Below are 72089 nucleotides of genomic sequence, written 5' to 3'. Positions count from 1 at the left end.
CTCTCAACGTCATCCGCTAGGGTTCTTTCTTCACCGGGATCCATTTACTAATCAAGACAAAAACATTTCAACCGTCAGAAGTCATCACCCTTTTAAACATTAACATTATGGCATGTATAGCTAGACTCATACGTGCTATGGAAGTCCTAGAACCGACTAAACCATAGCTCTGATACCAATAAAATGTAACACCCCAAACCCGAAACCGTCATCGGGGTCGAACACGAGGTGTTGACTGGCTTTACCCTCTTACAAAATTTATTTTCCAGACACTGCCCAATCTGTGTACTAGTCGTTTTAAAATTCATATCTTGAGTTTCGTAACTCGAAAATCAGTTTCGTAATTTTTCCCAGAAACTAGACTCATGTGCCCATCTATGTATTTTTTTCTAGAATTTTTGGTTGGGCCAATTAGTACAGTTTATTAGTCAAAGTTCCCCAAGTTGCAGGGGTCGACTACACTGACCTTTGCCCATTACGACTGGGATATCTCCCTGCACGGGGCTTCAATACTGTTGCCGTTTGTTTCTATGGAAACTAGACTCAGAGAGGAATCTGCACATATATGGTACGACCCCTAATTATCTCTGGTTAATTTATAATGAATTTCCAAAGTTGGAGCAGGGAATCCAGAAACCGTTCTGGCCCTGTCCCACTAAAATCTGATTATCTCTTAATATACTGCCCATATGATCTTTTCGTTACTTCCTCATGAAAACAGACTCATCGAGCTTCGATTACATAATTTATTCATCAATTAATTCCACTCCTACTATTTTTAGTGATTTTTCAATCTCATGACACTGCTGCTGCCAGCATCTGTTACGAAAGTAACTAGGTCCATTTCATGCCTACCCTCGATCCAACTCAATCGAACATTCGTGCCATTTTCGCATGGCTTAAAGTTTACATGCCATAATTCAAACACAACGTACTAGCTTATACATGCCAAAATGATCTTCTAAGCACACTAAGAAGAAAGTACCAAAACTAGCTATCTGGTGTGATGACTTCGTTGACGGCCCGACCCCGTAAAAATTGATGAGTCCAAGCAACCTATAATGGGTGACAAGGAAACACCGGGTGAGTTTATAACTCAGTAAGTCATAAGCAATGCTCTACTATACATCAATAACATTATCACAAGAGGAATAAAATGGAATGAGACAATTTACTCCATCCATACCGAACCATACCATAGTTCCACCAACCTACCGATTCAATTTCATATCAATTCATGCCTTCACAATTCATATACTCATCAATAGGACATTGAAGCATTTTCATAAATCAATTTATTTTCGTTACAATCAAACCACAAAACGGCCTTTCACCCATCCTACGATAAATTTTTATGTACGTGACTTCAAGTATAGTTGTCACATAGGTTCAACTTACCGAGCTCAACACCAAGTATACGCATAGCATATATTAGCCATGTCCTCAAGACACTTACCCGATCCGCTGTCCGCGATCAGCTCAATAGTGTCGCACACATAGTGTCCATAATGATTCACGAATGTATATTGAGCCCGCACACTCAGTGCTATATAATCAACTCGCACATTTAGTGCCACGTAATCAAATCGCACACTTAGTGCTACATAGTCAAACCCGCACACTTAGTGCCGCATGGTCAATTCGCACACTTAGTGCATCATATTCATTTCGCACACTTAGTGCAACAAAGTAGAATCGCACACTTAGTGCTGTACAATTTAATCCCGCGCACTTAGCACCAATCTCATGGTCATAAATGGTTATCCCGCACATTTAGTGCCGAGATCAACAACTCATTACATCTCACCTCATTTATTTCATTCAACAATTTCATCATCACATACGTACATGCATATATATATGTACATTTATTCATTCCATTCAGCATCAATACACAACATTATGACCATTGAAATAATACCAACTACATGCTTAATGACTTACCTCGTGTTGGGTAAGACGGTTCCAACTCGGCTACTCGATAACCTTTTCTTTGCCTTTGCTCGATTCACCTCCTTTAGCTCCTTGAGCTATATCAATAATTTAACTAGTTTAACCACCTTGCTAAATATTTACAATCCAATCTCACATGTACATGTATGTTAGTATATTCGGCTAATAATCTCATGCAACTACCAAAGCCGAATCAACTAAATATACTTATGTATACACACATATATCATCATCGAAATCACCTAAGCTTAGACATCGATTTTTAATTTCAAGTAAGTTGCCGAATGCAACCTTACTAAATTCTCATGGATTCAATATACCATTACCATGAAATCAACAACCAAATTCATAGACAATTTAGGAAAATCACATTACAATTCTCATATTCAAGCAAAGACCATGGCCGAATGCACATATGACCTCATAACAAAAATATTGAACCTTTGGTTGCCCAATTAGCTTAACATCCATCAAATTTTTAAATCAAGAAGCTCACCTCATCTATAATCAACTCTCAATGCCCTAAGGCATCAAAAACAACATCAAAGAAATACAACCATCCATGGCCGAATGTCCTAGCCGAATTGTTTTAACCATGAGTAACATAACAAGCATAGATCGTGTTTATGGATATACCGTGGCCGATTCAAGCTAATCACCTCCAAAATCATCAACCATTTTCGTTGCATATAACATATATAAACATGAATAAGTTTCATATAATCCCTTAACACATTAATTTCTTTCATCAACAACCTTTTCCTTGAACACTTTCTCATGACCGATTGCTCATGTTATCAACAAGATTCAAAGTTTAAACATGGGCTATTTAAAACATGCATGCATCTCAAAGACAACATCAAACATACCTTAGTCTAACCACCACCATAGCCGATTTTTCTCAAGCCTTTTTCCCCTTCCTTTCTTTCCTCTATTCGGCCAAGGATGTTTAAGAATGAACTCTTTTTTTTTTTGTTTTCTTTCTTCAATTCACGGCAACAAGGGGGGGTGAGACCATGTACTTTTTTTTTTTTCTCCATCACCCTTCTTTCATTATTTAATCACCATGCTTATTATTTTATTATTCTTAACATGCATCACTAGCATAACATGTTGGAGACATGTTTCCACCTATAGCATGGCCGGCCACTACATATTAGGGAGGGGGAATTTGACATGCAAGTCCCCTTTTTCTTCCACATGCACTAATAGGTCCTCATGCATTGACCTATCACATTTTAAAATTTTCTCATATAAGTCCTATTGACTAAATTCACATGCAATCGACTAAATCGAAGCTTGAAATTTTTACACATTCATGATTACATATTCTAGACAATAAACATCACATTCAAACCTTTCGGTGACTCGGTTTAGCGGTCCCGAAACCACTTCCCGGCTAGGGTCAATTTTGGGCTGTCACAACTGGCTTCTACAATCTTAGGGGCATTTGGATAAGCTAAATGTAAGCAAGAAAGTTAAGTGATTTGTTTTTTAATTTGGGTGACAATATTAGTGTGATTATTTGTACAAGATTGTGGATTCTTTTTGATCCTATCATATAGAGGCTTGCATAATTTGCTAAGACCTGGATAGAAATATATGATATAATTGAGGCTTCCTAAGAACCTTTGTAATTGGACTTTATCAAGTATTTGGTTTGGGAATTTGCTGACAAATTCTATAGATCTTTCTATTGGGGTAATGATTCCTAGGGTAATGTAATGACCTAAAAACCTTACTTTTGTTTAGAACAAATTTTTCTTGGATTTAGAAACTACTAAACCATTATTCTTAATGACTTCACCAAAAATGGATAGATGTTTAAAGTGTTTCTCTAAATTTTCAGAAAACTCTAGCACACATCAATTAATATTATTGTAAATTGGGAATATTGGTAAAAAATTGTCACTAATTATTCTTTGAATTTTGGATGGAGAAATTTTTTTAATCCAAAAGGTATCACATTCCATTCATATTGCCCAAATGGTACAATAAATGTCATTTTGTATCTTTCTTCTTTTATTTAGATTTGCAGAAATCTTGATTTCATGTTAAATTTTGAGAAAAAATTTGCATTGCAAAGTTCTTGTAATGAATCTTTTCCGTTTCAAAGCTTCATTAAGGGTTTGTAATTAATGACTAATCTTGGTGTTCCTCTTTCGACTTATGCATTTTTCATCACATAAAATGCTAAACAACTCCAAGGAGAATTGCCTTTTTTGATTGATTTTTGATTAAGTAGATCTAGTATTTCTTTATTCATTTGTATTGCATTGCTTCTGTTGGTATTTGTCCTTCATCAAAATTATTTTCATATGGTAACGTTATTTCATGTAACATCCTAAAGTATGTATTTTTTTTTCCGTGTATTTATGACACAACTATGTATCTGCTTCAGTGGTTAAGTGCTCTGGGTGTGTGTGAGAGGTCTTAAGTTCAAGCCTTGTCTTGGGAAATTTTTTTGTATTTTTCTGAACAAAGCCCTATCACCAGTCAGTAGGCTTATAATTAAATGTTGGTAAAATACGTCAGAATGGGTCTGCTGGACTGGTGGTTAACTGGAGAGCTAAGGAGTAAGAGGTCTAAAGTTCGAACCCCTACTTGTGCCAATGGGATTTATTTTTGCTGCTTGTGTCGTGTAGCATTTTGAGATGTTGAAAAATGCTGAGTGTTTGAGGTGTGTAGGGAAGTAGTGGACGGTTAAGGAGTGTTTGAGGGGTGTGGGGAAGTATGGGAGCGAATTTAAGGGTAAGTGGGAGGAAATTAGGGGATTAAAGGAAAAATATCCAAAATCTGATCATTTTATTTTCTTTTTGAAAAAAAGAGAGTCTATTTTCTCTCCATCTTCCTGACGATTTCTTTCTCCATCTCTACTATTTTGATTCCTCAATTCCTCCCCTTGCCACCAAATTCTGTTTCTCTTCCCCACCCTTGGCGTTTCTTTTTGTTTTTCCTACTTCAATCAGTCGTTTGTGGCAACCTTCATTTCCATCTGTTCGGTAAGTGAAATAAGGTGGTATTGGTTTTCTTCTCAATTTTCGATTTCTTCCCGTCTTGTTGAGAGTCTCTTAACGTTTCCCTATTCTTTCCCTAGTTGAACCTTCGCCTTGCTACATTTCCCTTTTCTGGTCATTTTTCTTTCTACTCTCTTTCTGCGCATCGTTCTCTTAACATTTCCGGTAAGTTTAGTTTAACTTTAAACTAGGATTTGGGCAAGTGTAAAAATGGATTCTTTTAGTTTAAAGGTTTATCGAAGGGCTATTTCTCGCTCGCTAACGTTCTGAAGAATGGGAATTCCTGCTACTCAATATAAGGTAATGACTTATCGCTCGAAAGATGATCACTTTGCTTCGGGATTTAGATAAAGTCAATTAACCTAATTTTTATTTCCGATTTTAGGTATAAATCTGCTCGGGAGTTTTTGGACGTCGAAATTAAAGAAGGTGTGAACCGTAACGCTGCAAATGGGAAACGACAAAAAGCCAAAAAGTGATCCTGTCGACGCCACATGGGCATGTGGTTGTCCGTGTGGTAGGTCGTGTGATCAAACAGGGGCATGTGATTGACGAGGTTGGCCGCATGTGATACACGGGCCAGACCAAATTGAGCTGTGTGGGGCACATAGGCATGTGGGCCCACACGGGTGAACCACACGGGCGTGTAAGATTTTTTTGGGCCAAGCCTTGTGAACTACACAGCCAAGGCCAATTTGGGTTATGTGGGCCACACGGGCAAACATTATGGGCTTGTAGGCCCATTTTTACTATTTTATTGCTAAGGTTGTACGAGTTGTCCAAGCTGATTGTAGACCTACTGTAAGGCCGAAGCTTACCTAGACCCTTAATTGACTAAAATGACTGTATGACTGATATGATTAAGCATGATGATGTCCCACTAATTTGATACTATATGCCCCGTTTACATGCATGATATTATGTATAGCATGTCCTATTTGTATATTGCATTGCATTGGGTTGGGAATCATAATGTTCGGAGGAAGTGTAATGAGAGGCCTCGAGCTTAATTTACTGGCAGCTCAGCTGCAAACTACTATCTAGTGCCACATTCGATCCTTTTTGGAGTGTCAGGATGGGTGGGTTGATTATATCCCCACATGGAGTGTAGGGTTGAATGGAGTTGGAGTGTAGAGGCTGGCTGGGTAGGAATTGATATTGCATAACTATTACTGTACTGAATATTGATACGGTAATAGGCTAAGGCCTTAACTGAAATGGAAACTGTTACTGAAATAGGCTTAGGCCCAGACTATGATTGTATTTTGAGTGCTTGCTTATACGGGGATTACACACTGAGTTTTCATAAACTCACCCTTCTGATTTATCTAGACAGGTAATCCCTAGGCTTGGGTAGATCAGTGCGGCGGAGGACTCAGCGATGGCCACACAACCTTATTTGACTCTGTTTCGTACTTAATTATGATTTTAAATTTTATTTGGGAATTTTATTGTAAATATGACCTCTAAGGATTTTTCTTAAATTTGGTATTTTCAATTTATAACTACTAGTTTTAGCAAAACTCGAGTTTTCAAAAAAGCCAAACATTTTAATAAAATACTCACGATTACACAATCTGTTTTAAAAAGCTCCCATATAGATTAAACATTTTGAAAGCTTTCGAATGAGTAATTAACATGATATTAGAATTAATAAATAATAATGCAAGAACTCTAAATGGAAATTGTATTTAGAAAAGTTATGGTTTTCGAACACAAGCTACGAGTTTCAAACATACTTCCATGTGACATCGCCAGATTCGACCATAACGTCCAAGCCGGGTTTGGGGTGTTACAATTAGTGGTATCAGAGCCAAGTTACAAAACTCAACTGTGGATGTGGGTTGTTAAGACGTGATTTCTTAGAACTAATTTTCTAAATAATTTTACTGAAAGTGTGGTACACCTAGTCTCCGGCGCCGATCCAGTAAGTTTTCTAAAGCTATTTTTGATATTTTATCCTGAAACTGTTATAGGTAGTATATACTGAGACTACTATAGATAGACTGTACTTAAAATACTTAAAATAATGTACACTGAGACTGTAGTAAAATTGATAGACATTGAAATAGTGTATACTGAGACTGTAGTAAAACTGATATATATTGATTGACATTGTGATGTACGAAACAAACTTTACACTTCTGATCTTATTTTCATAAAATATCTGTTAATAAACATTGGAACTATAAATTGATGCATAAAACTATTAATACCGATAAAACGTAATTAGACAATGCGCACCAGAGGTACTCGCAGACGGGGTACAAGAGGCCGTGCTAGAGGCCGTAAAGGTGCTCGAGCTGGGTCTTCGTCATCTGGTAATCTACCATAGTTGGATACTAGTGAGACACCGGCTTCACCTGTGGCTGAGGCTGGGTCTCATGATCGAGCGGCTGGGGATGGCGCACTGTTCTAGGTGATGTTGAGGATTTTAGAGAGGGTCGCTGGGCCAAATACTGGAGCTGGAGGCCGCGAGTTAGTTACGAAACGACTTTAGTCTAACGCAACTAAGCGTTTCAGGGGTATTGTTGGAGTTTCCCCTAATATGGTTGAGTACTAGATAGAGGCCACAGAGAGGATTATGGATGATCTAGACTGCATACCCGAGCAAAAATTAAAGGATGGTGTATTGTTGTTACGTGATGAGGCATATCAGTGGTGGCTCACTATTAAGGAGGGCACTCAGCCTGATCTATTGACCTAGGAGTTCTTTAAGACTGCTTTCCAGGGGAAGTATGTGCGGGCAGTTCTATGGATGCCCGTAGGAGGGAGTTCTTAAATCTGACTCAGGAAGATAGATCGGTGGCCGAGTATGAGGCTGAATTTCTGAGATTGAGCTTCTATGCGGAGGAATGGTGGCGACTGAGTACGAGCGAGACTTTGCAGCACTGGTGGATAAGGCAAAGATCGCCGAGGAAGTGAAGTGTGCTAAGCGTCACAACCGAGAGAGAGGTAGGAGCAAGAAGGATTCGGAGCCCTCGAGTTTTGTTAAGAGGCCTAAGAAAAAGGTTTGAGTTGATGGGCCGATTAGAGTTGGGGCTCCTATTGCTGCTACTGGGCAGCCGCCTTATACTGACTGTGGTAGACGCCATCAGGGCGAGTATTGGAAAAGAATTGGGGCTTGTTTGAGGTGTGGTTCATTAGAGCACCGTATTAGAGAGTGTTCGTGGAGGTCCGGTCAGATGCAAGCTCTGGATACTGGTACTGCACCACCACCGAGAGCAGCTCAGTAACCACCGAGAGGCCGTGGTCAGGCCAGAGGTGGTAATTGGTTAGGCTGTGGTCAGAGAGCACCGGGCAGAAATACTGGTCATATTGAGGCGAGGTAGCTGACTCTAGTTTATTTTGCACGTCACTGAGAGGATGAAGATGCTCCAGACGTTCTTACGGGTACATTCTTTATTTATAATGTACCTTATACTACACTGATAGATATAGGATCCACTCACTCCTATATAGCTTGTACGGTATCTGAGAACTTGGGTATCTTGGTTGAGAGCATTGCGAGTGAGGTGACTGTACTGAGTCCCCTGGGACAATCAGTAAGGGTAAATAAGATGTTTAGAGATGTTCCTTTAGAGGTTTAAGGGATATTTTTCTGGTTGATCTGATGGAACTGCCTTTTGGAGAGTTTGATCTGATACTGGTAATAGACTAGTTGGTTAAACACCGAGTGAGTTTATATTGTGCCACAAAAAGGGTTCTACTGAGAACTAAAGAGGATAGCAAGTTAGTTGTAATTGGGGAACGACAGAATTACTTATCGAATGTTATTTCTGTATTGAGGGTGAAAAAGTTGGTTCGTAAAGAATGTGAGGCGTATTTGGCCTACATCAGTATTTCAGATTTTTGGGTTCTTTGGTTAAGGATATCAGGACAGTTAACGACTTTCTAGATGTTTTCCCTTAAGAGCTACCTAGGTTACCTCTATATCGTAAAGTAGAGTTCGGGATTGAGCTCCTTCCTAGTACAGCTCCGATGTCTATCTTTCCCTATAGAATGGCACCGAAAGAACTTGTGGAGCTTAAGGCTCAGATTCAAGAGTTACTGGATCGTGGGTTCATTCACCCTGTATGTCTCCGTGGGGAGCACCAGTTCTGCTCGTAAAAAAGAAGGATGGATCCATGCGTATGTGTATTTACTATCGATAATTAAACAAGTAATTAATATCCCTTACCGAGGATAGATGATCTGTTTGACCAGTTCTGAGGGGCTTCAGTTTTCTTCAAGATTGACCTCCGATCAGGATATCATCAGTTGACAGTTAAGGAGACTGATGTATACAAGACAGTATTTAGGACTTGATACGATCATTACGAGTTCTTAGTGATGCCATTTGGATTGACAAATGCACCAGCAGCCTTCATGGATCTGATGAACCGAGTGTTCTAGCCCTATCTGGATCGGTTTGTGGTGTTATTTATTGATGACATACTGGTGTACTCGAAGATTGAGGATAAGCACAATAAACACCTCAGAGAGGTTCTGCAGATCTTGCGAGAGAAACAACTATACGCCAAAGTTCAGTAAATGTGAGTTATGGTTACAGGAAGTAACATTTCTAGGCCATGTGATTTTTGTTGAGGGGATTAGGGCCGATCCTCGAAAGATTGAAGCAGTGTTGGATTGGAACAGCCTAAGATTGTATCTGAGACTGGCAGGGTATTATCGATGATTTGTGGAGGGTTTTTCACTGATTGCAACACCCTTGACAAAGTTACTACGTAAGGGTGTTCCATTTAACTGGACTGATGCACAGCAAGAGAGCTTTGAGAAGCTCAAAACTATACTGACTGAGACTCTTATTTTGATACAGCTAGAGTCTGAAAAATAGTTTACTGTCTACAGCAATACATCACACGTCGGTTTGGGTTGTGTATTGATGCAAGAGGGTAATGTGGTAGCGTATGCGTCTCGTTAGCGTAAGACTCATGAGGAGAAATATCCGACGCATGACCTAGAGTTGGCCGCAGTGGTATTTGCATTGAAAATCTAGAGGCATTATCTATATAGTGAAAAGTGTATCATCTACACGGATCACAAGAGCCTCAAGTATCTCCTCACTTAGAAGGAGCTAAATCTTAGGCATCGTAGATGGATTGAGCTGCTTAAGGACTACGACTGTACGATTGAATACCATACTGGTAAGGTTAATGTGGTGGCCGACGCACTGAGCCGTAAGGCTGTGACTGATCTGAGGGTGATGTTTGCTCGTCTTATTTTATTTCATGGTGGTAGTCTGGTGGCCGAACTCCAAGTTAAACCGACGTGGATAGAACATATTAAGGGTAAACAGTTGGAGGACGAGTCTTTAGGTCTTCACTTTCGACAAACTGAGAGTGAGAATACTGTGGATTTTGGGCTGAATAGCGAAGGGGTACTTTGTTTCTATGGGAGAATCTGTGTACCAAATGATACTGAGTTGAGGTAGTCTATATTGAGAGAGGCGCATAGTAGCCCTTATGCTATGCATCCTGGCAGAAATAAGATGTACCGAGACCTTCTTGAGTTATATTAGTGGCCAGGTCTTAAACGAGAGGTTACCGATTTTGTGGGTAAATGTCTAACTTGCCAGCAGTTAATGCTAAGCATCAGTTACGTTCAGGTTTATTGCAGCCAGTTAAGATTCCACTTTAGAAGTAGGAGCGGGTGACTATGGACTTCATTAGTGGGTTACCCTTCACACCCACTAGGAAGGATTCTGTATGGGTTATCATGGACCGATTGACCAAGTCCACCCATTTCATACCGATTCGTACTGACTACTCGATGCAAAAGCTAGCTAAACTGTATGTGTCTAAGATAGTGAGACTGCATGGGGTGCTGGTTTCGATCATACCTAATAGGCATCATTGCTTCACGTCTCAGTTCAGGAAGAAGCTACATGAAGCTTTAGGTACAAGGTTGAACTTCAGTACTGCGTTCTATTATCAAACAAATGGTCAATCTGAGAGCGAGATTCAGATACTAGAGGATATGTTGAAGAGCTGTGTCATTGACTTTCGAGGCAGTTGGGAGAATTATCTACCACTAGCAGAGTTTGCTTATAACAATAGCTATCAGTCTAGCAGCCAGATATCACCTTACGAGGCATTATATTGTCATAGGTGTCGCACAACTTCATGTTGGACTAAGTTGGACGAGCGGTATATTCTGGGCCCTGAACTAGTTTCTGATACCAAGGATAAAGTTAGATTGATTCGAGACCGATTGAAAATGGCGTTTGATAGACAGAAGTCTTACATAGATCTAAAGCATCGTGAGATCGAGTTTTCTGTGAGAGACTTCATTTTTCTTAAGGTCTCGCCATCGAAAATGGTACTGAGATTTGGTCGTAAGGGCAAGTTGAGCCTAGGTTTATTGGACCCTATCGCATACTAAAACAAGTGGGACCGGTTGCCTACCAGTTAGAGCTACCTCTAGAGTTAGACCGGATTCACGATTATTTTCACGTATCGATATTGAGACATTACAACTCTGATCCCACACATATTGTTCTTGTTGAGAAGATCGAGGTTAGGCCAGATCTGACCTTCGAGGAAGAGCCAGTTTAGATATTGGATCGCGACATAAAGATTCTAAAGAGAAAGTCCATCCCACTGATTAAGGTTCTATGGCGTAATCATAGTTCTGAGGAGGCCACGTGGGAGCCTGAGGATACGATCCGTTAGCAGTATCCTCATCTATTTTGATTAGGTAAAATTTCAATGCCGAAATTTTCTTTTAGGGGTGGAGTTGTAACGCCCCAAAGTTTGTATATTTGTTTCCGTGTATTTATGACACAACTATGTATCTGCTTCAGTGGTTAAGTGCTCTGGGTGTGTGTGTGAGGTCTTAAGTTCAAGCCTTGGCTTGAGAAAATTTTTGTATTTTTCTGAACAAATCCCTATCATGAGTCAGCAGGATTATAATTAAATGTTAGTAAACTATGTCAGAATGGGTTTGCTAGTTTGGTGGTTAAGTGGAGAGCTAAGGAGTAAGAGATCTGAAGTTTGAACCCCTACTTGTGCAAATGGGATTTATTTTTGCTGCTTGTGCCATATAGGAGTTTGAGGTGTGGTAAAATGCTGAGTTTTTGAGGTGTATGGGGAAGTAGTGGACGGTTAAGGAGTGTTTAAGGGGTGTGGGGAAGTGTGGGAGTGAATTTAGGGGTAAGTGGGAGGAAAATAGGGGATTATGGGGAAAATATTCAAAATCTGATCATTTTCTTTTCTTTTTGAAAAAAAAGAGAGTCAGTTTTCTCTCCATCTTTCCGACGATTTCTTTCCCCATCTCTACTGTTTTCATTCCTGAATTCCTCCCCTTGCAGCCAAATTTCACTTCCCTCCCCCACCCTTAGCGTTTCTTTTTGTTTTTCCTGGCTTCAATCGTTCGTTTGTGTCAACCTTCGTTTCCGTCTATTCGGTAAGTGAAATAAGGCGGTATTGGTTTTCTTCTCAACTTTTGGTTTCTTCCCTTCTTTGTAAGAGTCTATTAACGTTTTCCTATTCTTTCCTTAGTCGAACCTTCGCCTTGCTAACTTTCCCTTTTCTGGTCCTTTTTATTTCTACTCTCTTTCTGCGCATCGTTCTCTTCGCGTTTCCGGTAAGTTTAGTTTTGATTAATTTTAAACTAGGATTTGGGCAAGTGTTAATATGGATTCTTTTGGTTTAAGGGTTTATCAGTAGGCTGTTAATCACTCGCCAACATTCTGAAAACAGAGAATTCTTGCTACTCGATATAAGGTAATGGCTTATTGCTCGAAAGATGATCGCTCTTCGTCGGGATTTAGATAAATTTGATGGTTTAAATGATTAACCTAGTGTTTATTTTTGTTTTTAGGTATAGGTGTGCTCGGGAGTTTTTGGACATAAAAATTGAAGCAGGTGTGTAACTGTAACACTGTAAATGGGAAACAACGAAAAGCTAAAAAATGAGGTTGTCGATGCCACATGGGTATGTGGCCATCTGTGTGGTAGGCCGTGTGATCGAACATGGGCGTGTGATCGACGAGGTTGGCCGCGTGCAATACATGGGTTGGATCGAATTGGGCCATGTGGGCCCACATGGTTGAACCACACGGGCGTGTGGTATTTTTTTAAGGCGAAGCCATGTGAACTACACGGCCAAGGCCAATTTCGGCCATGTGGGCCACACGGGCATGTGCGAACACACGGGGGAACATCATGGGCTTGTAGGCCCATTTTTACTATTTTATTGCTAAGGTTGCACAGGTAACCCGAGTCAACTGTGGACGTATGTAGGGTCAGTGAGCTTACCTAGACCCCTAATTGACTGAAATGACTGTGTGACTGATATGATTAAGCATGATGATGTCCCACTGATTTGATACTGTATGTCCGGTTTACATGCATGATATTATGTATAGCATGTCATATTTGTATATTGTATTGCATTGGGTTGGGAATCATAATGTTCGGAGGAAGTGTATTGAAAGGCCTCGAGCCTAATTTACTGGTAGCTCAGTTGCAAACTACTGTCTAGTGCCGCATCTGGTACTTTTTGGAGTGTAGGGATGGGTGGGTTGATTATAGCCCCACATGGAATGTAGGGTTGGATGGAGTTGGAGTGTAGAAGCTGGCAGGTTAGGAATTGATACTGCATAACTATTATTGTATTGAATATTGATACGGTAATGGCCTAAGGCCTTAACTGAAATTGATACTATTACTGAAATGGGCTTAGGCCCATACTATGATTGCATTCTGAGTGCTTGGTTATATGGGTCTACACATTGAGTTTTCGTAAACTCACCCTTCTGATTTATCTATACAGGTAATCCCTAGGCTTGGGCAGATCAGTGCGGCGGAGGACTCAGCGATGGCCACACAACCTTATTTGACTATGTTTCGTACTTAATTATGATTTTAAATTTTATTTGGGAATTTTATTGTAAATATGGCCTCTAAGGATTTTTCTTAAATTTGTGATTTTCAATTTATAATTACTAGTTTTAGGAAAATTTGAGTTTTCAAAAGAACCAAACGTTTTAACAAAATAGTCACGATTACGCAATCTGTTTTAAAAAGCTTCCACATAGATTAAACGTTTTGAAAGCTTTCGAATGGGTAATTAACACGATTTTAGAATTAATAAATAATAATGCAAGAACGCTAAACGGAAAATATATTTAGCAAAGTTACGGTTTCCCAACACAAGCTACGGTTTTCAAACACACTACCATGTGACATCGCCAGATTCGACCATAACGTTCAGGCCGGGTTTGGGGTGTTACATTTCATGGTTTTTCCTATTCCAAAAAGCATTAGAAATTTTAGAACAATATGTTGTCTTTAATTTTTTTTATCCTTTTTTCAATTTCTCTTTTTTATAATTGTTCAGTCAATTTTTTAGAACATATTTCTTCTTTTAAAAAAGAAATCTGCTTATGTTTATGACTAATTAAATTATTGATTTGCCCATATAGATGGATAAAGATTTTAATAGGTTGAGATTTCTTATTTTGGTTTTTTCTGCAAAAAGAAATTCTATCTTAGTGTTTAAAATTTTGGCTAAAATTAATTTATTTTTTACTTTATATGGCTTGAGTAATGATATGAATGAGGTTCGTAATATGACATCTTGAGTAATATCTTTACCATTAAAAAACATGTTTGATATTTTATACCTTTGTTACATATTTATGCATTGGCGATTTTGTAAGTAATTTTGAGTTTTGTACCATTTTTGGCTTTAAGATATTCTGATGTTTTGTCATAATATTTTGTTGTAATTATTCTTCTCTAATACAATTTTTATCTACTCCTGTGTCAAAAAGGGTTATTGTTCCCAATTGAAATTAATTATTTACAATGAGATTTATTTTTATTAAATATCTTTGGATAGATACCTCAGTGAGAACCATCATATATTCTTTTGTATTTTCTTCAGGCTGGGGTTCAGTTTCTGAAGAACTATCTTCTGGGATTTCATGTTTTAAAGTTTGCACTTGTTTTTTCTTCTCTTGTTGTTCATTTTTAAGCTAGGAAAGCTCCAATTTAATAAGTTTTATTTTCAATTATAATTCAGGATTTGTAATTTGTTTAGGTTTTGTTTTTTCATATTTATTAAATATTATATCTTGCATATTGTCCATTTGTGATTGACTAGGGATAATTTCTTTTTCTTTTTCTATTTTATCTTTTAATGATGATTTTAATTTTAAAAGATATTCTCTATTAAGTTATGGGTCTTTTATTTTATCAATAACTTCAATCATAAATTTTTGATCCTTAGTTAACATATTTATTGAATGTTAATTTTCATCAGAGGATTAAGATGTTATATATAATTTGTCTACTTGTAATTCATCTAATTCAGTGGACGTATCATTTTTAGAGGAAGTTGTTTCTAAAAGAATTTCATTTTTTTTGTTCTATTTTTTCATCTAGATTTAAATTATCAATCTTTCTTTTTATCTTGCAATATTTTAATATGTGTCTTGGTCTACCACAATGACTAACCCAAACTTGTTTTGGATAGTCCATATTAGTTTTAAAAAATATATTATATTTTTTATTTAATATGTATTAATTATATATATTTACTATCATTATATATAATTTTTTAAAATTTGAAACATAAACATATTATATACTTTTTAATATTTACATTATATTATAATATATTCAATTTTTCTTATGTTATAAATTACATCATGTATAAAGTAAATGACAATGATATATATTATAAACTTAAAAATAGGTTAAACTAGGCCGAGCTTGGGCTTTGAATATTGAAGCCCAACACATACTTTAAATGCACCTATATTTTCACTTAAACTAATTTTTTGAGTTTAATATTTTTATCCAAACTCTCTCAAATTTCGATTGGACCTTCAAACTTGGATAAGTAACCCTGCCATTGAATAGGTTTAGTATGGGATGATTTTATTATTTAATGTAGAAAAATATTTTTTTTGCTTATTAATTTTGGATTTGTTGAATGATGGATTTTATTTGTGAAATTGATTGATAAGAATTTTATATATTTGAATAGTATGTTATATTTCAAAAACTTTTAATATTATTATTTGATATTTGTAAATATTTTATATATACATATATTAAATATTTTTTAAAAATAACAATAAGTCCAAAACATTACACAGAAAGAATTTGATATCAATACTAACCAATACCAAAAAAAAGAGAGAGTGTAAACTACACCCAATGTCATAAAACTATTAGTAACTTTACTTTGGTCACTCAACTTCAAAAAGTTATAAAATAGTCATTGAATTATTTGAAAGTTTTCATTTAAGTTATTGGGCTATTAAAGTCGCTATTGTATGGCTTTATCTATTTGCACCCAAAACTCTTTATGTTGTAGCAATTTTCGAATTTGTCTAACGAGCGAAGAGATCGAACTAACAAGAAGTCCTTTTGTAGAACTTGGGCCACTTCGATATTATCTGTGTGAATCAAAATTCTCTCCAAACCCTATTCCTTTAACAAGGTAAGCTCATCCAAAATACCCCATAGCTTGGCATAAAAAACAAAGCAGTTACCCAGGAAATGATTAAACCCCATGATCCAATCGCCGAGATGGTTTCTCACCACACCCCCAGTGGACGCAATTCCTGTAGAAACATTAACAGCACCAACAATGTGTAAGTGAACCCAATTATCAGTTAAAGGATACCTTTGAGCAAGAATGTTTCGTTGGAACTGATCTTCCTTGTGCGTTGTCAGAAATTGTTTCTTCTTTGATCTCTCATATTGATTGTCAAATCGACTTGGATTTAAGCTATGTTATTCTACTTGTCAATGAGTACTGATCCACTATATCAATTGTCAAATCATCACTTGGAGCCCATTAGCTAGATTTAAAAAAAAAACATAACCTAGTGACTTAAATAGAAACATTTTATAACTTTTTGAAATTGAGTAACCAAAATGTAAACTTACTAATAGTTTAAACCTTGTTCAACATTGCTTATAGGGCCAAAAGGTGTTTTTCACCCCTTAAACAATGCCAAACACTTGGCTTTTAGTGTTAAAAGTGCTTTCAAAACGTATTTTTGGACCCAAAAGCAAAGATAGTATTCAGGTGCTTTCAACTTTGGCTATTACGCTTTGTAGCTAAACTAATCAAAATAATCTTATTTATATTCATTATTTAAAATGGATATAAAAATTTAGATGAATATTATATATTAAATATTTAAAATATATTTAAAATTTTAGATTAATTTATATTTTATCTATCATTATATTAAGTTATTTAAATATTATTTACAAATAGAGGTGACCATGGGTTGGGCTACCTGTCCCAGCCCGACGGCCTGCCCGAAAAATGGGAGGGTTCGGGTAAAAATATAGGCCCAAAATATGAGTTTGGGCAAAAAAAATGCCCGTTGAGAAAACGGGCCGGGACTCGGGTAAAACTTTTTTGGCCCGGGCCCGACCCGGCCTGGCCCGAATTATATATTAAATATATATATTTTTATTTTTAATCAAATATACTTTTTAAAATTTAATATGTTATTTTATTTTTAAAATATTCTATTTTGGTGTTGTAAAATTTAATATTGGTCGGGCTGGGCCGAGCTTGGACAAATTTTTAGGCCCATATTTCGGGCCGAGCTGGGCCCTGGCCTAGAAAACGGGCCTAAAATTTTGTCTGGGCCTGACCCGAACCCGGCCCATGATCACCTCTATTTACAAATATCATTATAGTAAACTCTTTAAGTATTAATTATTATATTGTAATTATTTAAAATATTTCATGCATAATTAAATTTTCAAATAAATAATTAATTACTTAAAAAAATATTTCATGTATAATTATATTAAATTATTTAAATATATTCTAAATTAATTTAGTTTTTAAGGGTAAGCTATCACAATATCCACTTTTGTTTGTCTCAAGTTACATTTTAGTTACTTATGTTTGACATGTTACGTTTTAGCCACTTACATTATTGTGTTTGTAACAGCTCGTTTTTCAATGGTGTATGAAACAGTGGTTTTGGGATCACAAATCCAATGAGTAATTTCGTATAATTGATATTAAAATTATATGAGTTAATAGTAAATTTTATATTGGATTTTGATTTGATGATTTTAAACAATTGAATCTAAAGTTAGTGCAAGTTATTGGGTTCAAAAGTCAAGTGGTTATTGAAAATGATGTATTAGGACCTTGTTTCCTTAATATAAAGCCGTAAATATTTTTATTAAATATTTATAGAGTCAAATTATATGTGAATTGAAGCTATGTCCGGTAATTTTGATGATTTATTACTTAATTGAGGTAAAATGATTAAATTGTAAAAGAGGTAAAAACTAATTACTATAGATTTAAAATAGTAAAAGGACCAAAATGGTAAGTAGACCATGGTCAAAAAGTCCAAGCGGTGGTGGATGATTAAATCCACTAACTATTGGGCTATTTGCTCATTTAATCCTAATTAATTTAGGATTAAATTGAAAATAAACTTGTTAGTTAAATTTTAAAATAATTAAAGGACTAATGGTGTAATTGGACTCTCCTTAAATGACCTAATAATAGAAATGATATGAAATTCTCTAGATTTTGGTAAATTGCAATTAATTCCTAACTAATTGAGGATTTACTAATTAATCTGTTTTCCAGTATGGTCGAAAATAATGGTTTCAGGGACACAATTTTGATGTGTAAGATCAAAAATGGTGGTTTCAGTGCCACAAGGTTATTAATGTTGTGTTAAAAGTTTGTTATGAAATTTTATCGTTTAGATAGTTAATTAAGTGAAAATGATTGAATAATAAAAACTGTAAAACTGGAGTTCTATAGATTACAGGCATCAAACGATAATGGGAATGTAAGGCAAGACCCTTAAATGGTAAATATACCATTTAAAGGGATAGTGGACGGTTTTGGTTTCCTTTTTGCTAAAATATTAAGTGAAATTAAAGGGTAAAATTGTAATTATGTTAATAATTTAAATTTCATTAAAATAAGATAAAAATTAATCATCTTATTTAAAATTGCCTAGACACACGACCGTGTGACCCCTGACTTGAAAATTTTTGAAATTTTCCTGAAAGTTCTGATTTGTTCCGATTTGGTCCTGAATGTTTGTAACTTATTTTTAGAGCTTCGAAAGCTCGATTTAAGACCCAAAACCGAATGATCTCTTTTATATTGAATATCACTTGTAATTATAGAATCGAATTAATTATTGAATGTAAATCGTATTAATTGTTCCAACTTGACTGGTAACATTCGGTATCTTATTTCGGCAACAGAAACATGATATTGGTGTTACAATGTTGTAATATTTTAGCCACTGAGTGTTAATTGTTGTTAATGGTGTAACAGTAAGCTGACGTGACACATTAAATCATCGTTTCAAAGAAAAATTTTAGGTTAAATTATACAATTGGTCCCTATAATTTTTTTTCATTTTGAACAATTTAGTTTTTTTCTTTTATGTTATTTGAACTTTTATCTCTCTTTTTCTCTAATTTCCATTCCCTTCTCTTTCTCTCTCTATTTTCTCCCTTCTCTATTTCTTTTAACGTAATTTTTATGTTTTTCATTTGTTAAAACTAGTCCCTATACTTTTTTTTGAATAATTTAATTTTTTCTTTTTATTTCTTTATTTTTCTCTTCTTCTTCTTCTTTATTTTTCTCTCTTCTCATATTCTTCACTAAATAAACATAATCTTTGCGCACTAAATAAACCAAGTCCTTGTTTCTTTCACATGATTCCTAAATTGAATTTCACTCAAAACCGAATGTCAATCATTCTTAATCAAATCTCGATTTGAATATAACTTAAATTTGAAACTTATTGGATCTAACTAATCAATATAACAAACCACATCCTTAATCAAATCTAAACATAAATTGAATTCTTTATATTCAAAACATTTTTTTTCCGTTTCTAAACTTTCACAGAATCGTGTAGATTGTTCATTTCCTTTTCTTTTATTTCCTAACAAATAAAATTAAGCAAAAAATAAAATTGATCTAAACCTTTTTGGAAATTCCCAAGAAAATTTGATTTGAAGCCAAGCATGGATGAACCGAAGAGAGAAAGGGAGCATGGAACCAAACTGGTTTGAGTAATATTGAGGGTACATTTGTATGATGGTCGTTTTAGTCATTGAGAGTGTAGAGCTCATTTGAAGAATCCATGAAACAATCTAGTTTTGAGAGGGCGAAAATGTTGTAGGTAAGATAGATAAGGTGGTCATGGGGGTTGGTTAGGAGGTTAAAGAAATGGGCTCGAGAAATTTTGTTGAGGGTGGACTACCATAAGTCACCACTGGCGAAGTCTTTGAGTGAGGTGAACTTGTGGACTAGGTCATTGAAAGATCCAAATTGGTTTGTTAAAGTAATTATGGACAATGAGGGTTTGTACTTGTTGGGTGAGAATATGCGAAGCAAATTTTGTTTTGATTTTAACTTTCACCTTTTTTTTCTCATAAACATAAAAGAAAATTAACAAATGGAAAACATAGTAAAAAATATTTTAAAAGAGATGGAGAATGGAGGAAAACAGAGGGAGAAGCAGAAGAGAATTAAAAATAAAGAAAAAAAAGGAAAGTTAAAAGAACATAAAAGAAAAAAACATAAATTGCACAAAATGAAAAAAATATGGGGACTAATTGTATAATTTAACCTAAAATTTTTGTTTCAAATGATGATTTAATGTGCCACATCAGCTTACCGTTACATCGTTAACGACTCAGTGACTAAAATGTTACAACACGTTAATGTAAGTGACTAAAACTTAACATTTTAATCATAAGTGACTAAAATGTAACCTGAGGTAAATAAAATTGACTATTTTGGTAGTGTTAAAAACTCAACGTCGATAATGACAATGTAGAGAGATTGCAAAGAAAAATAAAGAAAAATAGAACACACGAATTTTATGTGAAAACCTTTTCGGGAAAAAAATCACTGGCAGAAGAGAAGAAAATTCAGTAAGATCGAATTCGAATGATACAAGAGGAGTTTCGACTACATCTATTTATAGGTTGAAAAAATCTAATTATAATCAATGTCAAATATGTTATGTTAATAAATGCTAAATATATTATATTAATAAATTTTAAATCTTCGAGAAAGAAAATATATTTTGTTTAACTTGACTTATAAGCAATCTCTTAGAATTTGAGTCACACAACTCTAGCAGATAGTTTACCCCTTTTTTAATATTCAATATATGTACCTTCTAACTTTTAACCATAATTTTTGAGAATAATATCAAAACAAGTTTCATTTTTTTGATAATATTTTTTAAAAACATATATTTTTTAAAAGGAACAAACTTTTTAAAAACATTTTTATTTCACAACAGCAATGTTAAACTGCTGTTAGTGACCTTGGGTTGCAGCATTCCTAAATTGTCAGATTCCAGAATGATTGATTATCAGTCATGATTCTTGGTCATTTCTGCAAGACACCCATGCATTGGCTCTTACAATTTTTTTGGTAGGGTCTTTGACAACTGCAGCGATTAAGAGTTTATGAGTTACACTGTTATTATTTGTATGACCACATTGATACACACTCATTACTCTGCAAAGATGAGCTGAACGCCATCAAAGCATCAACAAACAATGTGATATCCAACTAGATTCTTTAATGGAAGAGTGCAGTAATAATAACAATTGGAGTCTTTTTCTCTAAGTGCATCTTAAGAGCAGCAAGAGCAAGTTGTAAAGTGGCTTCTCTTTCTTCCTTTTCTGTTATTGTAAGCTTATAGGAGAGTCAATTTATTATTACTTTTTAATACAAATAACTAAGTACATTATAATGATAGGAGAAAATAATTTACAAATATAATTATCGAATTCTAAATTTCATGCTAATTAATTTAAAGTTGATGTAAATTTACCATTAAATTAATAAGTCAAATTAATTGAGAGGTAAAGAAAAGAGTTATTTTGAAGTTTGAATTTGATGTATGTGAACCAATAATTAATTAAAGCAAATCATTACTATTACACAAATGATATAATTGAGGTAGGTGTAGATTAGTGGAACCCTATATGTTAGATCTTTATCTTTAATGTTTTTACTAATTTAACAGATCTTTGAAACGATGAAATAGAGAAATCACTTTTTCTTTTTCTTTTGTCTCTCTTTTGAACCTTAGAGATTGGAAAATCTTTGAGTGGTTCTTCGGTGGACTTCAAAAAGGGCTTGTATAATGATGCAAAGGAATAAATCATTGTATGAGAATTGACTGTATCTTAATGTTGCAAAAGTAAATAAATTTTGAGGTCCGGATTTCAAGCGCTGTTTTCAAGTCCTTCTATGGCATTTTGATTCAAATTTGGCAGAGTTGGTGGTTCTCAAAAACAGCTTTGGAAATCTTTTTGAAAACAAAGTGGCCTCGTAAAGGCATGTGTGCTGATCTTATTTTAATAGAAGTTATATCAAAGGCTTACCAAAAAATTAAAATGAAAATCAATGTGCAGGTACCTTTTAAAACACTAGGATTATATTCAAACATAGCGAAGCTACAGGAGCTTTAATAAAAGTTTCAGTTCCGTTTTTAAAAAAATAATATAATTGTAAATTAAATTATAGTAAAATTTTACTTTGACTGTTTTAAATATGAAAAAGATTTAGTTTTATCAAAAATATGGGAATTATAAATTTATATATGATAAATTATATTTGGATCTCTTAAAAATTTATAATTCAATTTCAGTTCTCTTTAAAAAAAATTTGGCTTCGCCCCTACATACAAATTAAATCCATCGGTGAAATTAAAAATTATTTTTCTATTTATTTAAACACGTGGCCAACATCTACGCTTAATGGGCCTACATGTAACCTCTCCAATCCGGTCTAGATGTTAGACCCGAATTCGAATGATTACATTAACCACTGAAGTGACCCAATTAGCTGTTGGAGTTCTCAAAGCAGTCATTTTAAAACATTAGATTATCTTTGAAAGAAACTTAATTAATTACAAATTTATTTATTACTCAAAATCTTATTTACAAATTAGCAGCTAAAAATTTATATCTATTTGATTTTAATAAAAACTAGGGTTCATGCATAACTCACTAATAATCATAACTCAATATCCTAAAATTCAAATTAAATAACATGCAAAATATAAACAAACTCAAATCCTAAGTCTCATACCACAGTTCAAAATAAAGTTTTACAGACTTTGAATAATAAAATAACTCAATTAATAAGCCTAAATAATTCAATAGATAGAAATCGAGCTGAGACCCTCCAGAAGTCGTGTCCGCGTCCTAACCTGGTGGGTTATCTGTAAGGATGGAAATAAATGGGGAGTGAGCTATGACACTTAGTGTGAGTTCATTCATAAGCAAATTAGTGAAAACAATAGATAAAACATATTAAATAATATCGCATAAAATAATCGCAATCAAACAACAGTTTAGAGTATCAATTTTTTCAATTTAACCATCAGAATAACAAATTTTTGGATTGCCCACAATATACTTATATATATACATATATGTAATAACAAAAATTCCAAATTTCTATGCACATCATTTTATAGATGTCATACAGTTTTAATTTTAACATAATAGATCCTACTCCACTGCTACACACCACGATGGGAGTTCTCTTGAACTCCATCCTCCAACACGTCGAATTGTGGATAAACCACTACTAGTTCACAAATAAACTGCCAATGGCTGTGGACATACAACAAAATCCCTACAGATGGAATCTGCCTCTGGCTGTGAGTACAGAACAAATGTCTCATAGATAAAATCTACTTTAAATTGTAAATTACACAACAATTAACCTGCAGATGGAATCTGCCTCTGGTTGTGGATACACAACAAGTACCCGCAGATGAAATCTAACTCTGGCTGTGGGTGCACAACAAAAGTTTTACAGATAGAATGCCAAACTTCCATCATTCATATTGTCCCACCCCATGAAATGCAATGTGGCATATTTAATACATATCAATATGGTAGCAATTAATGTACTTATACATGGCAATTCAGTAGCAAAAGTCATGCTTTTCATATGTTCGATTTAACATTAACAGAAGGTATGTTGTACGTACGATCGCAAATATTGATTCAATAGTCATATGTACTATTCACAAATCATGCAATTATATATAAGTACAATATTAGTTCAGTCAATATATTTTAACATAATTCATACTACTAGGGATAAAACAATAAAATAGTTCAGAAATCATTCATGGACTAAACTGATCAAATCATAAAATTTCTCGGAAAAAATTGCAAAATCTGAGAACAGGGGACACGCGACCGTGTGACCCAACCGTCTCGAGGGGTTACACATCTCTGTGCCAGACTGTGCCTATGTGGAAATTCTAAAATTTAGGTTACAGGGGAGACACAGCTGTGTAGCGAGCCATTTGGAAAGGTCTTGGATGTTCACAAACAAGCCAAGGATTTCAAGGGAGACATGGTCGTGTGAGGGGTTGTGTGGTCCATACGTGTGGCCCACATGCCCATGTGGCCCTATCCTAGGCATGGTTTTGCCTCGATTCACTTGTAAAATAACACACACCTGCCTTCGGGATCTCGAATGTCATTCTTCGCGCTTAAATCTAATTCGAGGTACCTAAATCGAGTCCTTCAAACAAAATTTATGCAAGAATTAATATCAATTTTAAGATTTATTAAGATTATAAGAAATTTTTGGCAAGATTTGTAAAAGATCGTTTAATTAATCCTAAAATTAGTATGGATAGAAAATCTACAGGAATTTAGTATCTAAAATTGTGATTGGAATGTTCTTACCGATTCTTGGCAACGATCGAATAATGTTTCTAATAGCAATCATGAATCCTGTTGAAAAATGAGTTAAAATTGGGAATAGATTTTGATTTGGGGTAATCAAGAAAATTTTTAGTAATGGAACAAAATTTTGATGAAAGAAAAGTAAAGAAAAGAAAGAGGGGAGAAATATAAAATATGGAAGCAAAATTCTAGGAGAATTGGAAAAGGAAGAAAAATCCTAGCCTAATTAGAAAAATGGATTAAATATCTAAGGTTTGGGCACCCTAGGGGCGGTTTGGGTAATTTTCCCTAGATTTGGCCTATTGAAGAAAATAAATAGGGAAACAAAAATGTGAGGCTCAAATGCAAGTCTCTTATGGGAAAGGGTAATGCTTCACCAATTAGTTTGTTGCCCACTCTTGTGGAGTATTTACCCCATCTAATATTTATTTTAGGAGTGTTTTACATCCTAGTTTGCTGAAATAAAAAAGAAAAGAAATGGGAGGGGTGTGGATAGAACCTAGGACTTCTAGGGTGTGTGCTAACTACTTAACTAATAGGCAATGTCATTTCTTGGTTATCTATTTCTTTTGACCCTATATATTTTGGGGTGTTACAATTCTCCCCTCCTTAAAGAAATTTCATCCTCAAAATTTACTTGATTCAAATAGATGAGGATATTGTTCACGAATACGTCTTCTAGTTCCCATGTGGCCTCCTCCGTGCTATGGTTTCGCCACTGTACTTTCACAAAAGGGATTTCTTTCCTTCTTGATCTGTCACAATTTTTTGCAGTAGATTAGGCCCAATTTTATACTTAATGAGATAGTCTTATAGCAAATTAATATAGTTTTTTATTAAGTTTCCCTTCGCAGGACCTAGTGAATAAAATAAGCATGTTTCTGTGTTTTATGACTTTCTAGGCCAATCTGGGCCTAAAGGAATACTAAAATGTTGATTAAGTCTACAGGACATCATTCGAGGGCAAAAAGACAGTGAAATGTTCCTAATGTTGCAACACAGAGCTGGGATGTCACAACACAACAAGCAGAATACCTAAAGAGTAGCTTGCCGAGGATGTTGTGATATAGTCTAGACGGTATCGCGAAATAACCCTGAATACACCAATAATAAATTGAACAACCTTCGATGTCGTGACATAAGCTTAAGGACGTCGCAACACAGTTGCAAGTAAGCTAATTTATTGAGAATGGGTGCTTTCGTTTACACAACCTAAATTAAAATGCTTAGTTGTCCTTATTTGACCTACTTAGGTCATGATACATGTAATCTATAAATACTCTCTTAGAACAACACATTGAGGAGGAGTACTCTTAGGTTTTTATTTTTATTCTTAGCCTACGTTATGTTATTGTAATCGGAAGATCCTATTTCGAAGTGCGACTTTCATGAGCAGAGATTGTTTCGGAGCCAACCATTCATTGCAAAATCCATGAGCATCTCTTTCCTTTATTCTATTCTTTATATATATATTTCTTTAACATTGTAAATTGAATGTTTGTGTAAAGACTAGAATCATTTTATACTTTATATGTATTTCACATGTTTCAACTGTATTAACCTAATTAATTGATTGAAAGGTAGTGTTTAATTTGGATTGGTTGGATCTAGTTAAGTGCAATTAAACCTTAGGATTGATGACCCTAGGAAGTCATTTAGGTAGGAATTAACCCAAAGTTAGTATTACCTACCAAGCATCAGTTACCATATAAGTGGTTAGGGAAGGAAGAACTTAAACCTTAGGCTTGACGACCCTAGGAAGTCATATAGGTGGGAATTAACCCAAAATTAGTATTGCCTATCTGTGAAAACCTTACCCTGCCCCTGTTTGAATTGTGTCATCGAGAGGGGAGTAGTTCTTGCCGACTAGTTAGGTTAGTAGAAGGTTGAGAAGCCCTGCGAGGTTAATTAGCAACAAATTATTTAGAACCCTACATAAATTGTTAATCAGGTAAAACAATTGGATCTACGTTGAAAGAACTTGCGTAGTCAAAACAAGGGATAGGAGAAGTTGATACATGAACTTAGGAATAAATTTAGGTTTAATTAAATTTATTTGGCTATTATTATTGTTATTATCTTGCATCCAGATTAACACTACTAGTTCATAACTCGAGTAGATTAGTAGTTATTTTCGATAATTGACCTAAAAGCAGTTTTCTCCAAACTACAATCCCTAGGGTACGATCCACGAAATACTTACCAAGTTTTTTGTTCGAAACAAACTATATTACAACCTGACCCATATACTTGCAAAAGCCGCATACTTTCCTATATTTTGTAGCAACATTTTCACTTTCAACGATAGTACATCGAGAGGCAGTCAAGTTGTTGGTGTTGTTGCCGAGGATTGCGACAGTGATAATTGTTATTGAATCAATTACTTTGTAAATGATATTAGTCAAAAGATGAACAATTTATATAGTTTTCTAATTTTATTTATTTATTATTCTGGTTTTACTTTCATTTTCATTATTAATGATGATTACAGTTGGTATGAAGGCAAGGCATGGGATAATTTATACGATGACGTAGAATCATGTTGGTTTGATGGAGATTCAATGGACCAATTGAGTTCGGATAGCGAATGTGAAAAAGAAGAGTATTCATATGAACCTTTGTATGAGTTAGATGATAAAATGATTGATATGCCCTAATACCTAACAAAGTCTCTTTCTAATCCACAAGAGATATCATCATAAGAAATAATTGAGCCCGGCAAACCTTCAACCTAGGACTTAGATGCACACATGGATAAATTTGATGATGGCGATAGCTGGTCTGAGTAAGATGAGTTGTCCTTTTGGTATGACGATTGGCATAATAATGAAAGACAAATTTGGTTGAATGGAGCTTTGAAAAACTAGTAAAGTCATAACCACGAATAGAATATGCCTGAACATCTGGATGATCTACCTTACAATGCGTATGAGAGTTATGACCACAAAGATAAAAGAAAGTACCCGGAGGAATCGTTACATGAGCCGAATAAACCTCCATATGAGTCCGATCAAATCTACCAAGCTAACAATGAAACATCCAACATATTATCAAACGAGTTAGATAAGATGACTGACTATCTTTGAACGTACTAACATCCGGAGTGTGAATATTGCAACTAAAGATATAGATTTGAGGCAGTGTCCACAAGTATATGGGTTAGATTGTAATATAGTTTTACAACGAAATAGGTAAGTACTCTGAGGATTGTATCCAAGGGAGGCGATTACTAAATTAAAGTTAACCTAAACGCAAATAGAATTAATTAGTAGTTTAAGTAAATTATATTACGATAAAACATAAAGGAAAGATTTTGGGGGATTTTATAAATAAAAAATTAAACACTGCGTGAATAAAAGGGACTTCGAAAAACTAATTTCTAAACTCAATCAAACGAAGACATGGGTGATTAGCTTGCTTTGGTGATTATAACTAATTCCTATTTCATCTTTCTGTTCAGTCAACTAGTCGTTACCTTAGCAGGATCTCTCGATCTTCCACTAAACTATCTCAATCTCACAGTCCAAATTGGTTTGGGGCTAAGGTGTTTACGGATAGGCCATACCAATTTTGGGTTAATTCCTACCTAAATGACTTCCTAGGTTCATCAAGCCTAGAGCTTAAGTTCTTCCTCTCCTGAACAGCTGATCCGATAAGAAAACCTGCATAATAATTAATCAATCACACCTCTACTCGCTATTCCCCTATAAAAGGATTTGTTCCTCATGAAATCCATAAATATAGTAAATTTGATGATAAATATATATATGAAAAATAAATCAAGAATAAAGTTGAAAGAATCCTGATTGTATTTGATTGATGAAGCAAAAAAATACTCAAACATTTGCTTGCGTCTACAAATCAAGTTTTCCAAAGAACACAAATGAAAAGATCTGAAAAGAAATCTAAACCTTAAGGGAAAGAAAAAAACCTAAAAACTAAATTATAAAGAAAAACTTAGAATATCAAAAGCTGTACTTTAACAGGTGTTTACTAGCCTATTTATAGAGTTAGGGCTGCCACCATCCTCAACCCTAGGTTAGTTGACACTCTCGTGTTTAACTTTTGATTGTGCGGACCAAAACACCCATTGCTCGTAATTATCTCTCGTATAGGGCTGGTGTCGCGACACCCTAGTGCTCGTGTCATGACATTGAGGGTAGTATGTGTAGTTCAAGGATGGCTTCAGGGGTGTGTTGCGACATCCTATGACTATGTCGTGGCACCAAAAATAGTATGGCAATTCTTGCATTCTACTCGTTATGTTGCGACCTCGAACTCCCTGTGTTGCAACACAGCGACCAATATTGAGTTCCTTTACCCTTGCATGGCCTCCTGCACACTAACTAAGTATGTTAGCTCACCTCAAAGCCTTATTTGGCCCTTAAGGTAAATAAAAGAATCAAAATACACATTTTATTAAATGTAAACTAAACTATATAAACTCGACTAAAGCATAATAAAAATGCTTGTATTCAAGCTTCTTAAGTGTGAAAACTAGTTTAATCTACTACACCGTATTATGACTGCTCAAACTCCCCCACACTTAAGTCTAGTACAACATTGGCTTCAGAGTGCATAATTAGGTATTTCATATTTACTTATAGTCTTGACATGATATGTAGGCGACTTACCACTTTTAATATCAAACACCTAAGTTCAGTATATTACAAAGTATACAAACATTAAGGTTTTCAAATGTATAAATCCACCAATAAATTATATAGGAAATTTGATGATCCTAATAGAATACAAATAGTCGTAAATATAATTATTTGATATGATGTCAATTTATGAATTAGTCCACCTAGATCACATAGGGCTTTTAGGCTTGTAATGTTCTGAGGCTTTGGACAGGTATGATATTCAAAAACAATAAGCATCAAAATAGTTTCAAGCACATAAATAGTTTGACACATTGTATTGGTCCTTATTCTCCCCCTTTAGTGACCCTTACCCACTCACCGTCTTATTTCTCCATATAGAAAGTCACAACATAACATAGCAACTACAACTAGCTCACAAGTTTTTGTGCACTAATGAACAAGTTTTTTTTCTTTTACTTTTGTGACTTTATCAAATTTTTTCCTTTTTTGTACGTCTCTTACAAATGCTTTTATTTTTCTTTTTCAAGCACTTTTTTCTTCTCGTTTTGCACTTCTTTTTGTAATTTTATTTTATTTTGCACATAATGGCTAACCTATAATCACTATATCACCCTGTTTCTTCCTATTTCACTCTTAGTTTTATAAAATCTGCCTTGATGTATCTACTTAACCTTCAATACATATGGTGAAATGTCTATAGTCGTACAGTTAAGGACCAAGGAAAAAGGGTAAATACAAATTATCATTTTTCGCTCGAGTTTTGTATTGAAGGTTCATCAAGAAATGTATTCTGGCTCAAATATAGGTACTGAAGATGAATAAATAGGGTTAGCTTTTTGGCTTTGGGTGTATACCAAACAATTATTTAGGTCATCCCTAGATGTCTCGATATTCACAAATTTAATCAATCAAAGAATCCCAAATTCAACAATATATTATACATACTAGCATGCTCATTTCCCTGTATTCTGTATATCCTTTGGTACATTCAATTGCTCAATGTGTATTTACAGTGTAATATATAAAACTTAGTAGTCTAATAATAAAAATTTAAAATCATCTACTATTATGTCAAATTTATAGTAAATACAATCAACCTATATACATGCTCCTAACTAATGACTTGTATTTCTACAAGCTCAAGCACACATTTGACAATAAAAATTGAAAAAAAAGTGTAAAAAATTAAAAACAAATTTCCTATGTTACCCCCTACACTTTAGATAGTATATTGTCCCTAATGTGCACTACTGTAGATAAGGAAAGAAGTTACCCGATTGATTGTGACATTATCGTAGTCCAATGGTGGGTGCTTCCTTCCTTTGTTCGTTCCAAGCTCGTAAATGTCGTGCTTCTTTTGTGTGAGGTTCCTACAAAGAAAACTTGAAACAACAAGGAAAATGAATATATTTAAAAATCTACTATTAACCTACTCCTGAAATAAAAGTTTGAAATTAATTACAATCCAAAAAATAAAAATAAAAATATTTTTGAATCCTCCTCGTCCTCGAAATCCATCTCATTCCCTTCCTCTTCACCTTCGTCATCTTCACTATCCTCCCTTTCCTCGCTTCCTTTCTCTTCTACTTTATAATGGGAGTGTATTCAATCAAACATGTCTGACGAATAATTTGGTACTTTTATATTATTCTACCACGCAAATTCTTGAAGAACTGGGCTCGTTTCTTGCATCCATCTTATCATCCATTCTATTTGTGGAATGCTACTCTCACGAATTTCTTTTTGAGATTTCGATTTTGCTTTTCGTTTGAGCGAGGTTGAGACGTCCATTTTTTTATTTTGACATTTGTTCGAATCCCTTATTTGTTGCTTAGTATCAACAATGCGCGTTTTTAGCTTATATAGGATAGATGTTGCTTGGTGCCCACACTACCCTAGATACACTTTAAGTCTAATTAATACAATATACTATTAAATGGATATGGTTTAATTAAGGAAATAATCCCAATTTTTTGTCTATGAAACAACCATTTTTTCCATAAACTTATCGTGTCATCGTGACTTGTCCCATTTTAGCCCTGGCAGCTTCGATGTTTGGTGTTGCGACATTGCATGCTGGTGTCACAACACTTGTGTTGTCTTTTGTATTCTTGAGCTTGAATTCGTACCCTACACACTCAAATAGCCTATTAGTCGTTCTTGAGGCCCAAGTTGACCTAACGGGTTGTCAAAACAACAAAAAAATGTGTATAAATGCTTATTTTGCAACAAAATAAATCTAAGCTAATAAAACCGACAATGTAATAACTAAACATAAAATGACTAGAAAACAAGCTCGTTAACTAGAAAAAAATTATAATTTTCCACAACGAATTGTGGTAGATCAGTCCTGAACACCTCCGATCACTCACAAAATGTTTCTAAATGATTTTAGGATTATTTTAAAACCTTAGAGTTGTTTTAAACCTAATTAAATGATCTTATTTAATGTTTTCAAAGTTTCATTTATAAATTTTTTAGTGGTTTTGTTAACCAATTTTTTTTCAATAGCACCTCCTATCCATTTCATACGTTGAGATGGGTAATGGGTGTTACAAGTCTTCCAAAGAAGGTAAGACTTTGATGCGAAAGATTTTGCACCTTTCTTCGCATTAGTCATTGCAAAATGTTCTAGAAAATTTATTTTTGTATGAAGCTTGGGATAAAACTATGATTTTGTTCTTTCAATCCCTGAGGATTTTAATACCTAGAACATAATTAGCTTCACTTGATTCCTTCATACTAAACTATTGTCTTAACCAAATTTTAACTAATGATAATACTCTAACATCATTCCAAACTAGCAAGATATCATTAAGTACTAAACAAAGTTCAGCAACATTCTGATAAAACGCATAGGTATTGATTGCTAGATCAAACCTTAGGTTGAATGAGTAAGATGCCTACTTGAGTCCATATATGGATCTTAACAGTTTGCAAACTTTATTCTTTTGATTGTTATATTTTTTGGGAAATATGCCTATATGTAGTAAACATGTAACTATTTTCTATTTATTTGAACGATGAATAAAAAAATTTAATTTCACATTTCACTATTATGTACTATGTATTTTTTTCTCTTTTATATTTTGCATGCATAGAAAAATTGTGACAAGCAAATATTAGCTCATTGGTTGTCTAAAGTTCAAACTAAAGACAAGTGGCATTGTAAAGAAAGTTTACATTGCGAGAAAGACAACTTACTTCAGTAGATAATCTAAATGAGTCCGTAATCCCATAAAAGAATCAAAGTGAGCATTTGATTCAAATATTGAGAAGGATTATTATGTCATCTATAGTTTCAATTGGAGAGATGGCTAGTCTCAGCTATCGGAGCAATTAACTCCATGAGTACAGACATAGATGTATTCATTCGTAGAATAATACATTGGACTGGACCCAAGATGAATTAATTCTAAATCCGTTTGTGAATTAATTCACTTGTGATGTTCATGGTGTGATTTACCTAAATTTTGTGTTAGTCACTAACCATGCGTATGCAACTCATGTGCTTTGATATAACTGGAGGCTTATGCTCTAAAATTGATCGAGCCCATAGCCAGTATGTTGGGTACATGACTTGTGTATGACAGGGCTTTACTAGCAGCGATGGAATTCATAGCTCAATTAAAGAGTTAATGATATCCTCTCATTGGCATTTTGTGACTTGATGAATGTGGAACGTGGCCACGATTTGCTCATTCTCGAACGAGTAATTTATCATAGTCATTTGCTGACAGTGATCGTATTATTCATTAAGAAGAAACAATGATTACAATGAGATAAAATATGATTGTATTGAGTGAACAGAATTAACTCAAAGGAATTAAGGATATCATATGAGGGTAACATACACATGACAAGGTCATTGGACAAAGCAGTTGGATGAATTGCATTCATAAATAGTATACAATAAGGATTTTTCAATCATGGTACTTCTTGTGGACTGACTCTATAATTAAAAAATTGCAAATTATCTGAACGATGCTTCTGGACATGATTGCAATCACTAAAATCTAATTGTATATGTCCGAATGGTCTCTCCGCTAACTCAATAAAACCTCAATCGGACTACATTTGAATCAGAAAAAAATTCTACAACTTTGGGAATAATTTAATTGAGTCAATTTATTTAATGTGGAATTAAATTAGGAGGTCGTAAGAATTATTGAACAAGAGAATTTCATTAAATAATTTTCTTGAAAAATTAATTTGGAAAATCAAAGTGATTTTTGGAAAATTAAATTTTGATAAAATAAAATAAAATTAATCAAATCAGTTAAAATTAATATGATATTTTTGGAAGTAAATTTTTGAGTCAGACAATTGATCCAATGGGTAATTGACTTTAAAATTTTGACCTGAGAACGTAAATTGGGCCCAGGAGCCCAAAACCAAAACCCAAAAACTGGTCGAACTGGGCCCGGTATGTGAAATAGGGCCGACGGTCCAATCGGTGTCTAGATCAGACTAGTCGGGTTGTTAGTGACCCTGACTGAGCTGGCAGTAGTCGAATCGGCTCAAGGTGTCGTAAGGGTGTCGCACTTGCATCATCAAACATGTCGCACTTGTCATCGATGGTTGAGTAGTGAAAGAATTACACTTCTCCTAAGACTCTACCAAAGAATTTAATTTCATATTAATTATTCTAAAAATAATAATAGTTTAATAGTTTAATATTAAATTTAATTTCATACCTATCTTAATAGTATTTTATTATTTTAATATTAAAGTGGTTATCTTAATATTAAATTAAATTTAATGTTTATCTTATAGATAAACATTTTATTATTTTAATAAGATTTAATATTAAATTGAATCTAATATTTATCTTGATAAATATTATATTAATTTAATCAATGAAAAGTTGTAGAGAGAAAATTCTCTAAGGAGATTATTTCAGAAAATTTCTAGAGATAGTTTTTCTGATTTACAGCTTGACCTAAAAGTTTAGTGGAATTGTAATATTACCCCACTGGTAATATGTACCTAAAATTATAGCAGAAAAGACTACTCGGTCGAAGGGCTCATCCTAGACGAATCGAAAATGTACAATTTTGATTAAGTGTTTATTACTTTAGATATCACAAAAAAGATCTTGTTTTGGAAAAAAATTTAAAACTCTGATTTTTCCCTAAATTTATTTTTTCGCTACATTTTCCAAACTCGTTTTTCCAACAATTGGAATCATGAGCCAGATTGTGTTCTATCTATAAGTATAAACATATAATCAAAATAAATTTATCTTCTTCTTGAATAATTTGATTACAGAGAATGTGACATTCTTTAGATCTTATGCATGTTTTGACTAAATTTATTCAAATAATGCTACTATAACCTAATTGCATTTATATTTCAATTATTCTACTTTTAGAAAGTCATTTTCAACAACTGTCCTATGCTAAATATGCCTAAACAAATATCACTATATTTTCTAAGTTTACAAAGAAGAGTTATTATTCTCATTGAACATTATTAATAACCATAAACTCACATAATCAGGCAGTTGAATGGAAATTGAATGTTATGGCGAAAGGACTATATGAACAATTAATAATGCAGCCTAAAAGGATGCATTGTCCTTAATGCAAGAATATGAAAAAATAAAATGACTAAAAGCTACATGAATGCATGAAATAGATAAAAAAAATCAAAATGAGTAATCATGAAAATATAAAAATCAAAACTTGGAGGGGAAAGAAATTACTTCACTTGGGTTGGGTGGATTTCTTTGCAGCTCTCTTGTAACGTTGCGGCCTGTCCTAGTTATCACTGGCAACTTGAATTGTTTTACTGGCAGCTGTCCTAAATCTTTTTTCTCTTAAGCTGGTTGATGGAGATCTACTCCTCATCATCATCGAAATTAGACTTTGTGATTTCATCAATTAGTTGATGAACCGCACGTTCTTGAGCAATCATAGAGGCCTTGGATTGTGGTGCAGGTGCAGTAGTCTGGGTGGTATCCCTTCCATCACCATCAGATTCAATGTGGACAGATTTTGTCCTGGCTTCATCTTGCTCTGGGCCTTGGTTGTGCATGGGGGAAGTAGTAGGTTCTTCATCTTCTGCTTCAGGATTCAGTAGCAATTCCTTTAAGAAAAAAGGGGAAATGGTGGCATTGGACGCAAGAAATTCTTTTACAGGTGTCGAAACCATGTTTAAAAAAAATAAAAATATAGGGTCGACTTTAGAAAATGAAAATTAGGAGTCGCCATCGATCCTTTATTGAGGTGTGATCCGATCACCTTGAAAAAAATTTCGGTTTACGAATTTTAGGGAGAAAAATAGGTTCGGGAGTCTATTACGTACGAGGAAGGATTAGCACCGAATTGATTAATTAACATCATAGAGTCGAATATCAAAAATACGAAAAGATTAAAAATAATTATCCTTTTATTAATACCGCATTTCAAAACAAAACTTGGATAAATCTGAACGAGTGTGAAAGGCTTTCTTGTCTCGAGACAATAGAATGTTGTATCCCGTAAGTTAGAATGTGACGTTTGAATTCTCAAGAATAAGCTAACCTTCCAAAACTTTATTGAAATTTGGCAATTTTGCAAACGAGAGAGGTTTTAGCCATTTTAGATCGACGAGAAAATCGAAACCCTGTAAGTTAGGGTACGATCTCTCGAAGTTCCAAAGACTGCTTGTAACCTGCTTTTAAATTTTTAAAGAAACATATGTGTTTTGAAAATAAAAGGTCATTCAAATTAAGAAGAAAATCGAGACCCCGTAAGGTAGGGTACGATTTATCGACACTTCGAAACTTATTTTAAAGAACAAAACTACTCAAAAAGTATTTAGTCGATTGACTTGACATAAAAAACAACTAATATCATTCACATGTATTGGGATTTGGTTTACGATGCAAATCAAGAAGTACGAGCATAATCGCATGCATGGCGTAGGGATATTTAACAAGAATATGAACAACATTTCAACACAGCAAGGCAAATTAAGGCATACATTTGTATAGACATAGAAATTACCTCACATTATATTATGTTAAAGCTAAAGCTAAAACCCAAAATTGGCACCAAATTGATTAATTAATGTCTTAGAGTCGAATATCGAAAATACGAAAAGATTAAAAATAATTCTCTTCTTATTAATACCGCATTTCAAAACAAAACTTGGATAAATCTGAACTAGTGTGGAAGGCTTTCTCGTCTCGAGACAATAGAACATCGTATCCCGTAAGTTAGAATGTGACGTTTGAATTCTAAAGAATAAGCTAACCTTCTCAAACTTTATTGAAATTTAGTAATTTTGCAAAACGAGATAGGTTTTAGCTGTTTTAGATCGACGAGAAAATTGAAATCCCGTAAGTTAGGGTATGATCTCTCGAAGTTCCAAAGACTGCTTGTAACCTGCTTTTAAATTTTTAAAGTAACATATGTCTTTTGAAAATAAAGGGTCATTTCGAATTAATAAGAAAATCGAGACTCTGTAAGTTAAGGTACGATTACTCGACACTTCGAAACATATTTTAAAAAACAAAACGACTCAAAAAGTATTTAGTCAATTGAATTGACATAAAAAACAATTAATATCGTTCACATGCATTGGGATTTGGTTTACGATGCAAATCAAGAAGTAAGAGCATAATCGCATGCATGGCGTAGGGATATATAACAAGAATATGAACAACATGTGAACACAGCAAGGCAAATTAAGGCATACATTTGTATACACATGGAAATTACCTCACATTATATTATGTTAAAACTAAAGCTAAAACCCAAAAGCTAATGAATTAAAATCCATTTTGAAAGAAAAGCCAAACTAATTATCACAAATATAATATATCAAACTAAAAAATATATCATGTGTATGTATATATATAATGAAAATAATTAAATATAATTCATGTATACATACAAAAAGAAATATTGTATAAGAAATATCATCATATAAATCTTTTAAAACATAGAAATATGTTTAAGTGAATCTAAGAAATATTACATATACAAAAAAAGTTATCTAAAAAATATATATTACGTTGAATTAATATATATAAAATAAAATTAAATAGTATATTATAAAATTAAATGATAACATATAATAATATAAAAAAGAAATAACAATACAAAATAGAATAAAATCCCGTATATAAAAAGTTTAATATATCCATATGAAAATATAATAGTGATAATAATAATAATAATAATAATAATAATAACAAGAGTACAAAAACAATAGAAGCACTAACTTGAAATCAAGACTGAAATTTTAGAGCAAATTCGAAAGTAATACAAGGGTGCGAACCACATTGAACACGCGGATAACCAAGAGGGGTCAAAAGGGAAATTAATTCCTGCCCTCCAAAACGCTGCGTTCTATTAGGGACCGAAATGAAACCAATGAAAAATTACATAGCCAAAATTAGAATAATAAAAGGACTAGATTGTATCCCGGCAGAAAATTAGAGGGGCTCAGCATGCAAATATCCCTCCTCATACCAAAACGCACAGATCTAGCCGCATCTGGGTTATGATGTTAACACGGAACCGTTTTAGAGCCATTTAATCAGGCCCCAAATGGCGCCGTTTCACGCACCATACAAATACCATTTGAAGGCCCTAAAATTAAAACCCTTTTCAATTTCTTTTTTTTTTAAACCCTAGCTGAAATTGGGAACCTCTTTCCCCTTTGATGCCGTAACCCCGAAAGCCCCTCCAACTCCGATTTCAAATGGAGTGAATGGAGCCCCGACGATGTGCTTACGATGGTAAGAACCTCTTTTCTTTCCCCTTTTTATTTTTTCCCTTGATTAATCGAAAACAAAAGCATGAAAATCACGACCGAAAAGAAAGAAAAACGAAACAGAAGAAAAGGAATAAAATTCTAATCACCTTTTCAATTTTTGTTTTTCTTTTATTTTTGTATTCGGTATGCCTGTAAACCGTTACAAAGGCTCTCTGGCTAATTTTTATAGTCGAATTTTTCAAAAAAACGAAAAAAAATAAAAATCAAGAAAATACAACATTTGCCCTCTTTGTTGCCTGTTTTTGTCCCATTTGTAGGTACGGCATACGGAGGCGGTGGACATGGCGAGTACGGAGGCGCACGTGAGGGCGGAGGCTTGGCACGCGCGGAGGAGGGTTTGGCTGTTGCGACGCTGGGAGCCGAATGTTGCTAGGGTTTCTTGCTTCTATTTTGCATTTTGGGCTCATTGGGCTAGAGGTTTTTTTTAGGCTAGTGGGCTAGATTAAATTTAGGTTTTGGGTTTGGATATAATTTTGGGTTTCTGTTAACTGTTTAATGGACTTTTAAATTTTTTTATATTGGTTATATTTAGTTACACAGGACTGGGCAAATTGGGCTATTACAGTTGCCCCACTTTGCTCGTTGTCGTGTAACGAGAACGGAGAAAAGACTAAAAGCCCAATTGTACCCGGTCTTACCGAGCCTCGACTTCGTCGGTGCTTCTCTTCTTCAAGTAGCCTCGTTCTAACACACTGCGTTTTCAGCGGTGCAGAAACTGGTGCTTCAATTCACTCCACTACAACATCAGGGAAATAGGATTCGTAACTTGTAGTTTTTTAACAGAATCTGCTATCTTCGGTCTGCTCCACTGCAACCTCAAAGAGATAAGACTTGTAGCTTCAACTGGTTTCACTGTAATTTCAAAGAACTAAGGTCTGATACGATCTGTTCTACCATAACTTCAGAGAGATAAGATCCATCATTTTAATCTGCTCCACTACAACTTCAGAGAGATAGGATTGGTTTCTTCAGTCTGCTCCACTGTAACTTCAGGGAGATAAGACTAGTGTCTTCAATCTTAACGTCAGAGATATAAGATTAGCTATCTTCAGCTTTAATCTTCTCCACTGGAATGCCAAGTAAATGAGACTCGCTACCTTTAGCTTTAATCTACTACGACGCCAGGGAGATAAGATTTGCTGCCTTCAGCTTTAATCTGCTCCATTGCAACGCCAAGGAAATGAGATTCGTTGCCTTAAGCTTTAATCTATTCCACTGCAACACCAGGGAAATAAGATTCGCTTTCTTCGACCTGCTCCACTAGTGCTTAGGGAGACAGGATCTACAATCTTCAACTTACTCCACTACTGCTCAAGGAGATAGGACTGGTGGCTTAAATCTGCTTCCTTACTACCTTGGGAAGATAAAATTCGCCGTCTTTGATCTACTCCACTACTGCTTTGGGATATAGGATCTACAATCTTCAACATACTCCACTACAAACTCAGAGAGGTAAGGCTAGTGTTTTTGATCTACTTCGCTGCCAGTACAGGAAGACAAGATTTACTGTTTTTAGTCTACTCCGCTGTAAACTAAAAGAGGCAAGGATGGTGTCATCAATCTACTTCGCTGCCAATACAGGAAGATAAGATCTGCTATCCTCAGTCTGCTCCGCTACAAACTCAGGGAGGTCAGGCTGGTGTCTTCGATCTGCTTCGCTGCCAGTACAGGAAGACAAGATCTGCTATCTTCAATCTACTCCGCTGCAAACTAAGGGAGGTTAGGCGGGTGTCTTGGATCTGCTTCGCTACCAATACAAGAAGACAAGATCTGCTATCTTCAGTCTACTCCGCTGTAAATTTAGGGAGGTCAGGTTGGTATCTTCGATCTGCTTCGCTGCCAGTATAGGAAGACAAGATCTGTCATTTTCAGTCTACTCTGCTGTAAACTCAGGGAGGCAAGGCTGGTGTCTTCGATCTACTTCGCTACCAATACAGGAAGATAAGATCTACTGTTGTCAGTCTATTCTGCTGCAAACTCAGGGAGATAAGACTGGTGTCTTCGATCTGCTTCGCTACCAGTATAGGAAGATAGGATCTGTTATTTTCTATCTACTCTGTTGCAAACTCAGGGAGGCAAGGCTGGTGTCTTCGATTTTCTTCGCTGCCAATATAGGAAGACAAGATCTGCTATTTTCAGTCTGCTCTGCTACAAAATCAGGGAGGCAAGGCTGGCGTCTTCGATCTGTTTCGCTGTCAATAGAGGAAGACAAGTTCTGTTATCTTCTTCAATCCACCACTGCAACTTCAGTGGTATAGGATTTGTGGTTTCACTGATCTGTTCTGGGGAACATAACCTGTAGAATCCATTTCATGGGCCTATTTATGCCTAGTGATTAGAATGTTATGATTAGAATGAATCAAAATTTCCTAACCAGATGTGTATGCATGAATGCAAAATGTCATGAAAATGATATCTTAATGTTTGAGTTGTTATTGTTCGTTGTTCATTAAGGCCTCATTACCAACACGTCAGAATGCTATCTTGTCCGGTTGGTAACACTGTAATTTTTAAGGTTCAATCCACTGTAATTTTGGAGACATAAAAATTTGGATCATTTTTCTCCTACTGTAATTTAGGAGTATAAGGTTTGGCTCTTTCTCAATCCTCTGCTACTATAATTTGGATACAGGATATGAATCTCTTTGGTCACCTACACCATTCTTAGGGTGTCGTACCAAATGTTTATGCACAAGTGTAGAACTTTCTCTTCCAAGAAACCTCTTCTTATCACTCGGTGATCATTGCTTGTTTGTTCATTGAAGCTTTTTCACCAACATGACATCTTGTCATTTTGTTCAATCAATGTTTTGACAACAAAATTCAAAGGGATAGTCTTAATTTAGACTCTTCCTTCTCAGATATTTCCAAACTTTAAACTTGGTGAATTCTAAACAATAGTCTTGTTTCAGGTTCTTGTATTATTTAGAAACTTCAAGAGTAATAATCAAAACTTCTTTTGTGAAAGTATTACTAGTCCATTCATTATTCCAATGCAACATGCTTGCAAAAGATCATAACAATGGATAAAAATAGGGTTGATTTAGAATTATGACTCGAAATGGATAAATTATCAAGGATAGTAAAAATAAAGGAGGAATTAATTGGGAACACATATCTTGAAAAAGAATGAAGTATCCCAAGAACAACAAATTTAATATAAATAGTATAAAGACTAGGTGCCCCAGATATCGCAGCTTGAACTTCTTTGTACAAACTTTCTGAAGACCATTCTGAGTTTAACATGTGTTTAGGAGATCTACAGTACTCCGTTGATGCCCTAATATGTTGTCTACCCTTTCCTGTTGATTCAAGTATAGCAAGATCACCACATGCCCCAATCTAATCAACATTTGAGACGCCCTTTTCGGGTTTTCAACTCAAATCCCCTTTGGTCTCAAGGCGCCCTTTCCAGGTTTTCACCTTGGCCTCTCCCTTTTTTTTCTTCTTCTTATTATTTTTTTATGACTCAAAGCGCCCTTTGCAGGTTTTCACCTTAGTCTTTTTTAGGACTCAAAGCGCCCTTTTGCGGATTTTCACCTTGGTCCCTCCTTTTTCTTTTCTTTTCTTTTTCTTCTCTTTTTCTTTTTTTCATCATTTTTTCCTTTTTTTTTGAAAAATATTTTTTTGATTTTTTGATTTTTTTTTGGAATTTTTTTGATTGGATCTGTACTCATAGGATTAGGCAAGTCTTTTGATCAGAATCAATGCTTTTCAGATAAAGTCTTCCACACAAGATCTTTCACTTTCATTTTGTATGCGAAAGATCTTCTTTAGTATCAGGTTTCTCTTATAGAGCCTTCTAGGGAAAAATTTAACCATCACGGAAATATTTGGATCTTCCTCTTCAATCGGGATAAAAACCAACAAAAACTCGGAGAGATGGAAACTGGACTTCAATGGGCAAAACTATGATAAGCCAAAGAGAAAGGTGTTGCCTTGATAAAAATTTTCACTGTATCGTTCATAATGTTAATCTTGAGCATACTACAATTTTTTGACATCGTGTTGTTGTTCAGATTACGATGTCAGTGCTTGACCCGGGCATATCCTGGTATGACCATACGAAGACATCTTTGAACTCTTAAAGTAACTCAACAAGGTCTTGCTTTGTTTCTTCGGTTATGCGTGTTCCTTTAAGGTCACAATATTCATTGTTTCCTCATGAGATAAAATTTTCCTTCCTGCTCTACCATCCTCAACAAGTCTAGAGATAGGCTACAATCTATGTTATTTTTAAAGTCATGAAATCCCTCTAAACACATGTCTCACTCGAAAGGAGATTCTGAGTCTATAGCAGCATCATTCATGTCATTGATATCTAGGGACCTATTGTAGGTACAAAAGAATATACAAAGAATGTATGAATGTATGATTAATTATTTGTACAATATGATTATGAATGAATAAAAGAATGATGTGGAGGAAAATAAAAAAGAATGAAAGAATCGTAAAGAATGAAAGAACATTGGCTCAAAAATGATCGCAATGATGTATTTCATTAAAATAACAATGTTCAGACATGAGCCTATTTCACAAAGGAATTCTTATTTCCTCTAGGCTAAAAGCAACAAATGTGTTCTGAACATTGCTCTAAATAAGCTCTAAATTCTACAGAGATTTCTTTTGCAGTCCGATTGCTTAGAACACTCTCAGGTTTATAAGGGCGATAATATAACAAGGACCCTTTTCAGTTGTGAATGTTTCCCAACATTGTGCATATGTTTTTCTCTTTTTTGTCATCCATCATGCCTTGAATCCCACACACTATTGGGTCTCGTCCCACTTCTCGTGATGGAACTCACAATGGTTCCTTGCCTCTCCATGGTTTCCTCTTGAATCAGAAATAAGTAATCCCCTTCTTGCCCTCATGTTTAACCCATTATCAACATGATTGGGTAGCAGATTAGATGAGTTATCGAACTTGACGATACCCCTATTGATGAGCCTTTCAACTAGCTTTTTGAAAACGGTGTAGTTTTCTATTGAATGCCTCGTGATTCTTGCATGATATTCGCATTGGGCGTTTGTGTCGTATCCTTTAGGAAATGGGGGCTGCATGCGTTTCAAGTAGAAATGGGATACTATATGTGCTTCAAACAGGTTTTGATATAGCTCTTCATACATCATTGGTATAGGTGTAAACTAAAACCTTTCTGTATTTGTCCTCGTGTAAGATTCTTGCCTTGAAGGGCCCTGATGGCTAGCGATTACTGTCTTTGGCTTGCCTATAGTAATTGGTTTTGGGTATCCTTTACTATTCATGCTTGTGTTATTTACCTCATTCTTCCTCTTCCCCGGAGCTTTTAAGGTATTGACTTGGGAACTCCACTCTTGCCTTTTCTGTTTGTAACGATCTTCAAATTTCTTTAGGAACTCCACTCTCGCCTATTTTGTTTCTACAAGATCATCAAGGACCATAGGATTGGTTAGATTATCCCTCAGGTTGGAATTTGAGCCTATCGAGTAATTCATTGGTGTTAAAGTACCAGTCTGATATTGTTGGGGTCTGATAGTAAGGGGTACTCCTTGTGGACGAGCATCTGGCTGGACATGGACACTTATCGGGGTAAAACTTAGGGGATATGCAGGGTCTTCCTTATATTCTACAAAGTGGACCACTGGGTTTTTTCCTTCTTCTAACCCTCTCGCCAATAACTGAGTTAACTTGTTCATCATATTTCTTCGGCATTCTAGCATCTGATCCTTCATATCTTGTTGAAATTTGGTCAATTACTCTAGCATCTGTATTTTCATCTGCTCTAATCTCTCCAACCTTTGGTCCATTCCTTTAGTTTTTGCTCGAGTACCATAATGGTGCTTGGTTGGATGGTTGGTTTCCAGGTTAACTGAAATAATTTTAAATCAATTAGGCTCTTTTGAAGGACTTTAATGCATATGATGTCATGTAATGCAAATGCATGAAATGAATTTAAAAAGGCATCGATTCTAATTCAATTTCATTTAGAAAACTTTACTAGAAAACATATTTCTTTACATAAGATGGACTACAAATAAGGCCTTGTCCTAATGCTTAGAACTCTAATCTTCCTAAGTAACGAGGCTAACTCTTGTCCCCGATTTGATTCCAGCTCATACTTTACGCTTAGTGTATTGGCTTGTACTGCCAAAGTCTGCAAGTGATCAGCTACCTCTCGAATTTGAACCACAGCTTCTCCCATAATATGATATCTGTTTCTAACCATCACCCTTTTATAGTGAAATACACACCTCAATATGAGTGGCTTAGTGAAGAATTAAAGAAGGTTGACCGGGAGAAGACTCCTTGGCTTATTGTCCTTATACATATGCCAATCTACAATAGCAATGAAGCACATTTCATGGAGGGTGAAAGTATGCGAGCAGTCTTTGAAGAATGGTTCGTCCACCACAGAGTTGATGTAATCTTTGCTGGTCATGTCCATGCTTACGAAAGATCTGTATGATTCTATCCTTATAATTTCACTTCCCTTTTCTTCTTGTTCTTCTTAGCACTTCTTTTATTTTGCATCATCCGAAGAAGTTTTTATGCAGGCTTTTTAAATGATTAATTTGATGTTTTATCGGAAGAAAAATTTCTTAGCTAAAGTTGTAAAATCAAGTTAATTTTAGAGATATTTTATTTTATTTATAATTAGAGAGATCACTTTGCATTTGGAAATATGGAGCTGCCAAGCACAATTCCCAGTATATATCTATAAGAAAAAATGTAGAAGGGCTTTTAGTTCATCAGAGGTATCCATACTCTCAAATAGCAACATAAAACCCTCTTTATACTGAACTCTTTCATGCATAATTTGTTGTCCATTGTATGGGTCTATTTCAGTATAACGTCTATTTTATGGAAGGAAGGCTCATGCTTCTTTCCTCTGAATTTTCAGTATCGAATCTCAAATATAAGGTACAATGTATCAAGTGGCGAATGTTACCCTGTACCAGACAAATCAGCTCCAGTTTACATCACTGTCGGAGATGGTGGAAATCAAGAAGGTCTAGCTGGAAGGTTAGTTTGATGGCATGTTGCAATAAAGACAACAATGATATTTAGCTACCTGTTTACAGTTAATCTGTTACAAACTACATTCCTCGCTAAATTAAGCAAATGGTTTTTGATTCTGTAGATTTTTAGATCCCCAACCAGAGTATTCTGCATTCCGAGAAGCTAGTTATGGTCATTCGACACTGGAGATCCAAAATAGGACACATGCATTCTACCATTGGAACCGCAATGATGATGGGAAAAAAGTGGCAACTGACTCGTTTGTATTACACAATTAGTACTGGTGAGTACAATGAACCTTAATCTGCATAAGGCTGTATGTTAGATGAGGAAGCATCAAAGTCTACAGTGAAACAACTAATGGTCATTTCCAATAATTTTGCTGAAATTACCCCGTGCACGAAGCATTTTCAGAGTGTTTGCATGATATTATTAGCAAACTTTTCAGAACAAAATATGCAGTGAGTGATATATATTGTAGGAGAATTGATTCACTTGAAGATAAGGTTGTGTTTTGTTGCAGGTCAAGCAATCTGAGACGAAGAAAACTGAAGAAGCATCATTTGAGTAGCGTGCTTAAGAGTATTGCTTCTTATTGAGAAGATGAACTTTCGACTAGAGTATTTCATCTCTGGTACAGATTTGGTTGATTAAATTTCAGTAAGAAGATGAAAATGCCAAAATTAATCAAATCAAGTAAGCAAAGATGCTAAGGAGTTTTGGCATTTTCTTCTTTTTCTTCGAAATCATGCTTCAAAATGAACTCTTTAAATGGCTCATAAATTGTATGCTGTAGCTAGAATTATCACTGTTCATGAATTAGGTGGATTTACTTCGATTCTAAATCTCTCTTTTCTTTTTTGGCTACACCCACAGTTCGGGTTAAAATAAACAGGTCTGTGAAAAGCTTGCTGTTTGATAATTCCTGAATCTTCAATTGAGAACTTCGTAAATTCCCCATGCCACTGAAATGAGTTCATCTCTTGAATCTTCTTTTTGTAACCATCACCCTTGTATGGGAATTCACATTTAGCTAGTCCCTGAGTTACAGTTATAAACTGCCTTGACCTATACTGCCTAAGCACTAGGAACGGGGCATAACCAACAGCTCCCAACATTTCGAGTAGAGGGACCCAATCAAAATCACCGCACCGATACAAAATCTCATCCGGAAGCAACCACAGAGCTCTCCAGTCAACGTCCTCTTCTTGCAGATTTTGAAGAATTGCCATCCACTTCTCCTCTGAGATGTCGTCCCTCCTCAAGGTAGCTACTATGTCTTTTAGTGGCGAATAGTCAGAGAAGACCCGATACGAAACCTTATCAACTTTTCAGAAATGACTATGGAACCATTCGAGTAATAGCTGCGCACATTCGATGACTCTACCTTTACCCGCTCTCCGATAGGCATTTAGTAACCTGAATGTTTCTACAAAAATCACCAGAACTGGCTTAACCCTCTTATCAAGTCAGTCGAGCAAGTCAGTGACTACCTCATCAACATGTCCCAAAGCCTTAGGGAAGAAAACTAAGCCATATGTACTCAAAGAAAAGACCCCTACCCTCTTCTTCGTGTCTGGGCGTGCTAGAATTATATCTTTCAAATTCTTCCAAGTAATGCACTTACTATCCCCTTCTGTTTGATTCGAGCTACAACCCATTGCTCACTCATCCCGGTTATGTTCATCAACTTCTTCAAAAAGTTCGGTACATTTACAGCTCTTGAGTAGGCTCTGTCGACTTGAATCTTCGAACACCAAAATAAAGCCATGTATTCTTCTACCGTAGGCACTAAATCAACTTTCCCGAATGTGAAACAATTGTAGGTAGGGTTCTAAAATTGTATGAGAGCCCGAAATAGATGCTTGTCTATTTTCATATCAAGCAGATAAGGTAAATCCCCATAATTAGAATAGAATAGCTGTCTAACCTCATCGTTCCACTGATCCCAAATTTTATTCAACTCTTGCAAACTGTTCTTAGTTACACTAATATGTGTAAAATCCCACAATTCTGATACATATCCCTTAGCCAAACTATCATATTTCTCATGTTGTGTCGTTTCTGACCAAGTTCAGATAGCCGCATTATCTTCTACGTTATCAAGAAACCCTTTTTTCCATGGTAAGATTTCTATCTAGCAACCGAATATGAACCAACGCCTTTCATGATGAAATGTCATGTAGTTGAAATGTCATGTATTCAAAGTAAAACACAAAAAGTCAGTATTATGTATAAACATAGAATCCAGGACAACCAAGAAATAATAAAACACCTATTCGGGTATCTAATAAGGTTTGGGTGTAGTTCGTAAGGTTCACTACATGAGGTTTGGCTTCTAGGGCAAAGGCACTTGAACCAGCAGATTCCTCGATCCTCACCCATTATAGGCTTATGCGGACCGAGTTCGGTTCAGGGGAATACATTTCTCTTTGACTATACGGAGCTGAAAGTCTCACGAAGGCATAGGTACGAATGTATTCCGAAAGCGATCCACTATCCTATACGGAGGTGAAAACCTCACGAAGGATTAGTTTCTCACACCCAATTAGAGGGATAAAATCGACCAACTCATGTAAATCATAATGCAAAAGGGAATCATGAATTTTAAAACAAAATTTGATTTTTCAAATATAAGACAAAAATTAATCAATTTATGGCTCGACTCTCAAAACCATTCCCTAGTGGAGTCGCCAAGCTGTCGAAACCATTTTTAAAAAAAATAAAAATATACGATCGACTTTATAAAATGAAAATTGGGAGTCACCACCGATCCTTTATTGAGTTGTGATCGGAAAACAAATTTTAGGGAGAAAAATGGGTTCAGAAGTCTGTTACGTACGAGGAAGGATTAGCACCCTCGTAATGCCCAAAATTGGCATCAAATTGATTAATTAATGTCTTAGAGTCGAATATCGAAAATAAAAAAAGATTAAAAATAATTCTCTTTTTATGAATACCGCATTTCAAAACAAAACTTGGATAAAACTGAACTGGTGTGGAAGGCTTTCTCGTCTCGAGACAATAGATCATCATATCCCGTAAGTTAGAATGCGACGTTTGAATTCTCAAGAATAAGCTAACCTTCCAAAACTTTATTGAAATTTAGTAATTTTGCAAAACGAGATAGGTTTTAGCTGTTTTAGATCGACGAGAAAATTGAAATCCCGTAAGTTAGGGTATGATATCTCGAAGTTCCAAAGACGACTTGTAACCTGCTTTTAAATTTTTAAAGTAACATATGTCTTTTGAAAATAAAGGGTCATTTCAAATTAATAAGAAAATCGAGACCCTGTAAGTTAAGGTACGATTACTCGACACTTCGAAACGTATTTTAAAAAACAAAACAACTCAAAAAGTATTTAGTCGATTGACTTGACATAAAAAAACAATTAATATCGTTCACATGCATTGGGATTTGGTTTACGATGCGAATCAAGAAGTAAGAGCATAATCGCATGCATGGCGTAGGGATATATAACAAGAATATGAACAACATGTGAACACAGCAAGGCAAATTAAGGCATACATTTGTATACACATAGAAATTACCTCACATTATATTATGTTAAAACTAAAGCTAAAACCCAAAAGCTAATGAATTAAAATCCATTTTGAAAGAAAAGCCAAACTAATTATCACAAATATAATATATCAAACTAAAAAATATATCATGTGTATGTATATATATAATGAAAATAATTAAATATAATTCATGTATACATACAAAAAGAAATATTGTATAAGAAATATCATCATATAAATCTTTTAAAACATAGAAATATGTTTAAGTGAATCTAAGAAATATTACATATACTAAAAGGTTATTTAAAAAATATATATTATGTTAAATTAATATATATAAAATAAAATAAAATAGTATATTGTAAAATTAAATGATAACATATAATAATATAAAAAAGAAATAACAATACAAAATAGAATAAAATCCCGTATATAAAAAGTTTAATATATCCATATGAAAATATAATAGTAATAGTAATCATAATAATAATGATCATGATCATAATAATAATAATAATAATAATAATAATAATAATGATAATAATAACAAGAGTACAAAAACAATAGAAGGACTAATTTGAAATCAAGACTGAAATTTAAGAGCAAATTCGAAAATAATACATGGGTGCGAACCACATTGAACACGTGAATAACCAAGAGGGGTCAAAAGGGAAATTAATCCCTACCGTCCAAAACGCTGCGTTCTATTAGGGACTGAAATGAAACCAATGAAAAATTACATAGCCAAAATTAAAATAAAAAAGGACTAGATTGTATCCCGAAATAAAAGCAAAGGGGCTCGGCATGCAAATATCCCTCCACATACGAAAACGCACTGATCTAGCCGTATCTGGGTCGGGTCATCGGGTTGCTGGGTTATGATGTTAACACAGTGCCGTTTTATAGCCATTTAATCAGGCCCCAAACGGTGCCGTTTCACGCACCATACAAATACCATTTGAAGGCCCTAAAATTAAAACCCTCATCAATTTCTTTTTTTAAACCCTAGCCGAAATAGGGAACTCCTTTCCCCTCTGGCGCCGCAACCCCGAAAGCCCCTCCGGCTCTGATTTCAGACGGAGTGACCAGAGTCTCGACGGTGTGCTCACGATGGTAAGAACCTCTTTTCCTTTCCCTTTTTATTTTTGCCCCCGATTAATCGAAAACAAAAGCATTAAAATCACGACCGAAAAGAAAGAAAAAAGAAACAAAAGAAAAGGAATAAAATTCCAATTACCTTTTCAATTTTTGTTTTTCTTTTTTTCTTTTGTATTCAGTATGCGTGTAAACCATTACAAAGGCTCTTTGGCTAAGTTTTATAGCCAGATTTTTCAAAAAAAACGAAAACAAAAAGAAATCAAGAAAATACAACATTTGCCCTCTTTGTTGCATTATTTTTTGTTCCATTTGTAGGTACAGCGTACGGTGGCGGTGGACGTGGCGAGTACGGAGGCGCATGTGAGGGCGGAGGCTTGGCACCCGCGGAGGAGGGTTGGCTGCTGTGGTGCTAGGAGTCGAATATTGCTAAGGTTTCTTGCTTCTGTTTTGTGTTTTGGGCTCATTAGGCTAGAGGTTTTTTTTAGGCTAGTGGGCTAGGTTAAATTTAGGTTTTGGGCTTGGGGTTAATTGGGTTTGGTTATAATTTTGGGTTTCTGTTAACTATTTAATGGACTTATTTATGTAAATGGACTTTTAATTTTTGTTTTTATATTGGTTTTATTTATTTACACGGGACCGGGCAAATTGGGCTATTACAACAGGGATTTACGAATGGCAATGTTACGTTCGCGAACATATCCCCAAAAGATGGCTATTTCCTCTTGAGCTTTGCCAAAGTCAGTGAGAAGAATGTTTTGATGTTTTTCCAACACACCAAACTATTGTTTCAAACTTTTTACAGCTTCAATCATTCACTGCTCAAAGTAATCCTAAGGGGAGAAGATAGAGGTATGCCAGTTTACCTTGGCATTTGCTCGCTAGCCAGTTTCTGTGCAATGTGCATAGTAATAGCCCCTTTGTTAGGAAGGTGGCCTTCATTTTGTAACAAACTTGACTCTTTGTTAGAGTACAATAATCAGTGAGAAGAAATTTAATGTGCCAGCATTCTTTTGGGCACAATGATGAATCTCATGAAAGAAGATGTTTCCAACATTAATCTTTCGGCCCACCATTATGGCGTGGAGAAGCAATAATCAGTCCTTAGAGTTTTTAGCTTTATGTGTAGAAGGAATGAGACGAGTTTTTAAGAAATGGTACCAAATATTGAATTGAGGTTTCGACGAGATTCTATTGATGGTGTAACAATCATTTCTTGAGATTTTCCATTGTGTTCTCTCCACACAAACATCAATGAGAACCTGGGCTAAATGCTCTAGGGACATTATCTTTACAAAGTTAGCACACTTGCCAGGACCTTCGGATAATCCATATTGAGCATTGATAAAGTCCTTATCAAATAGAACTGATGCGCCACGCACGTATATAAATGCATTGTCAGGAAAGGTAATATGGGCATAAAACTCTTTCATTACATTTGGGAGGACACCATTAGGATGGTGACAAAAGATTACCCACCCATGCTTTGCGACAACTGATGAGACAACCTCTGTATACCCCATGAAGGGAGCATCTTGAAAAAAGAATCCTTTTCCCATGCAGAATGGTCGTTTGTAAATATTTTTATTGTATTTCTTCTTAGAAAGTTTACTAAAGAAGGTGCGTTGAGAGGCATAGGTTGAATCAGAAACCTTTTTAGAAGCCGTTGAAGAGAATATAGAAAGTCAAAAAATGAAAAAAAAAAGAGATTTGATTTCAGTTATGAGTGAAACAAAGAGTAAAAGCAGAAAAGAAAGCAGGATGAAAGTGTGGAAGAAAATTGAATTGGCTAGGTTAAAACGTGGCGGAGAAGAAATTGTGACTTGTGTGATAAGACTAACCTTAATCATGCGTTGAAAAGGCAAAACAATTAACATTAAGCAGGAAAAGGAAATGCAATTGATGCGAGTTGGGATGATTAAAATAATTTGGGCTAATGGCTCCAAGCTATACTTATTCTAGCCCAAAGAAAAACCTGTAACAAGAAGGAAAAATTAAATGAGTTTAGTGAATAAAAAAATAAAATTAAAATTAAATGAAGAAAAGTTTAAATGCAAGAGAGAAATTTTAATTATTCCGAAGACGAATGAAATTTTTGTCACGCATTAAAGGAGCTCCAAAATAATGTTTTAGGCGTTGACCATTGACTTTGAAAGTGGATCCTATTTTTCCATCTTTAACGTCTATAGCTCCATGAGGATATATACGCTCGAATTTGAATGGTCCAGACCATCTAAACTTTAATTTTCCAGGAAATAGTTTAAGTGTAGAATTGAAAAGCAAGACTTGTTGTCCGAGTACAAATTGCCATGGAAAAACTTTCTTGTCATGCCAGGGCTTTGTCTTTTCTTTGTGTAGTCTAGCTTTCTCATAAGCTTAGCTCAAAATCTATCTATCTCATTACGCTCCAATAGGTGATGAGTAGCAGCAACACCCCAGTCCATGTTTAGTTTCTTGATTGCCCAAAATGCTTTGTATTCTAGCTCAAATGGCGATAAGCCCACAAGGCTTCATCTAACCTTATTGACCAATCGCTGCGGTTGGGATTGACAACTTTCTCCAAAAATTTCTTGGTTTCTCTATTGTAAATTTTAGCTTGTCCATTTGTTTGGGGGTGATATGCCGTGGAAATTTTACGTTTAACCCTATATCTGTTTAGAACATTGGCAACTAATCTGTAGTCAAAGTGTAAGCCTTTATCACTAATTAAAGCACGAGGGGTACCAAATCTGGTAAAAATATTTGTATGTAGGAATCTCAACTAATTTGGTATTACTAATGGACCCGTGAAATCAATTCCCCAAACATCAAATAATTCCAGCTCTAAAATATTTTGTAGCGGCATCTCATGTCTTCTTGATAAGTTACCAGTCCTTTGACAATGATCACAGCTTTTATAAAACTCATTAGCATCTTTAAACATGGTGGGCCAATAAAAACCAGATTGGAGAACCTTTGCAGTAGTTCTCATTCTTCCAAAATGTCCACCATAAGGTGCAAAATGACAGTGATGTAGGATACTTTGAAATTAATCATCTGGAATACATCTTTGAATTACTTGATCTGCACATTGCTTGAATAGAAATGGCTCGTCCTAGTAATATTGCTTGACATTATGAAAGAATTTCCTTTGTCCTTGATGATTGAGGGCAGGTGGCACCAACCCACTGACTGAAAAGTTAACAATATCAGCATACCATGGCAATGCCATAGCTAACAATATTTGTTCATCAAGGAATTCGTCTTTAATCATTTGACCCTCACCATACTCATTCCCTGCTTCTAGTCGTGACAAGTGATTAGCTACTTGATTTTTCGTGCCTTTCCTATCTTTGATTTCAAAATCAAATTCCTTCAGTAGCAATGTCCATCTAACGAGTCTAAGTAAAATTGTGACTTTGGTGCCCACTAAATAAGTTTTGAATTTTTCAAAGGCATTCACCATTGCTAATAATTCTTTCTCCGTGGTGGTGTAATTGAGCTGTGAATCTGTCAGTGTGTGACTGGCATAATATAGCATGAAACATCTTAGCTTTTCTTTGCCATAGCACTTCTTCGATAGCAAAGTCACTTGCATCAAACATTAGTTCAAATGGTACAGTCCAATCTGGTGTAGTAACTATAGGTGTTGTAGTTAATCGTTCCTTTAACTTTTCGAACGCCTTTGAGAATAACTCATCAAAATGAAATGGTCTGTTTTGCTCCAAATATTGACATAGAGGCTTTGATATCTTAGAAAAATCTTTGATGAAGCGACGATAAATTCTAGCATGCGTGAGGAAGCTTCTGATTCCTTTCACTGAAGTGAGTGGTGGCAACTTTTTAATGACTTCTATTTTTACTTTGTCAATAGCAATTCATTGCTGTAAAATTTTGTGGCCCTAAATAATGCCCTCACAAACCATGAAGTGGAAATTTTCCCAATTCAACACCAGATTTGTTTCTTAACATCGACAAAGTACTGACTCCAAAATTTTTAAACAATCTTCAAAAGTGACGCTAAACACTGAGAAATCATCCATGAATACTTTAAGGAATTTGTCCACCATGTCGAAAACTATTACCATCATGCAATGTTGGAATGTTGCTGGGGCATTACATAACCCAAATGGCATTCTTCTAAAAGTAAATGTTCTATAAGGACAGGTGAATGTAGTTTTTTCTTTATCAATAGGAGATATGGCAATTTGGTTGTACCCTGAGTAGCCATCAAAAAAATAGTAGAAGGCTTTCCCTGTTAGTCTGTCCAGCATCTTATCTACAAAAGGCAAAGAGAAATGGTCCTTATTCATTGCTTGGTTGAGCTTTTAATAATCTATTCAAACTCTCCAACATGTGACAATACATGTGGGAATAAGTTTGTTGTTATCATTGCTGACTACTGTGACTCCTCCTTTCTTGGGACACTAGATAGGGCTCACCCAAGAGCTATCAAAAATTGGGTATATAATCCCAGCATCTAACCATTTGATACTCTCCTTCTTAACTACATCCTTCAAGACATGATTTAGTCTCCTTTTTTGTTCAATAGATTTTCCATGGAAATCTTCAAGTATTATTTTGTACATGCAAATTGCTGGGCTAATTCCCTTGATATCCACAATTGACCATCCTAAAGCTTTCTTGGATTTCTTTAAAACCTCCAGTAATTGCATCTCCTGGTCTGTTGTAAGTCAGCAAAAATAACTACAGGTAGTGTATCGTTTTCTCCCAAATAAGCGTACGCCAAAGGCATTGGTAATGGCTTCAAATCTAGCATCGGTGGATCTTCTATTGATGAACAAGGAGGGTTGAAAGAGCGACCTGATAAATTTAATGATTCAAAGCTCCTTCTGCATCCATTTTCAAATTGCTGAGTTTCCATCAGTTCTTCAGATTCTTCAGTCAAATCTGTTTCATTTAATTTGATAGAGTCTGTATCAAAATTGTTGTGCATATGTCCTGCAAATTCTTCCTAAATAACAATGTCAACAAATTCTACAGCATGGCATTATTCATCAAGGTCTGCACACTTTAAAGCATTAAACACATTAAAAGTCAACTACTGATCATTAATTCTCATGGTTAACTCACATTTCTGTACTTCAATCAATGTTCTACCAGTTGCTAAGAAAGGTCGTCCAAGTATTATAGGTACCTTTTTATCTGCTTCACATTCCAGAATAATAAAATCTACTGGAAAGATGAACTTGTCAACTCTTACCAATACATCGTTAATTTTACCTTTTGGATGGACATATGATCTATCAGCTAGTTGTAGTGTGACTGTAGTAGGTCTTTCCTTTCTTATCCCAAGTTTCCTGAAAACAAACATAGGCATTAGATTGATAGTTGCACCTAAATCGCATAATGCTTTGCTTACAAAATGGTTTCCAGTTGAACAAGGTATAGTGAAACTCCCTGGATCTTTTAATTTTGGTGGTAGTTTGTTCTTCAACATTACTGTGCACCCTTCAGTAAGTACAATAGTTTCGAACTCCCCTAACCTTCTCTTCTTAGATAGGATATCTTTCATGAATTTCACATAGTTAGGTATTTGTTCTAATGCTTCCACCAAAGGTATATTGATGTATAATTTCTTCAAGACCTCTAGAAATTTTTTAAATTGAGCAGCTTATTTCGACTTTTAGAAATCCTGGGGAAAATGTGGCAATGGCCTTCCTTCCATTTGTTGAGGTTACCTTGCCATGGCATTTGTATTGGCTCGACAAGATGAATTCGCTTCTATATCCTTTTGTCCACTCCTATCTTTTGTAGTTTGTTCCACTTCTGGTTCAAAAGTTGTGCTTCAAGGAACTTCGAAACTTTCCTCCTCAGACAAGGCATCCTTCACAACTCTTGGAAACTGAGTGCCACTTAGGAGTGTTATGGCTTTACATTGTTCTTTTCCTTGAGATCTAGAACTTTCTGTATCATTAGGGAATGCTCCTTGTTGTTTGGAGCTTAATACAATGGTAATTTGTCCCACTTCATTTTCCAGAGCACTTAAAGAGGTTGGTTGGATCTGAATAATTTAATCATTCTTAGCCATATACTATTTTAATAAAGCTTCCATAGTTGATGTTAAAGATGATGAACTTTGTTGCACATTTTGCCGCAACATTGGTTGACTGTGTCCAGGTGGTACACCAGCCACATTCTATCTATAAATAGTGTTGGCATTTCCCATTCCCTGGTTACTCCAGTTGAAATTTGGATGTTGCTTCCACCTAGGATTGTAGGTGTTGGCGTAGGGATTGTTGTTGCTAAGATTAAAATTTATCATGTAATACATAGAGGATGGATTAGATGGACATTCATCGAAAACATGATCTTCTCCACAGTATACACATGCTAGTTCTGCAATCTTCATCTCCTGCATTGTAGAGGGTCTTTTCAAAGTTTTAATAATATTCGTTAACGATGATAAAAGAGCTATTAATGGTGTAAACGCATTAAGTTCCATTGCTCCAGCAACTCTTCTACTAGTACCAACTTTGGTAGTGGGGTATTGCTAATCATTGTTTGCTATTCTTTCCAGAATTTCATATGCTCCATTTAGGATTTCTTAAGCAACGTCCCATTAGTAGATGCATCCAACACCATTCGTGTATAAGCATTTAATCCATTCTAGAACATTTCCATTTCTGTCCAATGCTGAAAACAGTGCATCAGGCATTTTCTAATTAATTCTTTGAAATGCTCCCATGCTTCATATAATGTCTCATCTTTAGATTGTCTGAATGATGTAATATCATTCCTCAGCTTGGTATTCATGTTGGGAGGATTGTACCTAAGCAAAAATCTCTAACACAGTTCATTCCAAGACGCCACCGTACTTGATGGTAATGTATTCAACCATGATCTGACACGATCTCGCAATGAATAAGGGAATAATTTTAATCTAAGGGCAACTTCAGGAACACCCTGCTGCCTGAATGAGTTATAGACTTCAAGAAAAAGTCTCAAGTGCAATCTGAGATCTTCAGTTGGTAAACTACTAAATTGCCTTACCGTCTGGAGCATCAGAAACATTACTTGTTTTAATTCAAAGTGTTGAGCTTGAATATGTGGCCTAATAATTCCTAGACTTAGATCACCCAAAGTAGGTACTACATGTTTCTGATGGGTCTATCTCTATCATTTAAGATTCGAGGAATAACAACATTCCTTTCATTCATGAGTACCTAATCTTCTGTTGTTAGATCATTTATAGTCCTCTCCATTTCTCTTAATATTTTCCTTCTTCGCCTTAATGTCCTTTCAATCTCAAGATTAAAACAATATTTTGAATCCTCTTGAATACTTCTTCTCACGCACTAGTACAAAACCTCAAAAATAAAATAAAATACTAATTAACTATTCTAAAAAAATAACAAGAATAATAGCAAATCAACCTTTCACTTGTTACGTGTAAATAACTAATGCAATTGTACAAGTGTACACATCATTCAAGTAATAAAGAGATAAGTATTGTCTCCATAGGGATCGAAAATTGGTAAGAAATTGATTAAGTTATTATAATCCTAATAACTATACTAACTAAATAGCAGGAAATACCCTTAAATTGAATAAGATATTGGTATAATGAATTAATGTAATTTAATGCTAAAAAAAGAATTGATATGTCAAATAAAGTGTAGTGGCAAATTACAGAGAAAAGCAAGAGTAATTATATTGTTAAATGAATAGGGCTAGACTTATTCAGGTGAAATGCTCATATCAAAATAATGTCATGGAAAAATATTGTCTAATCAATTGCTTAGAGAATTACTACTATAACCTGTCTCTTTCGATAGCTAGACTTAGGGTGAGTTTGGATGGGCGGTGCGTTTACCTGCGGTTAGTGTAAAAATAGCGGTGGCAGTGAGATTAGACACTGTAGCGATACTGTAGCTTGAGACAAAAAGTAAGCTAAACGCACCGTGCCGCACCCAATCACCCATCCAAACCCACACTTAAGCTAAAAATCTAAGCTAATGTATGTTTACAGAACTTTGAATTAATAACTATTATTAACATTCTTCTCTACACAATTGGCAACATCTATTCGCTTGTATCAAATGATTCTAGATCTAGTATATTTAACTTTTTTAGAATTAAAAATACATCTGTGAACAAAACATACAATCAACTATGTCTAAAGCTTGGATTCATGTATTTAAAATAGGCATCAATCGAATGAAATAGTGATATAGCAATCTCAAATCATGAGTATTAAAGATGATAAACATCCACCCAAAGAACTCCAACCCAGAAAAGATTTTGTTCGTGGGTGGAAAAGTAAACACCAAATTTAAATCATTAACATTTAAAGAAATTTGAATAACAAAAATAAGGAAAACTAAAGGCAAAACTGTAAGATTTCTCGCCATAGTCCAACTTCTCTTTTATCTTCCGATCATACGTGAAGCCAAGATAGATGTCTCTTCTCCTTCTTCACGTCTGTATTCTAGTCTCTGTAGTTGCTACCCTTTTTTTCTTTGAAATTCTCCAAGGGAGTTTTTTCTCTAAGCAGAGAGAGGATTGCTGTCACTAGTCTCTTTCTCATGTAAAGTTTCCTTTCCTTTTTTATTCTTTTCTCTCCTTTTTTTATTGGGTAGATCTGTCGCACTTCAGCACACATTTTTTATTCCTCTTTTCTGGTTGGTTTTTTTGGTACATGGACATTTTTCATGTTAGTTGAGAGTGATGTGGATAGAGTGTTGATTCATCTTCCCGGAATTGCCATGGACATTTTGTTGGCAATCAATCTTACCAATTGCCACGATAATGTTTCACTTCCCTTATTTTCCCTTTTCATCTTCTTGCTCTTCATGCACCTGTATTCACACAAAACCAAACCTTTTCTCCCCAAGTGATAAAAGTTACAAATAATGACCATTATATCACAATCCAAGCTTTGTTATGCAATTTTCTAAAAATAGCCTAAAAACGCAAATATATTCACCTAATTACAACTAATTAATTCTATTTAGAGGCCTTAAATATAACTCTTTTCAAGAGTTATCATGTTTATGAATGAGTCTTAATGTGCTTTCAGTAACTTATGTATGTTTGTGAAATTGTGAACCTAATAGAACCCTCTACAAGTAAAGAAAAGGGAAATGCGAAGCTTGTTTGAAGCTTTCAACAAACTAGTGAGCGTTCAGGGATCGCCACATGTATATGCGAACCATAGTGTTAATCGGTAGCTTAGGGCTTTATCCTAAGTTTTGAGAGTAAGTCTTCTCTAAAATCTATTTTGTGATTGTGTTAAATATGTGTTTTTATGAACAGTGATATGCGAGCTTTATATTACGAGCTAGACATAAACAGTGTTCTGCATGCTTCTTGTAATTTGTGAGCTCTATATTTAAGAAAATGTTTTGATAATATAATCTTTTGTAACCGTTGGATATAATAGCATGCCATAGTACTGTAAGTACTCACCCTTGTGTATTATGATTTGGGTTAGAGGCTCGGGGATAGGTTAGGAGAAATAAGGGAATGTTGAGCCAAGCTCTATTCAATGAGATATGCTGGTGTGATGGAGAGTCGTAGCTTAATGCTACACTTATGGGATATCTCAGACTCTTTAAGTCAAAGTGAGGAGTCATGAGGAGATCTATTTATCCAACATAAAATTACATGTGAATAAGATTGTGTTTTCCAAATTATCGTAGTTTACTATTTTAAGCTAACTGACACTAAGTATTTGCAAACCAAGCTTCGCATATGTATTACGAACCCATTTCACAGCTCATTACCCTTGTTAAAGATTTTGTTTAACTTATGTTTTGTGCATGCTATGTGGTTTTCTCTATACATTCACTAGGCCTGCGATAGCTCACACACTTATTACTGAACATTGCAGGCAGCTAGATTGCATGATAAGTAGCGGTGAAGTGAGTGATCTAGGTGATGCATAAACACTGAATAATTGGTACAAATGAACTCTAGACTAAAAGGCAATGTAGGATTGCATTTGGTCTTAGAGATATCTTTCTCTCTATAAACTTTGCTGCTTTTTCTAACACTTGGTTTTTTTTTGTTTTCACTTAATACCTCTTGTGAACCGGTAAAACTATATATACATACCTAAATTTTAAGTATATGAATATGGTCCAACCTTGGTTTGATGTTTTTCTAATTTACAAGTTTATGCTTAAGTATTTAATTTCTAACAGAGTGTTCGCCATAAGCAAAAGCATGAAATAATAAAAGTTGATTAACTAATATCGAGTTCGTCGAAGTTGTTGCAATGTGACAAGGTTGTTGAACTCTACTAAGTACGAACCTTAACGATTGGTGAACTACTACCTTCGAACCCTTAATAACTTAAAATATGTGAAAGAAGAGAAACCCTGTGAAATGTGTTTGCAAAATCTAAATGATTAATGGTCATTAGCAAGACCTACCCTATTTTAGAAGACTTAATCAATGAAGACTTAGTATATGTAAGCTATGCAAGGCGCAAACCTCGATGCTTATTAGTTGAACTACTATGTTCCATGGGTCATACTGTTTCGCACGACTTAGGGTTCACATGTTCTTAATTATTTTTTTATCAAATATACATGTCTTTAAAGAATGAGAAGTTAAGTTTTTGCAAGTGATGTAGGCTCGCATATTAAAATTGTTGCGTACCATATTGAAAGCAATGTGAGTTTGCAAGCTTCTGTTTTCTTTAATCTAAACATGTTTTGTGAAGTGTGTTGGAGGTTCGATTAGTGTTAGGTCAGAGAGTCATCGAAGTGGCTAATGTGGCATTCCATAGCTCGGGTCTGATGACAGGATCGGGTATAAGGTATTATATTTTTTGGTATCAGAGCTAATTTGTTGGTGAATTTAACAAGTTCTCAAGGTTGGTTATCTTGTTAGGTTCGCCTAGTTAGTTAATTTAATAGGTTCGCCAAGTTAGTTAGTTTGTTAGATTCTTAAGATTCATCAGGTTCGCCAGGGCGGTAAATTGTTTTAGGTAATAAGTATGATTCTTTATTGTTGGGGTGGGATTGTAAAAAACACATTAACTTGGTTCAGCTCTTTCTTTTGTAAGATTGTGCCTTGGATCACTTTCTGCTACTCACATTCTTAGTGGTTGTACTAACAGATATGCTTTGGTGAGTTGTGCTTGCAACTGTGAGATGGAAGCTATGCCCGTAGATGTGTTTGGAAAACTATGCTTACAATTATGATTGTCGAGCTAAGGATGCATAATTGTATATGCTCATTTCTCTTTCTTAAACTTGTGTCTTATGTACATTTAGAGTTAGTAAAAAGCCTCCCAAAATGGTAAACGCAAACGTGAACCGTGTTAATGGAACTACAAGACTTCAGCGTCACTTGTGTGACCTCCTAGGGCAAATGATTTGGATGAGAGTGTTGAGCTGTTGGTACAAGCCAATCTAGGCTTTCCAACGTATTGTTCATACCAATGTTTCTCCTACCAATCGAGGGTTGCCACTAGAACGCCTGTGAGCTCTAGATGGTAAGGAATTCAGTAGTATCAAGGGAGTTGATCCTACTAAGGCAAAATATTGGCTTGAGGGTGTTGAAAAGATCCTTGAGAAAATGGCCTGTATCGAGGAAGAAAAGTTAGGATGTACTTTGTCCTTACTCATTGGAAAAGCCTATTGATGGTGGAGCACTGTGAAACATGGATCTACTGTGAACAGTGTGACTTTGAACATTTTCCTGGAAATGTTCAAAAAGAAGTTCATGGGTGAGCAGCACATAGAAGCTCACAAACATGAATTTATTAACCCGGTACAAGGAAAATGTTTGTAGCTAAGTACGAGCCAGAATTTGTGTGACTTAGTGAGCACGTTGCTGATATGGTCTTTGTAACACCCTATACATGGCCCCGTCATCGAGCCCGAATATCAGGATGCCACACCATTGACTCACATCTTACACAATGTATCTTCTCACTTCAAGAAGGAAACATATTTTATTTTGACATTTTCATAGTTCTTGATTGAACATATTCTTAGTAATTGTTAATGCATGCTGAACATACATCAAATGGTCTTAAAATAATAGTTAAACATGCATAGGGTCCATTAAGCAAAATTTCCAAAACCAGTATGTAGGTATCGACACTAGAACATGGGTATCGATATTTCCCTTGCATAGTGTCGATACCGTGTGGAAAATTGATACCAAATCAGCATATTGTTTTTCACCGAAAATAAAAAAAACCAAAAAATATCGGTACATTTTAAAATGTATCGATAATTCTGCCCCGAGTATAAATACTCGTGGTATGGTATCGATACCAAATTACGATTCTGACTCCCTGCTCATTCAAAAATTCACAAATGTATTGTTTTTACAACCTGAATATTGGTGCCTCTCCTTCAGACCTAAAACATACAGCACATATAAGCTTTCCAACCATCCCAATACATGTCCATTCAACGTACATGCTTTACTATATCAACCAAACATCAAATCATCCATATTACTAGTTTCAAACATCATAATTAAGTCCAAGAAGTAATCAACATAATACAAATCAAAACTCAAGGTCCTAAGAGCAATTAAATCATGGAAACGTTCCAATTATCATATCAAATTCTAGCATAAAGTCTACCATATTGCCTTATTCCTGAAACATAAGCGAATAAATAATAAACACCTACGAAAAAAATAGACTTGCTTGGATCACCTCTCGGAACCACACTGCTTACACCAGCACGTAACTAATCTGTAATGGTTTTAAAAAGAGTGGGTGAGCTTAACAAGCTTAGTGAATGCCTAGAACAACTACTATTCAAACATGTCATCAAGCATTAGTGGAACACATACATAACACAATTAGGATAGTCTCAAATTTATTGTCATATTTCACTTACTCATGCACGTTTAACAGTTTATTTACTAAGTCATCACATACACTTTCATGCATACATATCAATACATACAACATAGTTATAGATAATTTGGCACTTAAGCTATGAAACGTAAAACTGGGCACTATCACCACTCATCAAATACACTAATCTCCAACACAACACATAGACTCATAGAGTGAAACATGTCTCATAAGTGAAGCATAAATCTAACACTCTTCAACGCACCAAACCTGTCCCGTTGAATGGAGCTTAGCTTAAATTCTCTTATCTCTCAAAACATGTCCCAAGGATTCAACTCCCAAATCACATATACATATAGGTGAGTATTCACAAACCTATGGCATGCCAACTATATCCAATGGTCTCAAGAATCACAAGGCCAAAATATTTGTATTTAAACACACATACTACTTACCGATTTTCATTTGCTAGCACAACACGTTTGCATCATTTGCATAACATTATCACTATCACTTAGCATGTATGGCATGCTTACATATACTCTTTCACAACAGAAATCATGAACTTATAACACATATATAACATCTCGTTTCAGTCCAATCTTTTACATTAACATACGTACATATTTCACGAGATAAACATTAGTATAAGGAGCCTTACAATTAGAATTTAAGTAGGGGTTTAGGCTACTACAAAATTCCCAATTAACACATTGAATCCTTTCCACAAGCAATTATTCCAACACTCACTAATATGCTTTCGTCGAAATGCCAAAGGCTTAAACTAGGCTTTCCTAGCTTGTAGATGGTTCTAGTGAATCCGTAACTTTCACACAACAATAAATTCAAAAATCAGCAAAGGACTCACAACAAGCAATAAAAAACGTAAGCCTAAGCTATGTTCTCATGGATTTGAAACCTTTAACATATCCAACTTGAAATCTAAATATCTCGATCAAAACTTAATCTTTTTGCCTAAAACGAGTTTTATTTATCTAATTATTCATCTATGACTAATTATCAACCTTCAATCTATGCTACACTACTCAATTCATGGTATCGACTTTTTCAACTGGTTTATGGAAATTTTTCGAAATTCATTAAATCCTTAGAAATTCTTAATGAAACTTTAAATTAAGATTAGAAACCTTTTAATCTCATCAAAAATAATTGAAAAACACTTTAAAACTACATTTTTATCCAAAATCCCAAAATCCACCATTAATGAACCTGATTTTTTATTTTTAATCAAAACATGCGATTTAATGACAAAAAAATTAGTTTCAAATACTAATTAACATTAACAGATAATGGCTATATGAATGGCTACCTTTGATGAAAGAAAAATGAACTTTTGATACAAATCTGAGAACACCTATATGTGAGGAAGATGATGAAATCTATGAAATTTTAGGATGTTTTCTTGAAGATCTAAGAATATTTAATGCTTTGGGAAGGATGGGAATCAAAGTAATATAGTTTCGAAATAAAAAAACCAATTGGGAGAGCAAGGAAGAACAAGGAATGGCAAATAGGGGAATGAGAAGAAAACTAATGTGGAAAAAAATTATAGATGAGTGTGATATTAAGTTGCATTTTGAAAACTGGTCCAACTGCAACATAAATGCTCTAAAGAGGAAGGGTTCGCATGTCAACAAACAGTAAAGACTTCAAGGTTCGCATATTCGAACAAAAATACACAAGTACTTAGAACTTATTATTAAGGTCTGCACAAAAACATAGGTTCGTATAAGAACATATAACATGGTTCGCATATGGTATGGGCTTTGTAACAAGAAAGGTCATACCTTCAAGGCTTCACATACTTTAATTGAGTTCGCAAATAATTAAGGCTTTCACTAATAAGGGTTCACATATAATACAAGGTCGCAAACACATAGTGGTTGTAACATCCAAAAATTTATCTCAATAAAAATGTAGAAATAAATCAAAAATAAGGAATTGGCTCAATGGTTGGTAATTAATTGTGGAAGTATGAAAGTTAGTTGGACCTCCCAAGTTCAAGTTCCATCCCTTGCAAAAGAAATTATTTTTTGCAAAATTCCCTTGTTTTTAATTTATTGTCATCCAAGCCTAGTAAACCTAGGTATAAATACAATTTTTAATCAAAATAATCAGTCTCCAACTCTCTTTTCTCCTACCTTAGCCATCCCTAACCTCCTCTCCTTTTCTTGATATTTTTTTTCTTTCATTTCTCATTCTCCCACCATTGTTGTCGTCGCACCTATCACCACCATTCACTTTTGATTTTTCCTTCTTTTGTTTTCAAGATTGAGCATCATCTTCATCCCTACCTTTCTACAATTTTTCTTCAATTAGAACAGCCCAAAAATTGAAATCTTTAATCTCCAAGATCAACTCCAACCTTTCCAAGAAAGTTTCATTGCCGCCCATCTCCATTAGCTTGTGTAAGACCTCTTTTTCTTTTAATTTCATGGGTAATATTCTAAGTTAAAAACCTAAAATTCCAAATATAGAAACTGGGGAATTTTTAATGTTTTTAAAGGTATTTTTCTAGCTTTTAATTAGATCTCAAATTGTTTTAAAGTTCAGCCCTAATTCTAGCCACCATAGGTGGTGGTGCGTGCGCATATGTGTAGAAAAGGGGGTGTTTTGTTTCATGAATCTTTCCCATTTAATTTCATCCTTAATTTGAGTGCTTGAAACCTTATAATCAACCTTTAAACCCATTTCAATTAGGTAAAATCGTTCTAGATCGATTGGCCATTCGAAACTCGCAATTTGGGAAGCGTAAGTGCAATTAAGCGTAAAATAGTTTGTTGTTTCGGCATAGTTTTTGGGTAAAGGTTATGGATTGATTATATGAAGGTATTTAATTATTATTAGCTACTGATTTTATAATATATTATATAATTAGGTTTTGGCCTGAACGTCCCAAATCAACCGTAAAGACGAAGAACAATCGCACGTACAATTCACATAAAAATACTGTAAGAAACCTAACTAGTTTGGATTCGTAAAATAGTTATAATTTCAACGATTGGTTTGAACCCATAAGTGGGTATTTAAGGGCTGGTTTAAAGGTAAATTGATTTAATTTATAATGAACTTTGGTTTAGGTTCATATAAGAATTTATTAAGGAAAATTGAAAGATTTGATAGAGTGCTGCGAGAAACTGAGAAATAAGGTGTGGGTCCTAAACTCATAAATTTTTTTGATAATGATAAATTTCATGTTATATTTGATAAATTAGCTTGTTGGTTGGATTGAATTAATAGCCAAAATATTAGTTTTGTGAGTGGCGAAACCATGTACGTTTCAAGCATTAAAAGATTGATATGTTGGCAAAATTGCTAGTTTGACAGTATGAATGTGTGATTGAGATTGTTATGCTTTATTGTATTATGTGATATAAGAATGTTTGATTGAATGGTATGAATTATTGAGACATTAGGTTTATGCATGATTTAAATGCATGAAATATCTTCTATGATGTACATTCATGAGGTTGCTATTTACGCACAATGACATTCGTAAAGTATGTGAAATTGAATGATATTGATAGATAGCATCTTAATGGTAATTTGAAATTTGGAACACTAATTCCTTTTATCGAAAGTATGTGATTATTAAGGACATGTTGAACATGTCAAATAAATATGAAAAGTATTGAAATATGAATATGTATGAGTTTGTGTGAAATATTGCATATGTATTGGGTTGGGATATTTTGTGGTTGACAGAGAAGTTCTATGGAGTACTAACGACATATTAAGTCCGTATATATTCGTAGTCACTGCACAACATTTGGACTACCGAGGGGACTGGCGATTTTATCGCATATTATATGTTATTGGCGATTGTATCGCACTATTTGATATTCAACAGATTTTCTACATTATTAATTATTGGTGGTTTTTCTATATCAAGCTATGCTTGTAATTGTTGGAGTTTGGCAAACAGCTTTTGGGGAACTCGTGGTGTGTAGCAGATGGTATGGGTAGGATCTCACATGTGCATTTATCACGATCACGCGCATTTAAATTGTTATTGATAATGTTTGAATGTGCTATGGGCATCTCCATAAAATTGCTGGAATGAATGCTTAATGCATGTTTGTTTAGTCTCACACTAAGCTTCTTAAGCACACCCCATTACCTAACTTCTCAGGTAATTGACGAACTTAGGATCTGAATTGAATGCAGACGTACGATGGACTTCGAACTCAATTTCATCATATTAATTTCCTTTAATTTTATTTTTCATTTATTTTCTCATTATTTTTATTAGTTGATTTTTGGGTTGTAAGTTATTTGAAACTGTGGTTTGGAATAGTTTGTGTTTTGGGGATTACCATACATGCATGACACTCATACTTGGATTGGTTTTACAAATCTTGCATATTCAAATTGGACTATGCATGATACATGGCTAAGTTAATAATTTAACTAGTAATGATATTTTTCCTCTACTAAGAAGGTATTAAAAATGATTTTTCTAAAGCAATGCCGACAATTAAGTTTTATAAAATTCACCTAATTCGCTAATTTGATTAAAGCATAGTTGGGCTAAGAAAGGGACATTTTCCAAAGTTAACAATAGAAACCATGATTTTATAAAAGATAGTACTTGAACGTCTTAAACTATCATTAGAGTCGGTTCGACACTATGGTGTCAAATGTGGCCTTCATGATTCTGTCGTAACATCTAGACCGGGTTTAGGAGGTTATAGGGTCGCAAGCAAGGATATCTCACAACAAATTTGGTTCACATAAGGGGTTAAGTCATACTTAGTCAAAATTTATGGAACATAATAGGGCACACACAAAAATTAATGAAACTTAGATCCTTATTCATACTAAAGGAATTCAGTATAATCAAACAAACAAGTATTTAACTCCATGGGTCCTGAATTTGAATAATAAAATAATCTTAAGGAAAAAATAATGTTCTATAACACTAAAGTCATCTAGTATAAAAATTCTAGTCATAAGCATATAACCACATCACCTCTTCCCAGGGTTCGCTGGTAGCCATCTTAATTAGCTTCACTTGGATCAATACATCGCCATTATTTTCCACGATCTACTTACCTATGAAGTAAGAAAGAAGCGGGTGAGTTCATTGAGAAATCAAGGAATATATAGGAAACATCATACTATGCTAAAAATACGAAGTTAAAACAAAAACTTAGTTTGAAAATGAATTTGTGAGGTGGGCTCGCTATAAAGGTATGAGACCCAGTTCGCAGTTACCTGCTTGTTAAAAAAACATATAAGTTTGCAAAACAATTTCACATGTACTTGTAGAACACATATCATATTCACATAAATCTAATTTAAAAACTTAACTTGTTCTCATTTAGAAATCAAAAACATAATCACAAACTTCACATGTCATTGGTGCTTGTTCTTGTTCTTATACTTTTCTTCTTATACAATTGAAAACATAAAAATATGTTCTTATACTTGTCATATTTGTATACTTGGATAAGAGAATCTCCTTATAACACCTTACTTATGACTCAAAGAGTCCTTAACATGTCCTATAAGTGTAGCAAAAAGCTAAACACTCTCATGTACACCAACATGTCACTTTGAATGAAGCATAGCTCAACATTCCCTTATCTCTCCATATGTCCCAAAGCATCAACGCCCAAATCACAAACTTATAGGCGAGTACTCACAATCCTATGGCATGTCAATATATCCAATATAGGAGCTCACATAAGATACTTGTTCACATAGAGTTCGCATAAAGAGCTCACAAAAATAAATTTTGTAAAATCATGCTTTGAAGCATATCTTTAAAACATTTAAAACATGAGTTCACATAAAAGCACACATGAAACATATCTTTAAAAACATAACCACATATCTTGAAAGAAGAGATTATAGAAAAGCTTACTCTTGGAACTTAGTTTTTTAAAAACCCTAAGCTTCTGAAAACATAATGGTTCGCGCGCAGAACACTCAATGATTAGTTAAGAATTTAGACAAGTTTTGAATTTCCTTTTTCCTTGTTGGTAGATGGTTTGGATGGTTTGTAACATATAGAAATTACTTAACAAGTCACACAAAATTCAAACACACAAGTGAACCTAGTTTTTTGGACAATTAACCCTTGTAGTACAGAAACTTACCTTGGTTTTTAAGAACTTTGGTTTAGAACAAAGACTTGACAAAAAGAATAATCGGTGAGAGAAATTTTCATGGAAATGACTTAATTTATAGGCATTGAGTGTTTTAGTACTCTTAGTATACCTTACTTGACTAAGGAAAAGGGTTACATACATGGATAATGTTCTAACTAAAACAGAAGTAAACTTCCTAGGTGCACACTGCTCATCAATCTTGTTGGCGTAACCTGCTAAAAGTCTTTTAAGAGACACAAGTTCATCGTACCATTGGCTAACCCCTTGCTGCGAAGTCCAAACATCTAAACCCAATCTCAAGATGTTACAATGTAATAGGGTCACGAACGTCTGGACAGTATGGACGAATGTCCAAGAAAGATCGCAAATCACATAACTCTGAAAAAGTGTTAGATGTATTTCAAAATAGATTAGCCATGACAGCAGAATGACACCGTGACTAGTGTTGGAAGCTCACCGAGATTGTCAAGTTCGTCGCTTTGTGAACACTACGAATGCAGGAATGTCGAAAATTGACTGGGGGATATTTTAAGTATGGATCCAAAAAAGACATGTTAAGGGACTACCCAGACCGGATAGAAAGTCTACAAGCTCAGAATTTAACTACACACCAGTACGAGTAGGGGTTCGCGATCGAGGTCGAGGTAGAGGTTGTGATACAAGATAGGTTGGGCAGTGAACCCTAGCATACACTATTTCCACCTAAATTGATCAAGAGGACTCACACAAGTATATGCTTTTAAGGAACCACAAGATCAAGGAATGATCGACACCATCACAAGTACCTTCACTCTACGAACTATTCTGTTGTTTTCTTTGATTGATTTTCGTTTTACACACTAATAAATTTGAGTAAACTGGCATGTGAGTTGGGTGTTCCAGTAGGAAACATTGATAAGGGTATAAATGTCACTAGTTCATTTGGTGAAAGTATTTTGGTCAATAGAGTGTATTATAGGTGTCCTTTAATGGTCCAAGGACATGTCTTCTTCGATTGGTGAAAATATTTCTAGCCATGCTCTTCGGTTTAACTAGTGTACATGTTACATTCATGGAATTGATGAATTGAGTGTTCTATCAGTATTTGGATCAATTTGTGGTGGTCTTCATAGATGACATCTTGATATACTCACGAACCAAGGAAGAGGATGATGCTTACCTACGAACTGTGTTACTAATCCTGTGAGAGAAGTAAATATTTGCAAAACTCAGCAAGTGTGAATTGTAGCTAAGGGAGGTAGCATCCTTAGGTTATGTGGTTTTAGTAGAGGGAGTTTGTGTAGACCTGAAAATGATTGAGGTAATTTTGGAGAGGAGAAAGTCGAAGAGTGTTACTGAAGTGCGGAGCTATCTGGGTTAGCAAGATATTATCGGAGGTTCATTGAAAGGTTCTCCACTATAGCGTCACCCTTAACGAAGCTATTATAGAAGGATGTGGAGTTTGCATGGACAGATGAAAGACATAAAAGTTTCGAACAAATAAAGGCAATTCTCACTAAAGCACTTATATTGATTCAATCAGAATCTGGGAAAGACTTTTTAGTTTATAGTGATGCCTTGCACATGGATTTGGTTGCATGCTAATGTAGGAAGACAGGGTGGTGGCTTATGCCTCTAGACAACTGAAGCCTCATGAGCAAAATAACCCAACCTATGATCTAGATTTAGCAACAATAGTGTTCTCACTCAAGTTTTAACGGCACTATTTGTACGACGAGCGATGTACCATCTATAATGACTATAAGAACCTCAAGTATCTTTTCAAACAGAAAGAGTTGAGCTTGTGATAGAGAAGATGGATAGAACTAGTGAAGGACTATGATTGTGTGATAGAATATCACCTTAGAAAGGCAAACGTGGGCTTACATTATGGGAAAAGGAAGCCGATGAGTGAACTATGAGCTCTTTTCGCCAGTTTGAGTATGACGAGTGATGGGGGAGTGCTTGCCAAATTGCAAGTAAAATTAACCCTTTCAAAACAAATAAAGGAGAAGCAAGTCACAGATAAAAAATTGGCAAAGTGGGTTTGCCAAGTATAGCAGGGTGTTCAAGGGGACTTCGCATTGACTAAAGAAAGGATACTCTATTTTCTGTGAGAGACTCTGCATGCCCTGTGATGAAGAGCTTACACATGTGATCCTTACTAAAGCTCACAGTAACCCTTATTCAATGCACCCAGGAAGCAATAAAATGTACTGTGACCTCCGCGAGTTGAATTGGTGACCTGGGTTGAAGTGAGATGTCAGAGACTTCGTGGCAAAGTGCCTAGTCTGTTAGAAGGTGAAAGCAGAGTATTACTTTCCCTCAAGATTGTTACAACTCTAGGGTAGAAGTGGGAAAGGATCACCATGGACTTTTTTTAGACTTGCCTCTGATTTCGACAAAGAATGATGTGATATGGGTGATTGTGGATCAAATCACAAGTAGTTTGCACTTCCTAGCAGTTTGTACAAATTATACATTGCATAAATTTACAGAAATGTATGTCGCAGAGATAGTGCGACTCTATGGTGTTCCAGTTTCCATTACCTCTGATTGAGATCCTTAATTTATTTTGAGATTCTGGAAGAGCCTGCAAGAAGCTTTGGGAATGAAACTTAACTTCACTATTGATTATCATGCACAAGCAGATGGCCAACCGAAGAAAGTGATACAAGTGCTTGAAGATATGATTGGAAGTTGTGTGTTAGAGTTCACAGGAAATTGGAAATGATATCTACCTTTGGTAGAGTTTACTTACAATAATCGTTATCAAGCCAACATCCAAATGACACCCTTAAAAGTGTTGTATGGAAGAAAATATAGAACCCCTTGGTGTTGGGTAGAACTAGATGAAAAATGGTTAGTTGGACCAAAATTGGTTTGAAAAATAGAGAAAAATGAAAAGATGATATGCAGACTACTAAAGATTACTTTTGACAGACAAAAGTCTTATTAGACTTAAAATGACGAGACATTGAGTACCAAGTAGGGGAACAAGTGTTCCTAAAGGTCTCTGTATGGAAAAAAAAGTTTTGAGGTTTGGGGAAAAAACGAAATTAAGTCAAGGATTCATCGATCCTTATAAAGTGGTTGAGAGGATTGGTCTAGTGGCATATCGAATCCTGTTGCCACAAGAACTTGAGCAAATCCATGATGTTTTCCATGTGTCCATGCTAAGGAAATATCGTGCAGACCCATCCCATGTAGTGATAGTGGATGATATTAAGGTACGAACCGTTCTTACTTATGATGAGGAACCAGTTGAAATTATAGCTTATGAGGAAAAAGTCTTGCGAAACAAGAGAATACCTTTGGTCAAAGTGTTGTGGCGAAACCACAAAACAAACAAAGCCACTTGGGAAACTGAGGAAGTAATGAGATGAAAATATCCTTATCTATTTTGACATAGGTAATTTTGAGGATGAAATTCCTTAAGAGGGGAGAGTTGTAACATCCTGGAATAGGGCCTAGTAGTTTGGAGCCTAGCAAT

General features: G+C 35.0%; 1 protein-coding gene and 1 non-coding gene across 2 annotated transcripts; both read left to right on the top strand.

The window, feature by feature from the left end:
* Nucleotides 1-44267: 44267 nt before the first annotated feature.
* Nucleotides 44268-46004, top strand: LOC107919329 (bifunctional purple acid phosphatase 26). The gene is made up of 4 exons (XM_016848807.1): nucleotides 44268-44522; nucleotides 44964-45085; nucleotides 45204-45365; nucleotides 45606-46004. Exons 1-3 carry the CDS (start codon nucleotides 44268-44270, stop codon nucleotides 45358-45360), a joined length of 534 nt encoding a protein of 177 aa, XP_016704296.1. The 3' UTR covers nucleotides 45361-45365; nucleotides 45606-46004.
* Nucleotides 46005-56342: 10338 nt separating this feature from the next.
* LOC121225810 (small nucleolar RNA R71) lies at nucleotides 56343-56449 on the top strand. Its single transcript, XR_005923714.1, has one exon. It is a non-coding gene; the product is annotated as a small nucleolar RNA R71 (small nucleolar RNA).
* The last annotated feature ends 15640 nt before the right edge of the window (nucleotides 56450-72089 follow it).

This window comes from Gossypium hirsutum, chromosome D13 (assembly GCF_007990345.1).
Source record: "Gossypium hirsutum isolate 1008001.06 chromosome D13, Gossypium_hirsutum_v2.1, whole genome shotgun sequence".
NCBI lineage: Eukaryota > Viridiplantae > Streptophyta > Magnoliopsida > Malvales > Malvaceae > Gossypium > Gossypium hirsutum.
Note: the sequence above shows the minus strand (reverse complement) of the source record. Positions and strands in the feature narration are given on the sequence as shown.

Coding starts and splice junctions, on each gene's coding strand:
- LOC107919329 (XM_016848807.1), top strand. CDS start 44,268: ATGATATCTGTTTCTAACCATCACCCTTTTATAGTGAAATACACACCT. Junction 44,523..44,963: donor TCCATGCTTACGAAAGATCT/GTATGATTCTAT, acceptor CTGAATTTTCAG/TATCGAATCTCAAATATAAG. Junction 45,086..45,203: donor CAAGAAGGTCTAGCTGGAAG/GTTAGTTTGATG, acceptor TTGATTCTGTAG/ATTTTTAGATCCCCAACCAG.